Raw genomic sequence first — 54,666 nt, 5'->3', positions numbered from 1 at the left:
AAATGGACCTTTACTGCACTGAATTTACTTCTGCTCCTTCTGTCTTGGACTTCTGTGCTTTTTCATTCTCCTCTGCTTTCTAAAGGGGAACTTTACAATTCTCTGGCATCATAAGTCTACAAATCCAAAAACATCATAGAAACAATGATCATCAGAGCCAACCTAAACCAGATTGCTGCAGAACCTGAAGCCCACCAGAGGTGTGAAGCAGCATGAGTGAAGCCAGCACTTGGTGCTACTGATTTTATGCAGTGTCACAGCTGGTGACAGTCCCATTGCCATCAGAGGTGTCTGCAACAGCACTAACACACTGCTTGCTGTGCCTGTGTGTGCCCAGCCTGCTCAGGTCTCTGCTCTCAAGAGTCTTCCCAGGTTGTACAGAAATCACTCTCTTTGCACTATCTCAATTCACGTGCCTCCTTATCCTGATACACACTCATCCACTGTTTGTCTTAAAATCTATTGCACAGCTACTGAATAGGTTATTTGACCTTTAAAGGCATTCTTTAGTCAGGCAGCCTTCTCTCTTCTCCTTGCATTTCCTGACAGGAGAAGGTTCTCTCAGAAAGGGAAAAGGTGTTCCTATGGTGACCCCTATGTTCAGCAAGTGCTGGTGGGAGAAGCCAGCACCTGCCTTAGAAGAGAGACTATGGAAATTCTTCTCACTTCTGCAAGTGGCCTAAAGTAGAACAGAACTGGCAAAATACCTGGGGTTTTTTCCTGTCCCCAGGGAATCCAGGTCTCACTGATACCTTTTACGAATGAAAGTGCCATACAAACAAACAGACCATGGAACTGACAAAACAAGCATCCACACATGTGCAAGCCACACTCAGTTTAGTGTCTTGGATGGATGGACATGGTTGGTGAAGGTCAGCTCTTAGTAAACTGGCAAGTTAGTACCTAGTGCTGACAGAGGGAGCTGGCCAGAGCAGTCAGCGCTTTTGTTTCACACCTGCAAAGATCATTGCATGCAACTGGATCTTGGGGTAAGCAGCAGCTGGTGCCTCCTCCCTCACAGAGCAGGGAGACCTGAGGAAAGAGTCCTGGAAGGCCCCAGTTCAGCTTGTGCACTGTATTTGACCACGGGTGTAAAATCAGAGTAATGGCTCATCACCTTTCAGTGATCAGAAGCTCTTTGGGGCAGTGCACTTCATTATCTTCTGTCTGTGGTACCAACCACACCAGGACAGATCCCAGCTAAAGGACCAAAGTGTTATAAGATCATGAAAAATAAAGACCAATAATAATGGAAGGCATTATCAAGGACTATCATAGGCTACAAAAATTTCCTCATGTATCTGCAATTACTTTGTTCCACCATAGTGCATAAAGAGTAGTTGCTTTTCTTAGTGGAATATGCTGTGACAGACAACTGCAGATTTATGTTCCATTCTTCATATTTGAGGAGTTTTTACCATGGTTATTTCATTAATTAATTACAATGGTGATATTTTTTATCCCATATGTGTTTTTAAACAGCCTTTTTATAATTCCTAAATGAGGTTTCTACATAATTCTTAAGGATTTTTTTTTACATCTTAAATAAACTATCTAATTATTTTCTTAGTCTCTACAGCTTCTCTACAAGGCAAGTAACTATCCCCCTTTTGCTGAGGAAAGACTTGATGAGAAAAATTTAATTGACTTGCTCAAGACTTCAAATTAAATTTGCAGCCAAGACAGAATTAGACTCTGCATGGCTCATGACAGCACCCATATCTTCAGACTTTACTTTTTCACAACTTGGTATTTGGTTGTTTAGGGGGGAGAGGGTGCAAATTGCCAAAAAGAGGAGGTAAACTTAGCATATGCTTTCCAGCTATGGTATTAAAACCAAATCTAAACCAACACAGGCAACTTGACTCATAAAGAGACTTGACATCTTTCTCAGAACAAACGTGGTAAGGGCTTGGCAAGAAATTATAGAAAAAAGAGAGAGAATAGGAAAGAAGGAGCAGGTTACTCCTATATTACTAGAAACTTCACTCAGAAGAAAATCAGAATGGGCAGAAATGGGCAGAACTCATAAAGCCCATTATTTCAGCTGTGTATCCACAGAATCGTAGTGATGCTCTTTTCTGTTGCACCATGCTGGTTTCTTTTTTATGCTTGTGGACAGTCCAGTCTGATTTTGGTCAGAAGAGGAAAAGAAGGGAGACTATTGCCAATGCAGATACAAAATTTTTACTACCCCAAAACACCTCCAGCATGAGTGGCTCAGGAGATAGTCTGCATGAAAAGGAACTAGAAAAGTTTCAGCTTGAGCTTTTGTTCTTTTTTTTTCTGAGTATTTAGCTAGTACTCCTAAGCATGTTCGTATTTTCTGGTCTTAAACCTTGGCCCTACAGTGTAGAAGAAAGAAGTCCTATCACCACACGACTCCACTGCCTCCTCTTTCATTCACTTTATGATGTTTAGCACTGGCAGTGAAGTGTTTTAAACCACACTCCTGTGCCTGCCCCACCTCCTGCCATAGCCGAGTGATGAGCTGATGGTAACACCGCTCACAGCATGTCATGTACTGCTCACCCTCATGGATTTCACAGCTCTTCACACACAAATGATGCCTCGCCCCAGCCCTTTGAGGCAGTGGTGAGCCACACGTCACAGAACTGGAAGCTGAGGGACAGCTGTGGGAAGTGACTCGCCCACAGTCCCCTGGGGCAGGGCAGGGAAATCTGATTACAGAAAGGGTTCTCAAAAGCTCTCCAAGTGTGAGCTGCTGCCAAAATTCACAAAGGCAAAGCAGTTTAAAAGCAAAGCGCTTTATTGAAGAAGTGCCCAGATTTTTTCAAGACTAAAAGAATTTGTCTCAAGGCAGGTGTGTCCATGGGGACTGGTTTTAGTAGCACTGAGGAATTTGTGTGGAAGAGATTGGCAGCTTGCCATGGGGCAGAAGAAAGAGAAATGCATGCCCATTATTGCGCTCCCTTTTACTGTCTTCTCTTTTGTTGTGGTGTTATTTTCTTTTTTCCTGTTGCTCTGTGGTATCTATCCTTCCTTGCTCCTCCTCCCTGGGCTCTGGCTTTCCTGACTGCACCCACCCTCACCTTGTGCCTGAACTCTCCTAGCCCCACGCTTGGTCCGCTCCCCTTGGTGCCTTGATGGCCGAGCACACGGTCCCGCAGCGACATCCGAGTCAGCAGCTCCCGCCTGTGCCGGGGGGACTGCGGGGACCCCGGAGGCTCCCGGGGCTCGGATCCTCTGCCAGAGCAAACGTCGGCTCTGCTCATTCTGCTCGCCTGCTTTGCAAACAACATTTGCAAAGCGACTTCCAGAAAAACTCATCAGGGGCACAGGAATTGTCACAGAAATCAAGGAAAAGATAGTAAAAAGCCATAAGGAATTCTTGCACAGCCTGCTTCATTCGGGAAACAAAGGCTGTGCTGCCCTGTTGTACTACTGATGCATGAGATGTAGAAATGTGGAGCATAGCCAGGTCATCTTTGCTCAGGTGTCATTTGTGGAAGATCAAAAGATGGATACAGACATCTTGTGGGAAAAGGAACGGGAAAGAACAGCAACCATTGCCCAATTTCTAAGAGGCAACAAGAATTCATGTTTTCCTTTTTAGAGGAGTCAACGCTGAAGGATGATGACACAGCTGGTGGATGTCAGCTGAAGAACTGTCTGTGAGCTCTGAGAAATGGGAGAGCTGAGATCAATCCTCCCTGGTGTGCATGTCTCTAGGGGATAGCTCTGGCAGAGGCATGGGATGCCTATGCATGTCCTGGGATCACTGAAGGAGAAAGCCCTGTGCAGGACTGGGGTATGAGCAGTGCTAGAAGCAGGTGTTCATGCTTGGGAAGTTCAGGAGATTGACCTCACTGTTAATCAGAATGCCAGGTGCAAAATGAACCCGCATACATTCACTGCCCCAGGAATGACCCTATCCCAATCCAGAAAACGTTCCCTCCCTATTTCAGGCTTTACATTTTACCTCTTAGTCCTGGGCCTCTCCTGAATGCACTTGGGTATTCACGCTTGGATCCATTATGAACAAAGATTGTTAAACCTTGTCATGTACAATATGTCTAGCTGGAGTTTCCTTAGGCCCCCAGAGAAGGAAAAAAGGGGCCTCCATGACACTTCTCCTTGGCAATAGCTAAAATAGCCTCTGCCTCTGGGCTTAGTCTGTAAGAAGGGCATTTTCCAAAACTGGATCACATGTAACTTTCTATGACCTTGTAGCCTTCACTTAAGTTTTATGAATGAATCTCTATTAAAAGCAGGGGGTAAATGTTTTTCCTTTGTCCCTCTTACAGTTTACAAATTTGTCTTCTCCTACAGCCAGCTGTTAAAAGATTGGTTCTGCCCCTGCTTTCACCTTTCCTGTTTTATCAGCTGAGACGTCAAACTGAGGGCCTGACCACTTGGTGTTAAAGATCCATGGCTTTTTTTGTAAGGCAGTGGCCTGGCCAACTCTCTAAATGCTGCCTTGTCTTACAGTTTGAGCTAGCCTCTCATACCCTAAATCACAAGGCATTGTTGCCTGGAGCAATGAACAGCTTCTCTCTCCTAATTCAGGGGTGACAGCAGTTAAGCAATAGGTGAAAGAAATTGTGTATTTCTGGCCTATGAGCACTGCTGAGAAGCTTGATTCTTTTAGCTCTTGAAAATTGTTTGATGTGCACAGATGAAAAGGGCTGTGGAAATACTTATGATGGCTTATTATTTTGATTCTGTTGTTCTTTTTATTTTTATTACCTCTGTGCAGTCATTTATCTTTTCTGCAAAACTTCACCTTCTTGCTCTACACCTGCCTCAAGAATAGCCAGAAATTGCCAATTGATAAACATTACCTAAATGGAGGAAGCAGATGGACTTCTCCAAAGAGGCATCTGCTCCACCCATAGCACAGTATTTACCCAAGTCCCTTAAGCACCTCTCCCCAGATAACTACAGCTGATCAGAGGTGTACAGCTGTGCTTGTGACAACTTCCCAGCCTGTGCCAAACACTGCAAGGACCTATCCCTATCAGAACCACTCTTTTGGGTGGAAAAAGGCAACTAAAGCTATTTGATGGAACCATGGCAAGGTGAGGGGAGCAGCCTGTGTGTGCTGTGGAGATGTGACCAGATAGATGATGAGATTGGGCTACTCCACAGCAGGAAGACCTACGGGGTGAGGTGTGGTAGAGGGAGTAGGTGGGAATGTGAGGTGGAGGGTATGGCATGAAGGAGGTGACATTCTTCCTGAAAAAGGCAACAGGGTAGAGTTTTGGGATCCTGCTCTATGGAGGATTTGTCATATGGTTGGGTGGTTTTGCAGAGAGATGGACAATGACTACTGAGTCACCTCAGCTAAATCTAATATTCCAGAGTGTTCTGACAATTTTCCCTTGAAGCACATTGCGACTCGAATGACTGCTCAGCAGTGACCTCTAGGGTACGTTTGCTTTCAGACCTCCTGCAACATTCAATCACCTCGAATAAGCAGCTTCCCACAAACATATTATGTGGACCTACTTTCTCTTCTAAGAGTGGCTTGTGCCTTTGCCAGGCTCAAAGTCCTTCTTCACATAATGCCCTACACAGGGCATGTAGAGAAGAGAGGCTTGTTATCTCCAGTTTGCTGGTGCATCAAAGGAAGTTGCAGATGGTCTGCATGAATCTGATCCAATACTCTTTGAAGTCAATGAAACCTCTTCCCTCGACCCCTCATTCAGTTCTCTCACAGCTCCTTATGCAAATTATAGTCTATTTTGTGTGTCTCTCCAACAAAACCAACGTGTTCCTCCCAAGCATATGCCTTTGTGGAACCTGATAGCAAACCTTTCAAAATTCTTGGTGTTCTCTTTTTCAGATGAAGCGTGACTTGAAAGTAGATTGGTGTTATCCAAAGCAGGGGGGAAGAAGCAAGCCCCAACCCTACAAATCTGTTTAAGTACTAATTACTGACAGCTATTCTCACTGACTGCAGCAGGACTGCTCACCTGGGTAACAGCCAGGAGGAATAGGCCTCAGAGAGGAACCTGATGAAAATCAGACACAATGCCAGTGAATGCAGGCCACTTGATGCAGAGGCTTGTCAGGAAGCCAAACTGGAAAGTGCTGTCCAAGCCTAAAATGAAATTGTCTGTATTTGCTACAAACAAACAAACAAATTGATCAATGGAAGGATAGAGTGGATAAGTCCTAGAAAACTCAGAAGGAAAATGTTGAAAAATTAGGCCAAAATTCACAGTGGGGGCTAAAACCAAAAAATGGGCAGCCGTAATTGTGATGCCTGGGATACAATCCCAATGCTTTGTGCCTTACAGGATAGTCCTCATGTATTCATGTGCCAACTGCCCCCCCTCCCCTTAACAATTAAAAATCCGGGATACGGATTAAAGCGATAGCAGGTGGCAATCTAATTACTATCAATCTTACATCTGAATCTCTCATTTGTCATATAAGCCCAGCAACAGCTGGCTCTCAACCCTAGTTATCCTCGTGGCTGTGACAACAGGTTCAAAGAAGGTACGGAGGGATGGTCCCTCATCTGCACGCTGCCGAGAGCAAGGGGAGCAGGGGGTGTCCGGGTGCTGTGGCGGGGCGGAGGCAGCTCCAGTTAAAGGTTTTTCTCTTTCTCTTCCCGGGGTCGTTCTCAGCGGGGCTCGGGTCCCAGCCCCGGGTCAGTGCGGGCGGCCCGGGCTGCGGCCGCGGCTCACGGGCAGCAGCACAGCGAGCGAAAGGCCATTCTCGGTGAGAGCTAGGGAGCAAATGTCTGTTTTCCAGGGCTGTTTCAGCCGCATCCCGGTGTTCCCGTGCAGCCATCCCAGCGCCGCTCCCGGCCGGCTCCCAGCGGCGTCGCGAGGTGGCGGCAGAGCCCCGGGGCTCCCGCTGCTGCCGGCTCTGCCCGAGGGGAATCCGGAGACCTGGCCTGGAAAAGGAGGGGTAAACTATTGCCTTTAGAGTTTTGGGGATGTCTGTGTTCATGCGTAATGGAAGCTTGGTCAATTTTTGCAGCCATAGTTTCCTTGGGAACAAGTCACGCTTCCACCCTGGAGCGCGATCCAGGCACGAATTTATTAACAATTTTGAGAGCTCTGTCAGACATTTGCCTCCAGAACTAAAAAGTGGAGGCTGGATTTGCCATCAGTGTCTTTTCTGCTGGCATTTGGTGAGAGACAATAACATTTGAAATGAAGAGGGGGAAATCCTGGGTAGGGAAGGAGAAGAGGGAGTAAGAGATGGTGACTCCAGGCAGAGGGCAGGGGAGAAAGGGAATGAGGTATCCACTGAATGAGGTGGCATAGGCAGGGCTTTCAGCAGGTAACTGGAATGAGTGAAGGAAGAGGTTGGGGTCACATCATAGAATCATGGAATGGTTTGGGTTGGAATGGACCTAAAGGATCCAACTTTCCTGTCATGGGCAGAAACACCTTTCACTACACCAGGTTGCTCTGAGCCCCATTCAGGGACATCCACAACTTCTCTGGGCAACCTGTTCCAGTGCCTTACTACTTTACAGTAAATAAATTCTTCATAAAGTCTAATCTAAACCTACTCTCAAAGCCATTCTCTCTTGCCCTAGCACTACATGCCATTGTAAATAGTCCTTCTTCATCTTTCTTGTAGGCTCCCTTTAGGTAGTGAAAGGTCACAATGAAGTCAGCCTTCTCTTTCCCAGCCTAAACAATCCAAATTTTCTTATCCTTTCTTTGTAGGAGACATGCTTCATCCCTCTAATAAACATGGTCTCCTCTGGACTTTGCTCCAACAGATCCATGTCCTCCCTGTGCTGGGGTTCCCAGAGCTGGATGTAGCACCCCAGATGGGGATTCACCTGAGTGGGATAGAGGGGTGGAATCCCCTCCCTCGACAAGCTGTCCACACTGCTTTTGGTGCAGCCCAGGACACTTTTGGCTTCCTGGGCTATGAGTGCACATTGCTGGGTCATGTCCAGCCTCTCACACACCAGAACCTCCAAGCCCTTCTGGGCAGGGCTGCTCCTGGTCTGTTCATCCCCAGCCTGTGTTGACACTGTGGATAACAGCATCTCTGAGGACTCCTGAGTGTGTAACTGGATGTATCTTGTGGCTCAAGCTATTGTTATTAACACGACCCTTCAGAGACAAGAGGATATGTTCACCAGGTAAACTCAATTTACATCAGATAACAGTAAAGAACTGGCAATGTTATAACCAAAAGTACACCTTAAAATGTGTTATTGTCTCTTGGCTGTTATTCCCAAACAATTGCAGTCCCTAGGGATCCAAAATAAAGGGAGGCAGCATCTCTGCCCTCTAAAGAGAGGACAATCTGGTGTGTGAAACACCAGGCAGAAGCCCTGGGAATGCAGCTGAGCCGTGAAGACCTGTGGAGGATTTGCAATGAAAGCTGGCATGGCAGAAAGAGGGCACTGAATTCACACGCATTGCCCTAAGCCTTTGTGTGCCAGTGTGCAGAGCCAGCTCTCTGCCCAGTCCCACAGCCATAATTAAGGGATTCCCACTCGCCATGAACAGGTGCAGCCCCACCCAAACAAGAAGGCTGCAGACAAAAGATTACAAATAAGGCCTAAATCCCTCTACTGTACATTGCAGTGGTGAGGGGGGACAGGTGGCCTAGGGTAATTCAGGTCCAGTCCCCATGCTGTGGTGGGAAATTGCTGCAGCTCATTTGGATCTGATAACTCCTTGCTGGCTCTGTTGATTGGGAAGCCGATGGAGGCATGGATTAAATCAAACAGCCTGTAAGATACTGGCACTGGAACTTTTCCTACAGGTTTCTGACAGCTTGCAAATAAAGGCACAGATGATGGAGAAGCTGCTTTCTCAAGCGATCCCTTTCTCACACATATTCTATGTCATTTATTCATTCATTCATCCATTAAGCTATAATTGATCTTAAAGACCTTGCACATCAAATGAGCCTGACTGTATGTATGCAGGGCATTTGCAGTGGTCACACACCTTTGGAACCTGCTATGTTCAGAAGAGGTCTTGAGTGTTTTGGCAACTTTTTTTTTTTTTTTTAAATAAAATTGTCATCTGATCTTTACTGTTTTCCAAATTTATTGCATATGTGTATTGCATATTGTTGTGTTTGGCATGTCTTGCCCCTGGTGTCTTGTCTGTAGATTTGGAGGGAGATGTTACCCCAGCTCATGCAAATTTCCAGTTTCACAGTCTGTACTACTTAATGCTTCTGCCTCGGGTGCATGTGGTTTTGTTACCACAGATCAGAGTCCCCTGCAAGTTTTCCTCTGGTTGCCCTCACCTGAAAGTGAATGAAAGACTTTTCTGCATTTAGTAGGCAGGGCTGAGTTATAAACCCCTGGATTCCTCTGAATCAACAAAAACAGTCCAGCTAAATTTTAAACAGTGCAGGTTCTCTTTGTAGTTGTTAGAGACCTATAAGCATGTAAAGATGGTCTAGAAGTAATTTAAAGTAATTAGCTTCCTGCATGGCAGATCTTCAGTAGTGCTGAAAAATCAGCTAGACTGAGCGTGGGCCAGACTGAGTGCAAGGTGCTTGAGTACTCCAAAACTGTTGTTAGGCTTTGGAATCATTTAAATGGCAGAATGCCTTGAGAAACATGTAGCTACTTAAATATTAGTCCTTTGAATTGCAGGTTAATTGTTTCAATTCCTTCTGTTGCTGGTGGACCAAGAGTGGCATCTTCAGTGGCCACCAGACTCCACCTTAAAAAAGTTCCCTCCAGAGGGTGGATTGTTGTATCCATCTTTTCCCCTTGACTATTGATGAACACCTAATTCTTAGGAGGGCAGCTACTTTAAGATAGATGTAGATGCCCTATCCTGTTCTAAATGTTCTCAGTATCCCACATGGGTAGCCTGCATGAAAGTTCCAGCTGAGTCCCCAGAAAGGTGCAGGTCTCCTGTTTATCCTGTTGATCCTCCTGCATCTGCAAGCCTCAGGTTTTGGATACTATGTAATATTTAACATAGTACTACACCATATATGTGATTGCTCTGTGTGAAGGACTGAATCCCTCTCCCAATTAGTGTCCAGCTCTTGAGTGGGTGAAGTTAATGAGGACTCACACCCTAATCCACTTGCTCGAGGACGTTGATGCCAGAGGCATGTGTTTACAAGCCTAAACAAGAGCAAAGAAGAGGGTCCTGGGAAGTATAAATCCATCAGCGTAACCATGATAATGAGAGTCAATTATTAATCAATTTGTAAGCACATAAGTGATAAGAAGGCAGTAAAACATATTGGCATGGATTAATCAAGAACATATCACTTCAAATTAATTCAGTGTCCTTATTTGAAGGACTAACTAGCCAAGTGTGCAAAGACACAGATAGATGTCAACTTTGTTAGCGTTTACTCTTCTTATAAACAAAACCATTTAATGAGATCTAAGTACAATAAGGATTGGAATGAGGATATAATGTTTGAATCATATAAGAGTGCTTATCCACAGTTCACTGCCAAAGCTGGATGTGCCAAGTGGAGTCCTGCAGGTGTCTGTTGCAGCTCCAATGTTTTCAACAATAAATAGGCTATGGGGAAAGAGAGTGCTTAATTCCTGAGAGCACTGACTGGGAGAGGTTGATTGGGAGAGCAGGATTGGGACTCACATTGATCTTCACAGATTGGAGAGCTTGCCTGAAATCAATAAGCTGCACTGTAATAAGACAAGTACAAAATGCAGTCTTGGGAGAAAAGGCAGATCAAATGCATGATTTGTGAAATGAAGAACAACTGATAAGGCAGCAGTGGTGCACGAATGGATCAGCAGGCTGTTGTGAACTATGCACCAGGCAAAATGGGAGATGCAGAAAAACAAATGTCATTTGAGGGTCCACTAACAGCAGTGTTTTGGGTAAAACACTGAGGTAATTATTCTGCTCTACTTGGCACTGGTGAGGCTTAGCCTAAGTACAGTGTCCAGTTTTGGACACTACACTTGAAGAAACGCTACAGGGAAATTAGCAGCAAACACCATCAAAATGCTAACATGTTTTAAAAGTGCACTCTTGGAGGGATATAGATTTGCTTGGTCTCAGGAAAAGGTCATTCAGGGGAGACATGAAAACAATCCTTGTTGTGAGAAAACTTTTTGTGGAGTGGAAAGGAGCAGTGTTCTCCCATGCCTTCTGGAAGGTGAGCACTGGAGAAGAGCTACCAGGCAAAGTAAAACAGTACTTTCAATGTGTGGACAACTTCCAAAGGAAATGCAGCATCTCCTTGTGTAGATGTTTTTCGTGTCCCTGACTTGGTTAATAATTTGCCACAAAGATAAAAGTGTCAGGGCTAAATGGATGCAGAGATGTGGTTTTGCAATGCCTAAATTGTAGGTGCTGGGCACACAGCCCCAAGGCTCCTGGAATAGTGGGAGGCAGGTGATCAACAAAGAATGTAGGAGAGGGCTCTGTAGAGAGCCAAAAAATGTCCAACTCTGGGCTGGACAAAAACATAGCTGCGTTTAGAAATGGGGGTTGAGGGATCTGCAGCAGAATTTTTTTCCTGGAATTGAACAACCATGGCAGGTCAACCATTCTTGTCAAAAGCCATCAAGATAGTTTTAACATCATATTACAGCCTCGACTACTCAACAAAACATCAACAATATAGAGTATTTTCTTGCAAGAGGCACTAGTGAGGCTAGATGGTAGCTGATGGCGGATTCCTGAGGAGTGTGGATTCTTAAGGTGCTTTTAAGCCTTTGGTTTTTCCTGCATCTCTAAGCTTTATCTCTTTCCAAGACAGGAATCATCCATTTAAAACTCAGCTCTAATAAAAAGTACCTAGTACTTCCAATAAAATTATTTTAGTTTTAAAAGCCATCAGACAAGTTCGTGGAAAGAGGGAGAGGGAAATGTATCAAGAACTCTAAGGCACATGGATCTATGCCATGGCCCAGGATAGTAATCTCATTGCTCTTACGGACAAAACATAAAAATTTTCAGGAAGAACTGTAGGACAAAAGAAGGATTGAAAACGATATTTGTCAGTCATGGAGAAGGAAAGGCATCCCAGCATAGAAGGGGCTTGAAAAATCCTCAGAAGCAGGCTAGGACTGTGAGTATCAAAGTGGCAAAGAAGGGAAGAAATCCAGTGTTAAGAGGTCACATTTCAGGGTCGTGTGTTAAGAACATGTGCTATGGCTGTGTCTTGATAATCCTTGCCAGGAAGAGGAGGAAAAAGACCTTGGGTCACCAGGTAATGACGAAGTGGTCATGAGCCCTGAAGGAACATGGCCATGAAAAAGGTAAATACAACCTTTGCAGTACAAAGTGAGGGATTTTGGCAGAAAGGCAAAAAGCTGGCGTCACTCTCCAAGGAGCTGTGAGAACTCTCCTGTACAGCCGTGTACCATTACATGGGTTCTGCTTACCCCAGAAGATGAACTTATAGGAGAAAAGGGCAGTGAAAGGTGATAAAGAAAGGGGCAGTCCAATCCTGAGCTTGCTTTGCTTGCCCTGGCAATGCGAGAGCTGAGAAGGAACATAGACCTAAGAGAAAATCCCATGGAGATTGAGATATTTCGCGGGAACCAACACCCACACTGCAACAGATGGCCATAAGCCACAGAGGACGAATTCAAGGAAGGAGGGTAGAAAATTAATGGAGTCTCTAACTTACAGAAAGGATCAATGACTGGAAAGCTTAGTTTCCATTTAATCTAGAGCTGGTTTTATTTATGGAAGAGATGGTGTAACACAGGTGCTTTACAGAAGGAAGAAATGCACTGTAACCCATTGGGATAGGACTCAGTTGTTGGAAATTGTCAGGAATAAAAAATTGAAGCCAAATCACAGCGCCTCCTGCCAGCTGGTGTTGGGGAGCCTTACTGCCCTCGTTACACCGTGAAGCAAGACCTTAGCGTTCCACCAGCTGCGCCCTGCTCTGCTGTGCTCCAGCGAACCCGTTTGCACTTGCGGGGACAGTCTTGTGTAGGTTTCAAATGAGTGATCCTGCGTCAGAGCAGTGTTGTCAGGACCCGGTCTGAAGGAACCATTTCCCCTTCTCTTGAGTGGTTTTGTGTCTTGGAGGATAAGAGAATCCTTATCAAACGTGCTTTTCACATACTGCTTTCCTCCAGTGGCCGTGTTTATACATTCCCCGCGGGGGAATAGGAGAGACACCGCTCAGCCCGGACACAGGCGTGGGACACCGGGGAGAGTTCTGCCGGGGCTCGGGGCAGCCCGGGGAGCCAGCCCCTGCTCCCCGCCTGCCCACGCCTGCTGGGGCGGCCACGGCCCCTCAGCGGAGCCCGTTCCCTGCAGGGACCCGTCGGGTTTGTGCGGTCCCATTCCGCTGCGCTGCGCTAAAGGAGTCACTGCGTCCTCTCCGTCCTGTAAATCCCTGTAAGCACCAGCCCGACATCCCCTTTTCCTCCAGCTTCCCCGTGCCCCGGGGCTGGCAGAGGGCCCGGCTGGCCCCGCAGGCTGGGCACTGCTCGCACCTGAGCAGCTCCCGCAGGAAGAGCCAGCAGCAGCCCCGGCCCTGCCGCCTGCGCAGCCGGCGGAGCCTCGAGCCCGGCCCTCTCCGCTGGTGTAATAATATTAACATTAAGCCCTTCTATTGACGGGTCAATTTAGAAGCTGATGAAACAGTAAACTGTTGGTGGAAACGTGGGCAGCTTTGTGCTTTGCCAAGCAGGTGCCTGGCGGTTTTAATCAAGGATTGGTAAATTTACAAGAGCGCAGTGAACGTGCCCTTCCCGGGCCATTGTGAAATTCAGGAGTGAACAAAGGAGAACGTGAATATTCACACAGTCGCTTTTCAGCGTGTGGCATTGCTTCGCGATTTTAAAGCGCTGCGCTTTTTTGTTGTTGTTGTTTTGTGTAGGAAAAAAACTACCAACACTCCTCCCCCCCGAATCAGAAAGTACCTGTTTGCGTTTTAAAGAACATGGAAATCATCCGTGAGCAACCATATAATTTGATTTGCTAAGCAATCTGCGAGGCGATTGCACATCATTTATAATGTTCATTGAGCATTTTGCTTAATTGTGTCTCTTTTTGTAAAGGAAGCACAGCCCCCTCCCGGCTGCGGCCGGCACAAGTGGCCAGATTCCCATGGATCCGCAGACAACCGCCGGCCCCGAGCGGGGCTTTTCCCAAGAGGAGCCGTCCCCCTGCGCACGTCTGGGGGGCGAGAAAAGGGCTCAGGTACGAGCTCGCTGTCTGAACCCCCTCTGCTCACAGCCCGCGGCTTCGGCAGGTGCTGCCCGTCCGGGCTGGCGGGTGCCTGGCTCGCTTCTCGCCGGGGCGGCGCGTCCCGCGGGCGGGGAGCCCCGCGATCTTTAGATGCGGGACGGGCAGCGATGACGGGAGGGGCTGATTCCCTTTGCCAGGTCCGGGAGAGGAGTTCGGAGAGACCCGAAACCGGCACCAGGAGGGAAGGAAAGACCTCTCATGCACCACTCCGCTGCGGTCCGCCCCATCCCGTTCCCCCGCACGGCTTTGCCGTAGTCGGTGGTTGCTCCGCGCACAGGGGAGCTGCTCGCAGACAGGGAGGTACCGACCGGGGAACGGCGTTTAACGGGACTGGGGCGAACCCCAGCCTTTTGGGCCCTGCACGGAGCGGCAGAAGCCAGCCGGGCTCGGCGGGAGCGCGGCTGGGGCTGGCAGCCTCTCCGCTCTCCGGCGGAGGGAAGCCGGCAGCCCGCCCGCACCTTTTGCCTGCCGCGGCCGCCCAGCCGCACCATATAATTTGATTTTCCCCTGTGCCCGCAGATCGATTGCAGCTCATTTGATACATTCAGCGGTTCCTCGGGACGGGGAGGGGGGAGAAGGGCGGGCCGGGGGAGGCGGCGGCACAAGTGTTGGGATTCCCATGGGCTGTGCCTGCTCTCCAGCTTGCCGCACTGGCACCCCGGCCCGAGCGGCCGGAGGAGGGGGGTTTGCAGACACGGTGACCTCCGCGATCTCGGTTTGAAAGAGCCTGAAAGGCGGCCCGCTATGGTGCATTACCAGCCCAGCGCCCAGGTACCGGCTCGGAGGGGAGGGCGCGCAGCCAGACCGACCCCGGCCGCAGGTGCCGCCTCCTCCGCCGGGCGGGCAGCGCCCGCGGCCGCCCCGCCGCCTTTGTGGGGCCGCGCCGCGCTCGCCCCGGGAGCGAGCCGAGGGGGGAGAGCTTTTCCCCGCCTTATTTATGGGCCTCACGTGGTGGAAGGCGAAGGGGGGGCTCGCCGCGAACTGCTCTGCTCCCTCCGCACCTCCCGGGCCAGTCTCTGCTCCAGGAAAGCCGCCCGGGTCCCGGGCACCTGCCTCCGGGGATGCATGGGCTACAAAGCCCAGGTGTGCTGCGGGCTGGTGAGGGTCTGCTGGCCCGCGGGAGGCAAACGAGCTCTCGCAGACGTCTCTGCAAAGTGGTTTTGGGTCTCCAGTACCTGGCAGCTCAGACCTGCCTGGTGCCTGGCGTGCGGAACTCTGAGCCTCGTTTTCAGACCAGAAAAGTTGTGTAAACGTTTATTGCCATGAAAAACACAATACCCCAGGGTTGCATTGAACAAAGTTTGATTCCAGTTATGCTTTCAATAAAGTGCCACTTTGTATCGTGAACTGCAGTCTTTGTGGTTTTTTTCCTCCCAAAACCTTTCCTGGTAAATAACATTCGCACAGACACTGGGCAAACTTAGTCTGCTAAAATACTCCTGTTTCCTTTCTACATCAAACATTGCAACACTGAATAAGTGCATCACGCCAAGTAGTCCCAATAGGTGAGCTGTTGAGTTTTATAATCTTGAGGGCAAAATGATCATATTTAAAATTTGCTCCACTGAAACTTTATGGACTCCAGACTTCTTGTTTAGCCAAACACTGAGTGTGGGGATGAAGACTTGAGAAGAATATTGGGTAGAGCCCGCATGGATGAAGGTGAAACTCTCCTGACTTGTCTTCCCATGCCTGTGGTATGACCCCCTTGAAGGACATTGGATCAACAATAGAAGTCAGGAGAATTATGCAGGAATATTATAGGAATAAGAGTTGGATGGGAAACCAAACAAAACTGGGCACTTCTGAGGGCCTGGGATTTTGCCTCAACTTTAGCTAACAGGGTTCGTTTTTTTGGAATATCACGTGAGTTTGGAGCTACTTCAAAAGACTCTGGACTAAATGGCACAGTGCGAGGTGAGGATCTCACCTCTAACCTGCGTCTCCCCTTCACCTCGAACTGCTGCCCCTTTAAAGCCACCTTTATCCATTTTCCGTATCCCAACTGTTGGATGAAATGTGGCAGAACGTAGAACGGGCACCTGTGGGGTTGGGGCGGCTCGGAGGCAGCTGGGGCGCGGCGGCTTCTCCCCTCGTACAGCACCCGCGGGGGCTCCGGGTGCGCGGAAAGGCAGCAAGGACGAGCGCTGCCGCCTCTCAGCTCGCTGCTCATCCCCCGGCGGAGCGGCTGAGGAGCAATGCCCGGTGCCGCGCTCCTGCGCGGGTGCCCCAGGGGAGACGCTCACCCGCCGCTGAGGCGGCCAGGCCGTGCGTGCGCGAAGGTGCTCGTGGGGATCGGGACAGACCCTTGGAGGTGCAAATCCCGCCAGGACCAGGGCTCAGCGAGGCAGTGAGCCGGGACTGGCATTCAGTCGCGCTAGTGCAGAGCATCGCAGGGGGCCGTGCGCTTTACAGACCCTCCGGGGCGGGGGACTGCCCCCGCTTCCAGTCCCAGTTCCGGCCCCAAGAGACCTTGAGGGGAAACCTATCTATCAGCGGGAAATGATTGGTGGCGGCGGGCCAGGCGCGCTTCTTGCCCTAGAGAAGAGTCTCTGTGGGCTCTCGGTGGTGCTGGGGAGCCCCGCTGACGGAGGAGATCTTTACCTTCCTCTCGAGCCAGGGCCGGACCCCATTCTTGATAAGCGCTCCGTTTACTGGCCGGGCTGAGCATCTTCCCTTCAATGCAAGGGTCGCGCCCTCTCCTTATTGCCCTGGCGAGGGACTCTGCGTGGTCCCGCGGAGTGTCGGGAGGGGTGGTGATGGGCCAGACTCCTCAGGCAGCCCTGCACGACCCCATGTCCTGCCTATCTCTGGACCTTTGGCGAGTCCTGTTTCCCGTGAAGGTGGCTGCCAGGTGGGCTTGGCGTGTGGTTATTGAGGGAAAGGCGATGCGCCTTTCGGCGTGTTGTTCGTTGTCGTCCCCGCCACCTGTCCCCTCCCCCTTAACACTCGTTAGTGCCCTCGGTAAATGGAAATAACGAAGTGTCAAGCGCTGTTCACACATTTTCATGGAGAAAGTTGTCCTTTCCGAGAGCAAAACGGGGCCAGGTGAGATATCCTTGCTGGACAAATATTGAAAGAAGGGAGTTTGCGACACAGGCCCAGGTGCAGGGTGGCGACCCAGGCTCTCCTTGTACGTATTCCTGCTTTTTCTAGATTTCCTTTTAATGTTTTAAGCAACCCGAGAGAAAACTTCCGCACTTCAGGCGGTTCCTTCGGGGACTGTACTCATTTCCCAGAGGCAAATACACAAAACTGGAATCGTTCACCTTTAAAGCCATCACCGCCGCAGAGGTGAAGGCTGAGTTCGGCACAGCGAGGGTATCGCTTCTACCGGGCGGCGCAATGGAGCGCTGAGAAGCCGGGAGCGATGTTTCATTGTCCGCGCACCCCAGCGCGCAGCAGAGCGCTAGCCGTGCCTGCCGTGGGGTTGTCCCTGCATCACTTCCCTCCCTGGGGCACTGCTCTCAAATTTTCCAACGATCTGCTGGGTCTGACAGGTTTCAAGACAAGCTCCGAGCTCCCAACAGTTTGGAAACTGTAGATTCTCAAAATATCCCTCCGCTTCCTTTTGCAACACGCTCCCTTCGACGTCGGTCCCGGCGGAGCAGCCCCTCAGGGACAGACAGACCGCACAGACTGACTTCCCAGACTACCTGCCTGAGTTTTGTGGCCCGGTGGTGTCGTGCCACCTCCACAGTGTGACATTCTCATCCTAGTGCTGCAGGGCTCACTCCGGCTGCGCGGTGCGATCGTGTGCCAGAGCGGGGAAGACTGGGATGGTAAATGAACTGGGATCCCCAGTCTCTCTCTGGGCAGATGTGCTTGGATCAACAGGAGAGATCTTCTTCTCCTCTTTCTTACCCCTTAAGACCTTCAATTAAGGCTGTCGGGAAGATGTTTCACCGCTGCCTTAACGAGAGATACTCTGGCACCTTGCCACGCTCTCGGGAGCAGGCACACACCGTGGTAAAAACGCTGGGGCAAGGCTGGTGGTAGAGTTATGGGGGAAGAGCCTGTTTGGGAGTGTCCCCTTCAGGATCTGGTGACACTTAGCCTGTCTGACCTGGGGAAACGTTACAAAGTGGGCTATGAGTGTGTAAGTGAGTCTGCGTGTCTCAAGTGGCAGCAATGGTGTCAGGGGACACTCGACATGGTTTGCTCATCGGCTTTCAAGTGTCCGGTCCAGACAGAATGTGACACGAGCAAGGACTCCCCCCCCGCATGGATGCTGACTCCTTGGACATGCAAGGGAGGGCACAGAGCCAGCTCTGTAGCCAGGAAATTCCCCCGAAATCACCTCAGTGCTGCTAGGGGTTTGCTTTCTTCATTTTCCGTGTGTTTTGCGGTAGATGTGACATGGATTTGAGAGCACGGTATATATTAGATTTATACTTGCACTTCTGGCTATGGTGCTCCCCCTGTAGCGATCATTCCCAGCGACCCTGTCCCCCGGGTGTGCACAGGCCTGGAGCCCGGCTGCTGGTGGTGACACGGAGCAGGGGCGAGGGAACCGCACCTCGGCAGAGCAGCACAGCTGTGGGACCTGCTGTGGATGAGCTGCCGGCTCCTGGGGGCCGTGGGGCTTCAGGGGTGGCCGTGGGCTCTCCCGGACTGCCCGGCCTCTGCGCCCCCTACTGCAGCCTGGGCCCGACAGGTCCCTGCCCTCCCACCATCGCCTCACACCCGCTGCTAGGGGCTCGCTAAGCATTTAGCCCACCCAGCGCTGAGAAGGGCAAAGGAGGGACAGGGATGCTCGCAGTGTAGGGGGGGCAGCGCGACCCCCCGGGGTTCCCCGAGGCGGGGAAGGGAGAACACTTCTGTTCGTGCGGTGCCGAAGCTGTGTTTGCTCTCACGAGTGGGTCTTTCGGCTCAACAGGACAGGAGCCAAGCAAGGGCGAGCGATGCCTGTACGGCTGGGAACGCCAGGGGCGACTTGGGCACCGTGCTCAGCGTCACTCGGAGCGGTCCCACCAGGTACCGGTGGGCAGCGAGCTGGGCAGCAGCCAGCCGTGTGCCCCGGCCGCACGGAATGCCAGCAGCAGCTCTGAGCGGTATGGACACGGTCACAGCCCAGGGGACCAAGGGAAGGGATTATTGCCTGCACTCGATTCTCTTGAGACCGCATCAAAGACTTGAGGGAGGATTTGGAACAGCCGGAGCAGAAAACAGTTGTGAGGGGCCAAAGCAGAGGAAGCTGGAGCAGCTGCCTGAGGAGCGAAGGCTCCGCAGGAGCGGGGCTGGCTCAGCCTGGGCCAGAGGCGGTGTCGGGGGCAGCCCGCAGCGCTGCGGGGATGGGCATCCAGCCTGGCTCTTGACAGAGGTGCGTGGTGGGAGATTGAGGGATGGCGAGTGTGAACGGGAACAGGAGTCCGGACACGCTTATCCCATTCTCCTCGAGGTCCCCTCACCTGCCCCGCGGGGGGACGTGAACCGGGAACCGCGCCGCCAGTGCATCGCCCCTCTGACGGGATACTTGGTTTCCCCTTTCCAGGACGGTGGGAGCAGTCCCACGGCCACGCGTGGGAGCGTCCCTGACTTCGCGCAGGGGTCTCCGTTTTCCCTCTCGTTTTTTTTCCCCGTGGTTCGTCTGCAGGCGGAACTTTCCAATAAGTGGTTCTTGCAAAGCTCTTTGTTCCCTCCCGTGACTCACGCGTTTCCCTGCCGTTATCACGGCGATGTCAGCGGCTTTGAAGTCGAGTCATTTATTACCTTCCCGGAGCTGGCCCTGTCTTGCTCTGCTGATAGACCCGGGTACGTTTCCACGAGGAGTTTGATCTCTGCCCGCGCTGGTGGCACGCTGGAAAGTGACTTTCGATAAACCTCGACAGACTCTGCCGGACAAACTATTGCAGCACTAATGACAGAGATAATCCTCTTCTAATCTGGCGGGTAATCCATTTCACCGCAGTGAGAATTTTTAAGGCTTTAATCAGTGAGAGTCTGTTAGAGAATTATTAACAGAGCTTCCACCGAGCGAGCTCGTCCGAAAATGGGCAGTGGGAGTGGGAAAGGGAGAACGTAACGGAGCCCGATGAGGTCAAAATCGATGCATGGCCGGGTGCAAGAGCTGACGTGATGCATTTTGATGTTGCGGTAGAACTGCCTTCAGTCCGAACGCCACGAAAAAGCCCGCGCCATCGATTCCCTCTGTGCCCGCTCTGACAGCGGCTCCGCTGGCGGCGGGGACTAGCGGTCCCGGGGGTAAGATGCGCAGGGGTCAGGAAAAGGAGGCCGTGTGAGTGCCGAGAGGCGTGCTTCGGTAGCGGCTTGCCAGGGGAGGTGCCGGGGCGGTCCGGGGCCTCTTGCCCGACGTGCGTGGCCCGCCGGTGCCGGGCGGGGGCTCTGTCGGGGTCTCTGTCGGGGGCTCTGTCGGGGCTCCGTCGGGTCCCGCCGCTCCCCCCGTTGGTGTGAGCGGTGCCGGGCGGGGTCTCTGTCGGGGGCTCTGTCGGGGGCTCTGTCGGGGGCTCTGTCGGGGTCTCTGTCGGGGGCTCTGTCGGGGCTCCGTCGGGTTCCGCCGCTCCCCCTGTTGGTGTGAGCGGTGCCGGGCGGGGTCTCTGTCGGGGGCTCTGTCGGGGGCTCTGTCGGGGCTCCGTCGGGTTCCGCCGCTCCCCCCGTTGGTGTGAGCGGTGCCGGGCGGGGTCTCTGTCGGGGGCTCTGTCGGTGGCTCTGTCGGGGGCTCTGTCGGGGGCTCTGTCGGGGGCTCTGTCGGGGGCTCTGTCGAGGTCTCTGTCGGGGTCTCTGTCGGGGTCTCTGTCGGGGGCTCTGTCGGGGGCTCTGTCGGGGCTCCGTCGGGTCCCGCGCTCCCCCCGTTGGTGTGAGCGGTGTCGGGCGGGGTCTCTGTCGGGGGCTCTGTCGGTGGCTCTGTCGGGGGCTCTGTCGGTGGCTCTGTCGGTGGCTCTGTCGGGGGCTCTGTCGGGGGCTCTGTCGGGGGCTCTGTCGGGGCTCCGTCGGGTCCCGCCGCTCCCCCCGTTGGTGTGAGCGGTGCCGGGCGGGGTCTCTGTCGGGGGCTCTGTCGGTGGCTCTGTCGGGGGCTCTGTCGGTGGCTCTGTCGGTGGCTCTGTCGGTGGCTCTGTCGGGGGCTCTGTCGGGGGCTCTGTCGGGGCTCCGTCGGGTCCCGCGCTCCCCCCGCCCGTGCGGCGGCGCCGCCCCCGGCCGCGCGCGCTGTCCCCGGCGGGCGGCCCGGCCCCCCCGGCGCGCGCTGATTGGCTGGCGGCGGCGGCCGGCGGCACGCGCCCGGGGATGTCGTTATAAGACCCCTCGCGTGCCGGCCCGCGGCGCCAGCGGCTCCGGGCGCTCCCCGGAGAGCGGCGGCGGCGGCGGCGGCCCGGCCTCGCCTCCCGCACCGCGCGGCGGGCAGGGCAGGGCAGGGGCGGCCGCCCCGCCACCGCCACCGCCACCGCCACCGCCACCGCCACCGCCACCGCCACCGCCACCGCCACCGCCACCGCCGGGGCGGCTCGGCCGGCGGGCCGGCGACAGCGGCTGCGGGCGCGTCCCGGCGGGGCTGCACCCCTGCCCAGTCCCGTCCGCTCCGGGGGCAGGAGCAGTATGGAGACTGTGCTGCTGGAGCACTTCCCCGGGGGGCTGGACTCCTTCTCCTCGCCCCCCTACTTTGACGAGGAGGACTTTTTCTCCGAGCCGCCTACACGGGACGTGCTGGGCGCGGACGTGCTGCTGGAGCCGGACGTGGATTTCCTCAGCCGGCAGCTGCAGGAGTACTACCGCGACGGCGGCGACCCCGAGGGCGGCTACCGCTGCCCGGCGCCGGCCACCGCCTTCCCGCCGTCTCCCGCCTCGCCCGGCTTCGCCTACGAGTGCTGCGGGGCGGCGGGCGCGGCGCTGCTGTCCCCCGGGGCTCGGCTCCAGGCGCTGGGCTCGGCCAAGCGGCGGCGGCGGGTGCGCTCCGAGGCGGAGCTGCAGCAGCTCCGTCAGGCCGCCAACGTGCGGGAGCGGCGGCGGATGCAGTCCATCAACGACGCCTTCGAAGGGCTGCGCTCGCACATCCCCACTCTGCCCTACGAGAAGCGCCTCTCCAAGGTGGACACGCTGCGCCTGGCCATCGGCTACATCAACTTCCTCAGCGAACTGGTGCAGTCCGACCTGCCGCTGCGCAGCGCCAGCAGCGAGAGCCCCAGCCAGCCTAAGAAAATCATCATCTGCCATCGTGGCACAAGTAAGTGGCGTCCCGGCGCGGTCCGGCACCGCGCTCCGCAGGAATGCCGGCCCCAGCAATAACCCCCTGCCTTCCTTTTCCCTCCTGCCCTCCAGGATCTCCCTCCCCGAGCGACCCCGACTACGGACTCCCCCCTCTGGCCGGTCACTCGCTGTCGTGGACTGATGAAAAGCAGCTCAAGGAACAAAACATCATCCGGACAGCCAAAGTGTGGACCCCCGAGGACCCGCGGAAGGTGAACAACAAACCCTCCGTCAACGACATAGAGAACGAGCCCCCCTTCGACTACGTGGCGTGAGGCGCCGTGCGGGTGGTCCCCGTCCCCGCCCGCTCTGTACATGCTGTATGTAGAGACCTATATTGTAAATGTAATTTAAGATTCAGACTCTAAGGGCAATCAACTTTATTTATCTATTTATTATGGAGTAGTGATAATGAGGTAGAATCATTTGTTTTGAATATATAATTTATATAATTTATCTTGATTTTTTAAAAAATATGCAATAGGTTTAATTCCACCAGCACTTTTTTTTTTTTTTTTAATAATGGAAATATGCCAGAACCTGTGAAAATAATTTATTGCCGCACGTGGACTCTCCTTGTGTTTGTTAATAATAAACCCGAATTGTACATTGCGGAGCAGTGTATTTGTAGGAAGCGGCTTCCGAGAGCCCCGCCACATCCCGAGGAATCCTTGCAGTGAAAGCCGGCACCGGTCTCCAGGCGGGGTGAGCCCCGACACCCGGTGGCACCCTCGGCCCAGATGCTGGCCCTACTCTGCCCCATCTCTGGCTCGGTGCCACTCTTATAGCGCCGGGGGGGACAGGGACGGGCGGGAACACACTTTCGCCCTCTCTCCACCCCTTTTGACGTCCTCTCCTGAAGTGCTTCCAAGTGATGTCTTTGTCTATCTCTAGAAGGTCCCCTCCTCTCAGTGTCTCAGCACTGCCTGTGGTTTCCAGCTGGGAGATCCGAGCCGCCAAACACAAACCTTGCGGGGTTGTGTGTCCCCTGCCCTGTACCCCCGACCATGCGAATGGGCGCTATCCGGACCCGCACAAAGCTGTTCCTGAAAGTTGCTGGGGAGGGAAGGACGAGGGTGGGGGCCGGGCAGGCTTGCGGCTCTGCCTGCTGCCCCCAGCCTTCCGCGGTTCTCCCTCCGGCCGCGCCTGGGAAACAGCCCCCCGCTCCTCGCCCTGGAGATGCCGCTGGCGGCGGGAGGGATACGGGGATGGCAAAACCATCGTGCAACTGGTGGTAGAATGGCTCTGGTAACCCCAGCTCAGCGTGCCCGGCTGCGGAAGGGACGGCTGGGCTGCACCTGCCCGGGGGCGAGGGGTGGGGGCGGCAGGGGCCGGTCGGGCCGGGGGCTGCGAGTGCTCCCGGCGGGAGCGGGGGGGCGGCCCCGGGCTGGGGCGGGGGGCTCGGCCCGACGCCGCAGGTGCTGATTTTCCCGTGGCACCCGCGGCTCAGCCCCGACGGCTCAGCCCCCGGCAGAGTCCCAGATGCCCAGGCCGGCCTGCGGCCGGGGCAGAGCTGTCCCCGCGCGGTGCCCAGGCGGATGGGAACGGCCCGGGTGAGCCAGGGTATAATTATAACTCATAATATACCGTACATCTCTCCCTCTCCTTCCTTTTTTTTTTTTTTTTTTTTTTTTTTTTTCCCTCAAAACTGCCGCAAAGTGGGAGCAATATGTTGCATGCATGCTAATTGCATTAACCTAGTTAAACACATTTAGTTCCCTAGCGCGGACGGCATGGATCTATTCCAATAGCAATTAGAGGAGCTACTTACATACACAAACACGCCAGGGCGGGGGCTGGATGGGGGGTCATTGCTTATTTATTTGCTCACTTTTCGAGCCATTCCGAGCTGCGGCGGCCTGACCGTCCCGCGACAGGCGGGCAGCACCGGTGTCATTGAACTTAAACGGGGCTCTTTGAGAGAAAAAGAGCCGACCTATAATTCGATCTTGTCCTGTATTAGGACCTCATTAAACACAGAAAGTCGCTTTTTCACAAATGCTTCCATCAGGCATGTAATCTCATTACACTCATTAGAAAGTCAAATGTTAGTCGGACTTCAGTTTAATTATAAGTTATGGAAGTGTTGTACCGTTTCCTTCTGTGTATAGCCTCGTTCGTCTCAATTGGCTTTGGTGATGCGATCCCCCACAATTAAAACACTACAATCATTGTTATGTGGCACCTTTTCTTTGGCGTGCCACTTTTTTGTGATTCAATGCTTCAACACATCCTTTAGTATGGTGCAGATGAAGCGGAAGAGCCGGCCTTCGCATGTAAAGCACCAGGGTCTCTATCTTGTCACTCTCCCGTCTTGACTTGGCAAGTCCCTTTAAACGCAATCTTCAAAGAGACTGACAGCTCCTTTTGACTGACTCATCATCCATTCACCCCAGCGCCGCGCTCCTGCGACAAAATCCGCCTCACAGGGCAGGAGGGAACCGCCTGTGCAGGTCTGCCGGCCCAGAGAGACCCGGCGGGACCCTGCGGCTCCCCCAAAGCCACAGCTTTTGCGGCAGCTTTGGGGGGGTTTGCTGGTGGGGAACACGGCTCGGCGCGGTACGGACCAGCGTGGGGAAGGCGTGACTGACAGCCACGCAACCCCGGCTCCAGCCATCTGCCCCCTCCTCCCCGCTGCCGTGGGCTGCACCCTCCAGCGCTGTCCCCCGTGGGCAGCGTCTTCCCGCCTCCCTGCCCCGCTCCCAGAGCCCCCGCTGTCCTCCTGAAACCCCCGCCGGCTCCCGTGGGGCCACCCCTCCGCGCCCGCACTGCCCCGACGGCGCCCCGGGGAGCAGAGAAAGCCCGTCCGCCCCCCGGGGCTGTCCCGCCTCCCTCCGCCGCTCCCCGCATCCCCGTGGGAGCTGGAAAGGAGGGTAGAAGAGAACAAAAGGGGGAAGAGGAAATCCCCAGCCCCACTTGGGGTAGGAGGGAGTGTTAGAGGCACTTGCAAGCAGTTTGCTTCCCGCAGTCTCACAGGAGGGAGGTGTGGTTTCTAGGTGTGCGGGCTGATGCGGTGCTTCCGGAACCAGCATCAGTCATGACTCCAAAGGTGTAAAGACAACTTAATTACCGAAACCGACAATCTGTCCTTTAAAAATAAACCTCAAAAAACTTTAAACCACAACAACAACAAAAAAAAAAAAACCAAAAAACAAAACCCAACCCGAAAAACCAAGGCAACAAACAAAACCCGAAAAACAACAAGCCCCCCACTCAAAGGAAGGGAAGCATCAGACCGCTCGCCTGCACAGCCAGCCAAAAGATGGGAAGGCGTGCGTGACTTCTGGGCAGAGCTGTGCGCAGGCAGGGGCTGCCGTGGGCACTGTGAACCCGTCCCGCCGCGGTTCCCAGGGCCTCTCATCTGCCGGCAGTCGGGTGGGCGCCCTGCGAGGCGCGGGACGTGAAGCCTCCCGAGCCCGGGATCTCATCCCTCTTTCATTCACGCATCTCTCGCTGGCACCGAGTACCAGCTGCGAGGTCGAACAAACACCAGTTGAGTGTCCCCTGGTAAACCTCCCGCTTTCCAAAGCATCCCGCAGCCGGTGGGAATGGTCCTAAATAACTCCACAACAAACCGCTCTGCCGAGACCTGGAAGCGTGGGCGGGAGGCGATTCCCACGACGGGGCCGGGGTCTGGCCAACAGGTGCTCGGGTTTGGTGGAGGGCGCCGGGGGAGCCCGGGGAGGCAGAGCCTCCGCTGCCAGAAAGCAGCCTGCTCCGGCGCCTCCGGCTTTACATGGCGTGGAAGCCGCAAACAATCGCAATGATATCTTTATTGCTAGGTTCATGTCCTGGGCTATAACATATCAATCCCTGTCGTGGTTCTCTCGGATGCACCTGGTATTTCAAACTTGTTCTTTTTGTGCTTCTGGGTCCTGGACTGCAGCTGCCTAAAGCGAGCAAAGAGAGAGGCCCTTACAATGTGTCCAAGACGTGTTGGCATGGTTTGCTTGTCTTTAATGTACCATTAACTATTGTCTTTACACAATATGGGAACTGTAAAGCATGACATGTGTTATAATAAAACACATTTTCAACGATACACTTGGACTCGGCGCTGGGATGCAAGCAAACAAACAGGCCCAAATCTTGTTTTGTCTCCCTCGCTAAGCCTACTGGCAATTAAACTTAAGACCACTGCTTTCCCCTGATCAGCCAATTAAATTTTATGTCTCCTAATTTTTCACATAGAAAAAAAGTCTCGGTGCCGGCCCCTAAAGACATTGATTTTCTTGCTATCACCTGGCGCTCAGACCTTAGTTCCATTTATCAAGAAGGGAAACGTCAGGCGTTGCATAAAGTGACTCTGTTACCATAAGGCTCTCACCATCCTGCCCTATTGTTTTCCCTTGTTAATAACTCATTACCAGGATTTAACAAATCAACCATTACATATGTTTTGTGTCTCCATATTTTGATCCGTACGATTAAGCAGATGTTACGATTGAAAATTGAAAAGTCCAAGGCTACTCTCGTCTGAAAGAAAGAGGGCAGCCTCAAACAACGAGCTAACAATGAGATTCAGAAGATCTTCAGAAAAACATTTACGACCAATAAACAGACTCCAACCTGCTCCATTTCAACCATTGTGCGCCTTAGGGGAATAATTAGGTTGAATAGGAAGAGGTCCGCGGGGTTTTCAATGCCAAGCCCACAGGTGCGGGGTGGCACGATGAATGATCCGCCTGATTTTTGCCAGGCTCAAGGGCCCTTCTCCTGGCCGGGCGAGCAGATACGAAATATTGTCATTTCTTTTAATTCACAGCGTTACTCTCAGGGCGAACAAAGGGGCGGGGGATGAATGGCTCCGGCTGCAGGCAAGGCGCGCCCGGCCGCCGCTGGCCTCTCCGGCGACCGCCCGGCGGGGACGAGCGCGCCGCCGCCGCCGCCGCGCGCGGGGCCGCTCCCGGGGGCTCGGGGGGGTGTCCGTGGCCCCCGCGCCCCGCGCGCCCCCCGCGCCGCTCCCCGCGCGCCGCCGCCCCGGGTCCGCGCCGCCCCCGCGCCCCGCGCCGCCGCGCGCCTCGCCCCGCGCCGGACCCCGCGCGGGCGCACGTGCGCCCCGCCGCTCCCCGCGCCGCCGCCGCCAACGGGAGGGGCCCGGAGGGGCGGCCCCGGGCCGGGGGCGGCTCCGGGCCGCGGCCCCCGGTGCGGACCCGCCGCCGTCGGGGCTCCGGTGGGCGACAGCGGGCGGCGGCAGCGGGGCTCTTCCGCCCGCCGGCCCGCGTTGCGCATGGAGGTCTCCAAGAGGGGGCCCGTCTGTCGGGAGCCCCCGCGGGCGAGGGCGGCGCCGCCCCTGTGCGGTGGCCGCGCCGTGAGCGGCCCCGGGGGGGGCTCCGCGAGGAGCCGTCGTGTCGCGCCGCGGGGCCGCGTCTGGCGGCGTCCACGCCGGGAGGAGCGGGGCTCCCCCCGGGCGGCCCCTGGGGCGGCGGCGCCGGCTCCGGTGGCAGCGCTCCACTCTGCGTCTGCGGGCGCAATATCCGAGCGGGCGGCCGGGAGCCGGTACCCGGCGGACCTACGGCAGCTTGCACCCCCTGCCCGCCCCAGTCCCCGCGTCCCCAGCCTCCGCCTGCCGCCCCGGATCGGCGCGGAGCCCCGCTTTCCCCGTGCACCTGCTCTGCGCAACCTGGAACGCCGAGCGGCTTGGAGAAGGCAGGGGAGGGCCGGTCCCGCCGCGTCAGCCCCGCTCTGGGGCCCCGCAGGACAGCACCGGGGTGTCAAGAGACTCTTCCCGGCCCTGCCCGGCCCCGCCCGGACGGACTGCAGTCGCTCCCCTGTGCCCCTGATCCTCGCCGCCCCGGGATTTCCAGTTGTAACAGCGCGGCCCGAGCGTCCGGCCCGCCGGGCGGAGGGTGTGTGCTCCCCGGGGACTGGCAACGCGGCGGGGCCGCACGGGCGGGAGGGAGCATCCTCCACCAGCGCCCTGACGGGGCCGTGAGCCCCCTGCCACCTCGGGGCGCACTGACAGGACCGGGCGGAGGGGACTCCTCGGTGGAGGAGTACCGCACCCCCGGGCGGACGAAGGCGGCTTCCCGTTCTGGGAAATATCTCCGCCGAGCGCCCCGACGGCTGCACGGGTCCCCAAGTTCACCGGGGACCGGGACAGATTCAGAGCGGCCGCTCTCCGCCCCAGCCTCCCGCGGCCCGGCCCTGGGCAGAGAGACGTCTCGGGCAGTAGCCACGGCTCGGAGCCGGGCGGACGGGCGGACAGTTGCCTGGTGGATGGCGGGCCGGGACGTCCCCTGGCGAGGTGGGCACCCCCGACGGCGCCGACCCCCACTCGGGGGATACTCGGGGGAACTACGCCTTGCCGCTGAAGCGAGAAGCGGCTCGAGGCGCGTTGGGGCGAGTGCGGAGAGCCCGTGTAGTCCCAACGCGGCTCAGAAAAGCTCTCTCGTTCCTGACCGCCGCCTGTGGGATCGGAATGGCAGTTTTGGGAAATGGGGGAAAACACGGTGCCTTCGGAAGGTGTCTGGAGCGATGGTGCCCGCCGGCGTGGGGAGCACGGGGTCGAGGATGCGCGGAGCACTATGGCCCCCCCTCGGCGGAGCGCAGCCCGCGACACTGACCTTCCCGCGGGGGGGACCGGGCCGCGCCTTTCACGGAATTAGCCGCACAGACGTCTCGCTAGAACTTTTGTTCCCTGCCACCGCCCGGACACACCGCACCCGCTCCGCAGCCAGCCCGTCCCGTCCTGTCCCGTCCCCGACGGCTCTCCCCGTGCCCTGCCCCGACAATGCGTGAAATGCATCACTGTCACCGGGCGCGGGTGACAGATGAGGCGAAGGCGCGGACCCCTCGCCAAGGTCAAGTTGAAGATGCCGGTGGCAGTGCGGTCGCCGCCGACTGAATCTGAACAAGGGGGCCTTTTCCGTTTTATTTCTACCTCCCCCGTTTCCCCTTTGCCAGCCCTTTCTGCGGGGCCGAGGCGCGGTCCGAGGGGCCGGGGTGCTGCTCGGTGCAGCTCAGGGGGGTGGTGGTGGCGCGGAATGCCGGAGCTCTGGGCCCTGGGGTCCGGGTGGAGCCCAGCCGGGCCGTGCTGCGCTGGGCCGGGGCGCGGAGCCCCGCTTGCGGTCACAAGCGCGGTCAGAGCCTTGAAATAAACGGCAAAACTCTTCAGGGTGAGTTTTACCTCGCCTTTAGCAAAAGTTTTCCAAACGGAGTCTGGTTAAACAAACACTTCGCGCTGCTCCCGGCTCCCTCTCTCCCTCGCTCTGTGATGATTGATATTTTTTATTCAGCCAACTTTTATTTACCTTGCAAAAATGTTGGGGACAAATGTGATAAATTACAGATATGCAAATTTCTTTGAATGGCGTTGTAAGTGTGTCTCACTGGAGCTGAATAAGTCCTTGCAAGTCGGTCTGCGCGCACTCAGGACCCCAGGGAGCTGATCAAAGCACCCTTTCTCTTTCATCCCCAGTATTCTCCTCCAAACTATTTCGATACAATATGTTTCCATGATGCACTTAATGTGCTAGGGACACAGAACTCATTACAACCTAGCTAGTTCTGCCGACCCCTTTGTTCAGAGGCATAAAGTTAAAAAAAAAGGAGGGGTGGAGCGGGGGGAGAGCTGCTAGTTGCCAGCTTTCTGAAATGTTAAAGCATGCGTCATTTTTCACCAGGTCTCGTCTTGATATCCTCAAAAGACAAACTATGAAACCGGCCTCAGCCCTTTCTGGCATTAATTACGCTGCTGTCCAGCCGATCTGTTTTTCCTATTATATGCATTTCTCAGCAGGGATTTTTTTTTTTTTTTTTTTTTTTTTTTTTTGCAAGACTAATGCAGCTGCAAGTCGAAGTATGAATACGTTGTATCGGTATAGAAAAAATAAGTGGAAAGGCTGAAAAAGATGTCAAAGTCAATGTTGATGTTTTTATCGTTTGCCCCACGTTTGAGACAGTGGCTTTGGAAAAGAGTTTTGAATCGCCCTGTTATGTTAACTGGTTTTTCCTCGAATTCTAAGCTTCTTAAAAGGGAAAAAAAATCTCAGCCGGAGGCTGCTGAAACCTGGTTACTTGTTTATTGAATGCCTATGAGCCCAGCAAATCTTTTTTTCCCCGGAGAAACGCTTAAAAGTTTTTGGGGAAATCACTGAAAATTACAAGCCCCGTAATCAGGGCGATCCGTTTCTAACCCATGGCGAGGTGGCGGCTGTTTGGGGAAATGGCTCCAGCGGGATGACAGTAAGAAATAAACTCTATTTCAGCGGATGGCGCGTTTGTTTACGGGGTTGATTGGTTGACGGAAATGGCTGGCAGCCAGTTCTGGGAAAGATTCCAGACCTGACTCCGATTAACCCTCTCTGGTGAAACTCTGCTGGAAACCAACTCACCAGCAATTGCCATTAATCTACTTACTAATTAAGCCAATTCATTTCTAAAGGAGAAAAATTCCTTTCTTTGGCCAAACTGATGGGAGGAAATTTGAAAGAAGCGCCAAACTGTGTAACTGTAATTCAGCCAAGGACTGCTAAAACAAGGTGTTGATATATAGCTGGAGATTTAAAACAAGTTTCTAGGGCAACAATCCTTTGGAGACGGTGGTACATAGTGCATAGTAGATGAAGCTCGAATAATGGTGGACTGCAGTGTGCAATTGTACGGACATTGGTTGGAACCAGGACTGCTTTTCCCAATTAAGCCGCTCAAGGCTTTTACTCCTAACAATTTATCTGTCGCGTTTTAACATTTCAGCCTTGGGTGACAGCTACAAAGAACATCTGTGCCGGACGCAGCGAACATGATCATGGAATCATAGAAAATACTGTATTGGAAGGGACCTACAGAGATCACAGAAGTCCAACTCCTGCCTCTGAACAGGGCAACACCAAAAATCACATCATGTGCCTGAGACCATTGTCCAAACGCGTCTTGACCTCTGGCAGTCTTGGTGCCGTGACCACTTCCTTGGTTGCCGAACTCGACATCCAACTTTTGCGTGGCGCCAAGAGGACACTCCGTCTCCCCTGTCCCAGAGTCCGGACCAGCCCATGAAGACACAAGGACAAACTCTGCCCTCGCAGTACTCTGTGCCTGCGGGCACGTCCCAGGGGTTCTCCCGGCAGCGTGGCGCTCCGGCCATGCCGCTCCAAGGCTCCCAGCGGCGCTGAGCTGTCACGTTTAGGCAAGCAATGTTTAGCTCGGTCTGGGCTAAGGAGGGAAGAGGAGTCCCAGGGTGACCCGAGGCTGCGGTGAGCTGGCCCGGAGGGCGGGGTGATCTTTCCAGAGCAAGCCACCCTCTGCGCTGTTGGCAGCAGAGCACCTGCAAGGTGAGGAGCAGAAACCATGAGGGAGAGCTTCAGCCTTCGACTCTGCACCTGCAGGAGAAGGAACAGCCCGGCTCCCTGCCCTGTTTGTCGGCCCTGCCGTCAGCATCCCTGCCGTCAGCATCCCTGCCCGCCCCGCCCTCGGGGCCCGGCTCAAGCACAGCCAAGGGCACCCACCGTCCTGGCAGACCCTTCACCCTTCGCCTTTGCTCTGAAACAGCCGAGCCCCCCGCTGTTCTCTCCCCCCGCACCTTTCTCTGTCCCCCACTGCTCGCAGATGGATCCCCCGTCTGGTCCCTTCTGTGCCTCCGGTGCCCAGGGGCGTTGACATCCCAAAGCAATGCTGGGGGTGCGGGGCCTGTGGCAGGCACGGAGAGGGGAAGGGAAGGTCCAGGGGGAGGGAAGCTCCTGGGGAAGGGGGGCTCCTGGGGAAGGCTGGCCCAGCCCCAGGCCACGATTCTCCTCCAGACCCGCGCCCCCAAACACCGGGCTGGGCACGTTAGGGGCGCAGCCCCCGGGGGGTATGGGGTAAGAGACGGCACATTGAAGGAAGGATAGTTTTAAATCATGCAACCGACTCTTTGTTTTTCGTTGCTGTTGTGTTTCGTTTGCTTTGGTTTTGTTTCTTTTCAGGTGCGGGCAATCACAAGAGGAACAAATTAAGCGTTCGGCGGAGCCGTCTCTGGACAAGGCGGCGGTGGTCAAAGCGCTCGGCGGGAGGTGGGAGGATGCTGAGCTCTAGACATGAACAAACCACCCTCCCAGAAAGCAGCAGCCTGGTGTCATCGCACTAAAATGACAAGAACTCGTGAAATACGCCGTATCAGCAAGTGATGACAGCAGAAATATGGACTCAAGCTGGAGGAAACCTTTCCTCCAGCATCTGATGGCAAAACTTAGCAGGTGCTGTAGGTAGTGCGCTGTGTCTTCGTATCTCAAGCAAGCACCCAACTTCTTCATTTAAATCTCTCTCTGAGATCATAAAAAATAGGATGCAATATCCTAAAAAGACTAATGACATTTCACAGGTAATGCAATTTAGAAAGAAACACTTCCATGTTTTCTTTTCCAACAATGTGCATTTTTGTAAACTGCTATAAATTGCAATTCAAAAGCCCTGATCTCGCCATCCCCAATCATTTTTTATACTGATCAAATGAATGCAGATACTCCCATTTGGGAGGGGCGACATGACATTTCACTTGGCAGTTCTAAACAGGTCACAGACCTTTCACAGACCCTAAGGCAGTGGGAGGGAGCTCTTTACGAAACCGTGTAACCAAATCAAACCAATGGTTACCCCTTTTCAATACCATTGGAATGGTTTGCACAATGCTATTCACATAGCAGCAGAGAAACTGAAAGGATGGTCATCCAATGGAAATTTCTTTTCTTTTGTTTAAACTTGTGGAGCTCAAAAAAAAAAAAAAATACTGGAAAACAATTACTTTTTGTATGACAAAAAGCTAAACACTTCTACGTACAGCCGTACGTGTACACCAAGGCCTTCAGTGCGCCTGGATGTTTATACAGATATAGTCACACATCTGTGTGTGGGGATGTACATTTATTGGAGATGTTGCTTTGTTCCAAGCCATAGGCACAAAGACACAACATGGCTGCCCTGGAGATGACCTATTGCTTTCAAGTTGCTTGAACACATCAGAATTTCTATTGTTGAGGTTGATTAATTGAAACTGATAAGTTACCATGAATAAAGATTGTTTTTCTGTTTAATGTGGTGGGCCTGATTTGGTAAATGCTTCATTCATGTAGCCTTGCAGTGCAGCATATGGGCAAGATTCATTCAGTATCGCAAACATATACAATTTATTATGCCTGTATGGTCACAACCAAAAGGCCTTTCTATTTTAATGACAAAGTTTGAATGAAAAATTCCATTTAAAGAGTCACTAACATTAAGTGCGGCTTTGTAATTTATTCCTGTTGCCGGCTGCCGGGGAATCGAGCCCTTGGAAAAGCGAAGGCGCAGCGGGCAGGGCCAGCTCCGGGGCCGAGCAGCAGCTCCTCGCAGGACTCTGTGCCCCACGCGTGTATCAGCCCCCCGTGTCACACGCTGCTCACAAACCCATCGCCCTCGTGTCGCGGCACCGCCGCCTCCCCGCGCTGCTGGACGGGGCGGACGAGGGACCCGCCGCGGCTCCTGCGCCTCCTCTCCGGGCAAAACCACCCGAGAGCCCACGAACGCCTCTGCCCGGAGCAGGAGCAGCCGGTGTCCACTCGGGCCTGCCCACGCCGAGGGCTCGGTGCCCTCCCTGCGCCCCAAACCGCGGCACGGCACGGGCGGGGCTCGGCGGGGCTCCCCGCATCCCACGGAGCGCACCCCAACCACGGCACGGCACTGGCGGGGCTCCCCGCATCCCCATAGAGCGCATCCCAAACCACGGCACGGGCGGGGCTCGGCGGGACTCCCCGCATCCCACGGAGCGCACCCCAACCACGACACGGCACTGGCGGGGCTCCCCGCATCCCCATAGAGCGCATCCCAAACCACGGCACGGGCGGGGCTCCCCGCATCCCCATAGATCGCATCCCAAACCACGGCACGGGCGGGGCTCATCGCATCCCCACAGAGCGCACCCCAGCCCCGCTGAGGCATGGAGGGTGGCGGGATGTGTCCCGCAGGGTGTCCTCCCCTGCCGTGGGTCACACCGCGGGGGCGATGACACGAAAAGGGCATGGCAGAAACAAAAGGCTCGGTCTCCAGTAGATAGGCTCGCCCAGGGCATTGAGTTGATGCTTAAGAATGAAGTTAATCCCCGCTGTAAAGTTTGCTTCAACACTTTACACCCTAACCTCTCTGCTTCCCCATCTCTTGCTGGCTAACCACTGGTCTAAAAGTTTTCAACACAGACGATTCTCAGGCTTGATCTCACTTCTGCTCAAAAAGCCTGTGTCGTTTTCGGCGTGATTCATTCCCAAGTGAAACAGGTCAAAACAGCAACAAAGCTTCACCCAACAAGGGAAAGAAGATCGAACTTGAAATGAAGATGTGACGAAGACATGCAAGAACTAGTGCGTGGTGCAAATCACTACATTTCAGTCCAAGAGTAGGGTTTTTGGTCCTGTTACTGTTTGTTTGAGGGGATTTGTAAAGCAACATTTCACAAAATCAACATGCTTGTCAGACAAAGTAGAGGTTATGCATTATCACAAATAAGCAATTAATTATAGGGGTGAAAATTTGAAAAATCCCTTGAAAGAGCCCTTTCAAACATTTTTTTAAAAATATGACCTCTTAACCTCTTCCTTCTCGATTGACAGAGTAATTTGAAACAGAAACAATGTAATCTATCAAAATAAGTTGTTTTACTTCTGTAAATCAGATATTTATGTTTGAGCTTTCTCCTACTGACAAGCTGTAAAGGTCCACTGTTATTCCAAGGCTTTATCTCTGAGATTCTTGTCTTTTCTGCTCATTAAGAGTCTGTCTATAGATTACAAAGTCAATAGATGCAAACACCAGACTGTGAGAAAACTCTCCCTGGGTACATAAAAATCAACAGCGCTGGATGCTATACAATGGAAAGCATAGATGTTTGTAGGTGTTCGGTTTTATCATCTTTAAACAAGGAAGAGAGTAAATATTGTGGCAAAACTTCACCTTCCAGTGTTGCACGCTTCCTTCTTCCATTCCTAAAGGTGGATCTCTCTGCAGCATCATTTCGAAATGGCAGATATGATATGAAAGATAGTTTACAACAGTTTTGAGTTTTCTACCCACAGCTACAGTGCTGATTATGAATCCAACTAGCAGGCACTGGGCCTGGACAGGATGACTTTACAAATACTGTATGGATTATCCTCTAAAGGCATGGCAGAATATAATGGAGCTCTCTGACATCACTAGAAGACTCAGGGATCCTGGGGTCCTTCAGTTCTTGAGGGGTGCTTCGAGGGGTAGAGTTTCAGTATTTCCTGCACTATTGAGTCCAAGTGACTATACGACATTTTTAAAATGCTATAATGTGTGCATTCTCGATATTCCTTTGTGCTTGCATGTTAACCTGAGACTAAAGTAAAAAATGTCCACAGACAAAGCTCTCAGCTTTAACCCAAACCACATGAAGGGGAAATTATTTATGAGGAAGCTGAAGCACAGAATCCGATGGATGTTGCCAAGCTATTAATAATCGAATATTACTGTCAGTAACACTCTTTCAGCTATCTACAAGCAGCGTTTGGGGTCACCTAACAGGCTGGCGGAAAGCCAAGGTGATTTGGCAGGGTTCCGTGGGCAGCAGCCGCTCTGCAGAGGGCACAGCCCGGGAGGAGCCGCTGCCCGCCCGGCGCTGCGGCTGAAGCGGCGCTGGAGGCGAGTCCCAGCCCACCAGCGTCTCCTTCCCCTGCTGCCCATCGTGCCTGTACGACAGCTCACGTTTGGTGTTGAAAGAGCAATTAACTTTCAGAGCAAGGCGCAATCAAGACTTGCCGTTTTGCCCAGCAGCAGGGCAGACCTGGCGTCCGCCCTGACGCGAAGTTGCCTTTGGGACGGGAGGGAGGTAGGAGACTTAAAGCCGGTTTGATGCTTCACAGTTGGCACCTCATTTATTTCTGCTGAATTAACTTTTCCTGCCTGTACTACTGTCATGCACCACCCACTCAGGTGTATGGTACTTTTCCAACTCAGGTGCTACAGCGTGCAGTAACTCCTGGGAGCCCGAAAGAGCCTCCTCCACAGCAGAGCTGTACACCTGGGTACGTGTGCCCACAGGCTGTGCTCACAGCTTGTATTTGTAACTACTTTTCAAAAGCAGCAAATAATTGAAAAAGCCTATAGATAGAGGGGGGGGGGGGGCAGGTGTACAAGCTGGAATCTAAGATAAAGGAGTTAAATATGTTTCCTAAGCATTTATACTTTGTTTTGCAGGATGTTAACCCAGCATGTGATTTGCTCCTTTACCTTTAAAAGTTTTAAGGTTCTACATACTACATTTTAAATAAAAATATATCTATATGGAAATAAAGAATCTATATTGAAGGTGATAAAGTCACAATTATCTTTGCTATAAATCCTATTGTATTATTAAACTTGTATGTGGAGGTAGACAACTGGGGGAAGTGATGCACCGCTTGAATCCTAAATTCAGGAACTTCAAGAATAGATAAAAGAAACAGTTAACTTCCTAAAACGTACTTGATTTATATTATCATACATTCTTAAGCCTCTGTTTTTTCATGTCTTTTCTTAAGTAAACATCAGCAAACTTATTCACAGAAAAAAACCCCTATGCATTAAAACAGTGTTATTTTCTTCCCTTAAGAATAATTTCCGAAGCTGAAAACAATTCTAAGCAATTAACATACCTGAGATTTACCATAATTAATTCTACCTTGGTATACAGAATTCTTTGAATTTATCCATGGGATTTATCAGGGTACAACCAAGATGTGATTTGGTGCTTTGACATGGAGCACTGAAGGTGTTCTCACTTCCCCACTCTCTGCTTGTGTCACCAAGGGGACATATTCCAGAAAGAAATGATTTTAGAAAGGAAGTTCACATTAATTTCACTAAGTGAAAGTTTATGAATTGATTTCAATAATGTTTCCATAAGCTGATAGCTTGCAATAAAATCAATCAAGGATATTTTAAATAGGAATCATATACTTAAAGCATTCCATCAGATATGAGGGTTTTGGTATCTTGCAAAGAAATTCTAGCTTGTCATTTATGACATAAAACTGATAATTTTAAAACCAAGTACATTTGTACCATTCCTTTCTGAAACTGGGCTAGCAGTGCTCTAGTATATTTTTTTGGAAAGCAGGACCATGCCATTTTCAACTTGGAGCTTTTCAGAGTTTTCCTCCCTGAGGAGGATCTGATCTGATTTGATCAGATGATATGATGCAAATTCCTTCTATTATTGCACGAGTAAATCCTTGCCTGTTTTTGGACCACCAACCGTGCTTAGAAGTTTAAAAATCTTATTTCAATAACCTCTCTTTTCTGTCTGGTGCTTATTTACTGCTGCTTGTTTTTTTTAGGGTAGGTTGTCTCTCTCTACCATGGGTACACAAACCCATGCATTTGAGACTGGAAATGCTGAGAAGCCTTTTCCTCATCCTCAGCTCACACTTATCACAGACAGCTCCTGATAACTTGCTCCTTCTGGTGTGTGCTTATGTCTCCATTCATCTGGTGTGTGACTCCTAAAACTCTCCAGGGAAAGCTCCTGCAGTCAATACTGAATAAGGACTCTGGGACTGCACTCATATATAAATATGTAAGCATTGGCAGCGGTGGAAATGAGATATTTTGCAAAGAAACCCCTTTGAACACTTGAATTCTACCTGCAGTCTATATACTATGATAGCTGAATGCTCAAAATCTTCACAGAAAGCCTGTGGCAATAATCCCATGAGAGAGAAAAGGCAAAGTATTTTGCAAGTGTATCTTCTGATTAATGCTAGGTAGGTCAATACTTAAACTTGGGAAGAGGTGAGAAAGAAGGCTGTTTCTTCCTTAGAAATTGTTCATTTTCTTAGTATTTTTTGTTCATGTCACCATTCATGATGAGAGGGTGTAGGGATACTTAGCAGAAAATGCCCAAATAGATTGGATGCCTTCCAATAATTTACTTGGATATGGAAGCAGGGATGAGTTTGGCTACTACAGAATGTTGAACACGGTTTATCACCAGTCAAGAAGAGACTTTGTAGGGCAAAAGAGTAATTGGAAATATTAAGCATTCCTTCAGAATACCCCATATGATCTTTGAGGGGAAACTGTAGGGCAGACATCAGCCAGTGGGGCAGAATGACGTTACACAGCACTGGTAATTAGATCAATTATTTCTGTACAGCTTCAATTATGCATGCAGACCTTGCACTCCACAGCCCAATCAACTATTCATGAGAATGTTATCAAGCCTTGTGCAGAAGCCAAAACATGACTGTGTGTTGGAGGAGCCTTGTTGACTCACAGTTTTCCACATATTCCTTCAAATAGTTGAAATGATGAATTTATTGTAACTGCTTTTCAATAATATTCTAGTAGCAAGATTAGGCTTGCTCTAAAGGAAATTAATGATTAATTTATTTCTAAGAATTTTATCTAGTTAAGGGAAATTTTTTCTTTCAGTTAAACTGATAATGTGGTGAATATTCTTGTTTGGCTAACTAATACTTTTTTCCTTCTTTACAAAGTTCTGAAAAAACCCATATTACAATTATGTACCAGATAAACTGATTTTGCTATGGAAACAACTGCTGAAGTATTTCAGAAATATGAATATTCCCACATTATTTTCCTTTATGCTTCCCATTGCCCCAGGGAAAGTAACAACAATTCTTTCAAATCATCAGAAAAACATGACAACCTTGTTGCTGGAGGTGTAGTTTCTTTTTAATGCAATCAAGCTGATAGCCTTTCAGTATCCAAAAAAACATCAAAACAAACAAAACAACAAAAACCCCAAACACAAATATTTTTCTTAATTCAGACAATATTCAGTACTCAGTAAGAGTGATAGGTCTAAAGAAATAAACCAAGTCCACACTACAATTTTATCTGAAATACAAATACACACTACAAATTAATCTGATACATGCCTCTATCTTGCTAAGAGAGTGAAGAACATTTCCCATGCATTTTTGACCACAGTGAATGCAGTTGCATTAAAGTTTCTCTATGCTTTTTTTGGAGCCCTATAGCTTCCCTCTTCTCTTGAGACTTTAGCAAGCAAGACTCTGAAGAATGCTGAACGACATTTGGCACCTAGATATGGGATGGAATCACAGATTGCACTTGCAAAACCAAAGAGTCACAGGCTGTGTTATGCCTGGCTTTTTTCAGTTCATCATCTGGGAAAAACTCAGGTGGAAATTACTGTAGACATGGTGGTAGAAAGAAGGCAATGGCCAGTCAATAAACAATCCATATCAGTCTCAAAACCTGAGCAGCTTGCTAAATTTATTAGAATTTATTAGAAGAAAGAAGACAGTTCAGAAGTCCTTTCATATGGATGAGAGAACAGATGATACATTTGGCTCAAATTCCTAGAACCATTAGCAACTACCAAGATTTGTTAATAAAAGTCTCTAACTGGACTAGTTTGTGCTTAGTAGGTTTTGCAAAACTTATGCAGATGTTAGACAGTCTTTGTAGAGTGAAAGAAACCTGTGTGAAACCATTGAGGCAACCAGACTTTTATGTGTGCATCATAAACCTCATTGACAATGAGTCATAAACTCATCCCAAGCATCCCTTCTTAACTACCAAAATAAAATATTCTTTGAGAGGCTACCTCCAACCCTTCTGATCCCATGTCTTAAAGAACAGAATTTTGCCTCTGAGACAACTGTTCTCTAACTCAAAATGTGGAATCAAAGAACTTTTTTTCTTGCTTCCCAAAATCTCTCTTTCCCTTGGATTTTGGGTCAGATAAAATAGTCACTGGCAGAACAGATGCCACCAAATGTGATAGATTCATGTCCTCTTAAATGTAACCATCTCTGTTCTTTTTAAAAAATCTGTACCCTTGCTATTTTTTGCATTTCAAAATTGCATGATTGTACAACTGCTAAGCAGTTAGAGCTACTTAAACTTCAGAGTATGTCACTGTGCATCAAAAAATTCAGACTCACTGACTTCAAACTCTCTCCATTTTTGTTGCATTTGGAGGACCAAGAAATTAATCTTTGTCTTCTTTTTTTTCTGCTTTTCTGTAGTCTGCATTGTCTGTGGTTCTATGGCTAGAGGAGAAATATTTTTTATCAAGTTGATTAGAAACTATTGTTTACTAAATAACAAAAAAGGTCAAGTTATAGTTAGGTTTATGTATAAGTCAGGAAAAAGATAAAAAATTAAAACTGTTCCTAAAGAAAGAATAAAACACTTTAAAATAAAGAAATGAGGCGTATATAAACAATTTTCCTACTTAGCTTAGTAATGTAACTTAGTAACTTAGCAGAGTGCTTGAAGAAAACCCCCTGAGAAATATTTGCATTACAAGCCTTTATCCAAACTTAATTATTGAGGGACTATTCTAGGCCCTGACTCATTAAAATAAGCACAAATACTTCCACTAAATTATGAGAATTGGAATTATTTCATATATGCCCTTTTTCCAGGCTAGAACATGAAAATTTTAATATTTGCCTGCATATTTGCATGTATATGTATGTCATTTTAGAAAAATATAAACAAAAAAGTGTATTTTGGTATAAATATCTGAATCTATATCTGTAGCTAAGGAATCTATATTGTGTCTATATCATCAATATTTATGCTTACATTTATTTCTGACTGACAATTTGCCATAAGGCACATTTCTATCACCTTGCTCAAGAGCCCAGCTTTATCCAGTTCAACAATTTAAAGCAGGTCACAGTGAATCTGGCTGCTGTTAGACACACCAGCATGCCATGTAGTCTATCAATAGCTACAATTTAAAGCACTTAAGCAACTAATATTCCTTTCAATTAATTTCACTTTTCTTAAAGAATTGCTAAGGTATTTTCATGTTCTCTTTTGAGAGAAGCATCTGAAAGTCAATTCATCCATTGCTATTTTCAGAAACTTGTTTAAAGAATTGAAAAGAGATACTTCAGGGTGCTTTTCACTGAACACTGTCCTTTTTTCACTTTATCTGAATTGATGGTTAAAATGGAAAGCTTTTGTAACCTTGGTAGCTTTTCTGTAATTACCTACAGCATCCTGAACAATATCTTATTCTTCACTTGCCCCTACTTCAGTGTAATTTTCTTTCCACCTGAAAATTTTCTGGCTTTATGTTGGCACCTGTATCCCTGTCATCTTCTGTCATAATGATGACTTTAGTTTTAGCTTTCATATTTTCCAGATTCTGTACTGAATTAGTATATAACTCTGAGGTTCATATAAAGGGTTAGCAAGATCCCTTCACAGTTAGTGAGCTAAAACAATCCTTTTCCAGCCTGAGAACCAAGCACACCATTGCAGCTTCAGGCTCAAAATGTGCAAACAACAGAGAATTGAGAGCAGACTGGGAGGATGGAACTTCATAACCTGAAGCTGTACTTGGACAATTAACCCCAATATGTAAATGAATCAAAACTTTTCAATTTGACAAGCTCCATCCTTGTAAGTTTTCCCTGAGATTCTTGCTATGTTGTCAGAGCAGCCCAAGGGGACAAAAGACATACAATTCAGCATGAAGGACATGAAAGTAATTACTTTAAAACTGAATGCCATGCAATAAATGGATTTTAATCCATTTACACCACTCATTCTGTTTTGCTAAAACAATTTTCTTAACTCCCTCTAGGCCCAGCATAGTGTGTTTCTAACTGAACAGAGACAGGGACAATATGGGCTTGTGCTTACACACGGCCATCCAAAGGATTGAGTGCAGAACTTCCTGAACTCTAGAGCATTTAAATCAAATCCCTAAGGACTCAGGCATTATGGACTCCTCTGCCCTGCTCCTGGGAGTAAGCAGACTGTGCTAATCCTGCATCTAGATGAGAACATATCATCCCATATTTAACACCCCTGGAAATATCCAGGCCCCTAATTCCAACCCAGCCTGCTGTGTTTCACCCACCTGTGAAATAGAAAACCAGATGGCTTTTCAGGGGTGGCTCTCCCTGCTGTGCCAGGACTTGTGGGCAGCAGAGAGAGCCACAGGCCAAACCCACAGTCCTGATCTCCCTGTCTTCTGAAGTCTGAGTCTGAGTTTGGAGAGTGGCTGGAAGAGTTTTCCTATGGTTCACTGTGCAACCCCAGCTGGGAGGGGGCTGTTCCTCTGCACAGGAGAAGCACAGTGCTGATGGAGTGGGTCCAGAGCAGGACTGGGACTGTCAGAGGGCAGCAGCTCCTCTCCTGCAGTGACTGGGGGAGAGAGGTGGGATTGTCCAGCTTGGAGAGGAGGAGGCTGCAGCCTTTCAAATACATAGAGGGGCTTTTAAAAAAGTCTGAGATTGACACAGACCCATATAGCAATGATTTCAAACTAAAAAAGATTAAGGTTAAATATTAGGAAGAAGCTCATTACTCAGAAAGTCATGAAGCACTGGAACAGGTGGCCCAGAGAATCCTTGGCTGCCCAGTTCTGGAAGTGTTCAAGGCCAGGTTGGATGGGGCTTTGTGCAGCCGTGTCCCTGTCCATGACAGAGTGGCTGGAACTAGATGATCTTCCAAGCCAAACCATTTTATGACCCTATGATTCATTCATATATTGCAGAAGGATATCTTGTTTACCCAGCCAAGGCCCAATTTCTGAGCTATTTTTACACACAAATTATGTACACAATATTTTACTGCATGCAGCTGAGCATATCCAGCTTTAACAATCTGCCTTTATTGTTTTGTAATTTCCATTGTCATACAGCATGAGCAAGCTTATGTATCTTGAAATATGAAAAAGGTTTCTTTTGATAGAAAGGAAACATTAAATAAAATAATCCTGTCGCCTTGTCTTTACTTCTTGTCTCACTGAGAGATGCACATTTAAGTGCTTAGTAACCGGTGCTGTAGGTTTTTTCAAGAAACATGTCACTTTACCACATGTACATGGAACAGATTTATTAAAGTAACCTATATTAGCTTGTTGTCATTCTTAAGAATTACAATATATAATTAAAAACATGCAGAATTCCCAAAATATCAAAGTAACTGTAGTGAAATTGACATTTGTTTGATATTCTCTTCAGAGCTGTAAATATAGGAGACAAATATAGATGGAGCATCTCAGTTCTGGATAGCCTCAACCTATCTCATACAAGTGACTCTGGTCAAAAAGTTCTGCAGATGAATTTCTCTTTGTGAAAGAAATCAACCCGTCTATGAATTATGACCCATTGCTCTGCCCAATTAATATTTACATTCCTTCAAATTTTGAAAATGAGAAATTTACCTAATTTCACCATTAACAAGTGTGAGGTTTGGCTTTTCCCCCTCCTCACTTAGTTCACTAATCTTTGCCTCTTCCCTGACACATTTTTTGCAGACTCCTGTATATTTCCTGTGCACATAATTTTTCTAGGGTATCAGAAGTCTTAATATCTGCTCATTCTACAATGACTCTCAGCAAAGAGTTTCTTAAGAATTTATGCTAAGGATGCACTAATAATCATAACAATGAACACTTGTTATGTTTGTGAATATAGAATTTCATTTGCTATATAAATGTATGCTACATTTCTTAGGCAAAAAATAAATACAGAGTAACAGAGCAAGAATTAAAAAGTACACTCCAGTTTTAATCTGATTCCAGGCTACTAAAATGACTGTAACAAATAAAAATATAGGAAACAAAAAATAAAATACCAGAATAAATCAGAAAAATACAAGCAGACATATTGACTGTTTGCATTTCTTGAGCATACATATAAATATATCAAGTTCATAAATAAATAATTGTAAACAAGTGCCATAAACACTAGGATACAGAAGATTAAGGCATTGCAACCAATATTGTCCAGTGGAACTTTAAAATTAAAACAAATAATTAGATTTATTAATTAAATTAAAACAAATAATCAGTAATTGTTCAGCAATCCATGGGACATATATATATATATTAAAATGCCATTATTGTACTGCATTAAATATCTGAGCACAGTGACAGACCATATGCAGTGGAAAAATCAAACACAGAGTTTGAATTTAAAATACCACCCTTTTCTGACTGCAAATTTACTATAACTTTAACCACAGAGTGCTGATATTTTATCTAATCAATAAAAATTACTACCTAATTTCTCAAGGCCCAGTTCATGAGCTAATTTGAACAGCTGTAAAATTTTTTCCTCTTTCTTTTCAAGGAAATGCAGAAATAGATCTTTATAATGAAAGGAAGCACAAAACCCTCAAAAATCTGAAAAAAAATTGTATCAGGTGATAAGAATTTTGATTACATAAGAATATATAGTTTGGACAATTTGTAATGTTTTTTTTCTTGAATTCATGAGGGAAGAGTGATAAGTGACAATGAAACAATATATCTCCCAACTCAAAACCACTTCAGAGTTCAGCTCCAGATCAGTAATAAATGAAGACAGCTTTGGTCCTATATGACTGAAATAATTGATATATATGAAGACTTTAAAGTAAAAACCCCTGTTACAAAACCAGAAGTTCCTGGGCTACAAATAGTAAATGAAGAACGATATAAAAGAAAAATTAAATTGATTTAATTGTTTAAAAAATGAAAGAGAACTGACATTAGAAGTACTAACTAAAAAATTTACACTTATTGTACTCTAGATATTTTCAGATATTTACTTTACCAAGCCACATAGTTTTTGATGATTTCATAAGACACATAGAAGATATTCTGGCCACAAGAGGGCTCACATATTTTATAGTTTTTTTATTTTTTTCTTCCTTTTTTAATGAGTGTAAGGAAACTATAACAATATACAGGCTAAACTCAGGGGAATATCTGCTGCCCAGGTAGTCATGCTGTCATCAAAAAAACATTTTGCCTCGTTCTTTAACAAACTATAGGAAAAAAGTGAAGAAAAATAAGGATGTTCCTATAGTCTATTTATTAGTCTATTTATTGGCTTTTCATCAAAATTATAATCTTTCAATTACATTAGAAATTACCTATGTATAAAATGACACATTAATCTCTTAAATAAAAAAATATAAGGGTTTGTTTAAAAAGTATCCTCCAGCACCTACCTATTCAGGTAAGAGAGTACACTCATTAAAGTAGAGCTGACAAGAATAACAGAAATTTATTTTTCTAAAGAGATTTGCACTGTTACTAAAACACTGATAACATTGTCATTATATAATCAACAACATAGTGTATTGTCACCATTTTTAGATGAGAAATTAACTTGGGGCCAATTTCAATGAATTCTGAAACTATTGACCTTAGAGAGATTGGATCAAGCTAAACAAACACGAGGTACAGTACTGAGAGTTTGCTGTGCCATGGATCTCTCTTCATTTCAGTTTACCATTTGTAGGACAGGAATTGCTACATTTCCACATTTTTGATTTGTGTTGTGGAGATAAAAAATAAGGGAAAAGAATTGTCTGAAAGACAGCATAATATGCAGCTGGTGAGAAATATTCTTCAGTGAAGATCAGTATCAGTCCAGATGAATTTGAAGTTAACCTGAATTTATGAAAAAAAAAAAAAATCCTGGAAAGAATGAAATGTGCTGTTTACATGATTAAATAGACTTTACAGGACTCCATAAATCTGAAGTTAACATTTGCCTGAATCATCCCTACAACAGTGGCAAACATACCACCAAGACCATATTGAAGTGACTAATCTGGTATTTACTCAGGGTCTCCTATTCTGCAGTTTCACACACCACCCACATGTAAACTACCTCTGGGTGTAAACCCAACAACTTCCACATCTTGTCCTGCAGATTTCAGACTCTGGTTCCTGGACTCACAGCAGGGACTCTGGAAGCTCTGACCACCCTTGTAGGAGCAGAGGCTCCTGAGCCTTTCCACTCCATTTGTGTGCTGTGTGGTTCTCTCTTAGCAAATCACAGACAATAAAGATGCTGCATGCACTACACAAGACATACACCACTAAAATGCTTTGCTGCAGGGAGGAAATCACAGCCCTAAGATGTGGCACATGACTTTTCCACATCAGTGAGTACCAGTGACCTCCAGAGTCAACTGGTGGAGTGGAACATAGGGAGTGGAGACGAAAATTTTAGAGAGCAGATGCTCCATCTCTGGATGGAGCAGAGAATAGAAGTGGTTAAGTAAAAAGGATACAAATAGGAGAACAGTCATCACACGAAAAACAGAAGAAAGCACTGAGATTTTGGGATACAGGAAGCATAATGACAGAAAATGTTGAAGTATAAAACAAGGGATATGAAAAGGAATTCTATGAAAGAGACATTAGAAAAGAAGACAAACAAATAGGGTAAAAAAGTATAATCAGATGAAAAGATCATTCAAGACTTATATGCGAAATACATAAAAAAGATGCAGTTTAACAGCACAAAAATAAGTCCTGTTCTTAAGAACTCTGAGTAGTATTAGCACACTCTACAAAATCACCAATCTGAAGTGCTTATCATTGTTACAAGCAGTTCAACAGTATATTGTTAATTTAATTAATATTTAATTCCAATCTTTTAAACCCAGCTATTACATCCTCAAAAGCTAATGACTAGGTAGCTGAATAATGTATATAACTACCTTAATTTTCATAAATATAATTTGCACAATCTATAGGCTTGAAGTATTTTATCAATGCAATTATGAAATACTACTAAACCTGTTCTATAAAATCTCTATAAAATTTCTTTTTAATATTGTATTATTTTACTCAGATTGTTTTCTAAGATAGAAAAGTGCAAAGAGAAGTTAAATTATTAGAGAGGCTTCTTAAATTTCTTTGAAGCACAACTTAGAAGTTTTGGCCACTATCTTTCTGTGGTTTGCCTTTCCTGACCTTTATGTTTCTTGAGTTTCTTCATTTCAGCAGTCAGGCTTGCCTTACCAGCTTGCTGCTCAGGTACCATACATGTTAACTAAAGCACTGGTTATTATCTTTGGCAACTATGCAAAAACAAATAGAAAGCTTTGTTCATACACAGTGCTATTCTTGGAAAAAGGATTCCTTTTTTGAGGTTGTTGGATTTTTCTGATATCCTGTTAAAGATTGAAAGGTTTTGTAACCTAAGTCAGTGGTGGGAAGTTTAAATATTTTTTGTTTGTTTGTTTCTCTATTTTTGTTTTGTTTTGTTTTGTTTTGTTTTGTTTGTAATGATTTCAACATTTTGACAACTATAAGAAAAATAGCATTGTTGATAATTAAATGCTTAATTAAACAATTAAATAATTGTTGCTGCTATCATTGGTAAAATTGCCATTGCTTTAAATAGATGAGAGCTGAAGACCTCTTGTTACAAATTCCTCCTGGTAAAACCAGTGCTCTTCAGAAGGTGTGTGGCCATGTGAACAGAACAAAGAAATGAACTCCTGACCCAGACCTAACTCTGATTTTTCACAACTATATCTATACTTGGAGACCACGAATCCTTTCTAATCTTGGTTTTGTGTGGATGCTCTGACTCAGATCAGTCCCAAGTCAGCACTAGGAAAATCCAGGTACACAGACTGGAAGGGAGCTGTGCACATTTCCAGTGCAAGGGACAGGTGCCCACAGAGCATCCTGACATAGGACTCACACACATCCTGTGTGGCTTCAGAGCTTCACTCTCCTTTCCTGGAAGCTGATTCCTATTTCACAGAAATGGCATGAGGATTTCTGAAGGGTCCTGGGATAAAGCTGTTTCGTAAATGATTGCTACTACTTTAGCAACTAAAATGTCAAAGACACAGTAGTTCTGTGAGATTCCATGACTTTAGAAAGGTCCATATGCAAATATAAATATAAATATAAATATATAAATAAATATATCTATACATATCTATCTATCTATCTATCTATCTATCTATCTATCTATCTATCTATCTATCTATCTATCTATCTCTAAACAGAATCCCATAAAGGTTGGGTTTGGAAGAGACCTCTGGAGCTATAGCAGGTTCACCTAGAACAGATTGCACAGGATTGCATCCTGGTGGGTTGGGAATATCTTCAAAGGGAGACTCCACAACCTCTCTGGGCAACCTGTTCCTGTGTTCTGGCACCCACACAGGACAGAAGCTTTTCCTCACATTCAAATGGAACTTTATGTGCTTCAATTTTTTTCCCATTGTCCATTATCCTGTCCCTTATCCTTATCCCAGAGAAAGGCTTGGCTCCATCCTCTTGGCACTTAAATTTAGTTTGTAATAGGTAGAAAATCATCTTGGCAGTGAGTTTTTCCATCAATTTTTAGGAAATTTCTGTCTAATAAGGTGTTTATTTTCCAATTTTCTTTTCTCCTTGGTCATTATACTTTCAGTTTCACTTTGCATTGCCAGACTGATCATTGTAACTTCCTTGCAGTGGTGAAAACTGACAAATAAGGCCTAATGAGCACACAATCCTATTTTAATTTTGTATATTATTTTTATTATTTGGGAAAAGAGAGCACCATTGATGAGGCACACTATATAAAAAATCTCTAAGTAACCAAGCAACCTCAAACCTTCCACTGTCTCTCTGCAGAGTGTCATATATATAATTTTTCCAACTGAAAATTATATTCTATACAGAACAGTCAAAATTTGAAAAAAACAAAGCTGAAATGCTTGTTGAGTCCTCTCCCCAGCTATCTCCTTCACACCCTGCACAAACACACATCCCCTCCCCTGTTACATTTGCACAGATCTCACAAACATGGACATGAACCTAGTAAATCAAACACACCATCCACCCACCTGTTTGAACAGAACTTTCAAGTTTTCAGGCATGCTTTGTATGAAGTCCTAGCCCTATCCAGATCAGGTCCTCATTCTGTTTTTTCAGCTGCAGATGAATTCCAGTTTCTCTCACATACACATGCTGATGGCTATGTGGCCAATTCAGAGGTGTAAACACTAGAGTTGAAGAACAGATAATATTGCAGATACATTGAAGTATCAGGGCTTTTAAAATGAAGAAATCTCCAAATGAAATTCACTGTAAATATTCATTCTTACAAAATGGAGGCAAAACCAATCACAGGGTCAAATTCTCCTTACAACAGAGGGATTTCATTCTGATATAGCACCTGGGATTTCAGTGTTGACATAGAAGAGTAAGAGGAAAATTTGCAAAACAGGATCAGGCCTGTTGCAGCTGTACACAAAATGATCTGGAATTCAAGCCATGGGATAATGGTCCAAAGCAGCTCAAAAGTCATAAGATTTGATTCCCAGCTGTTTGAAATAGAAGCATAATAGTGCTTCTGTAGCCCTTGCTGGTATCCTCACTGACTGCCAGGGCACAACAGAGTAGAAAAGACCATGTCTAAAGACTTTCCACAGTTTGAAATCCTCAGCTCTTGGGATGGTTCTGTGAGGAAGCAGTGGCACTTCAGAGCTCCAGCTTGGTATGACAGTCAATAGGAGTAGACAGGTGCACTTAGGCTTCCTAAAATATTTCTTGAGAGAAAAAATGGTAAAACCCCTCCCAAATTTAAGACTAAGGGCAATTGCATCAAATTTAAACATATAAATGTTTTAAACAAATAAATCCTCTTCATTATGTTTTTCCATCTCACTTCCTCATTGCAAATCATTATTATGTTTCTCATTATATCACTTCAGCCACTTCTCTGTTTTGATGTTCTTTCTACTCTACTTCTATTTACTCCTCTGAAGTCTTTGTTGTCACATCTATCTCTCAAAACTGTGCTTTTTTTTTGCTTGAAAAGAAGAGCAAATATCTTTGCAGAAGTGGAAAACAAGCATAAACTGGATTAAAATTCAATTTTTGAAGACAAGTGATACTCTTGCCCCTTTTAAAGGGTGTCTCCAGTGTATTCTTAATACAGAAGGAGCCTTGACCAATTTCTCAGTCTGAAAAATCCTTGCTATTTAAACTGTATCCTTCAGCTTTAAAACTTTAACCAGGCTCAAATAATATTTTATTCAGATTTTATATAAAAGTGAAAAGAAACACTGAACATCAAGGTGAAAAACATTAGGATATTCAAATTTTTATTTTTGAAAGGTGTGGAGGGTCTCATTCTAAATGTATTTATTACTGTCACTCATTCTGCTTACTGCAGAATGATGACCTGTTGACTGAAGCTAACAAAACAGGTTTCTGCCTATTCTTGGTATATCAACAAACATGGATGAAGGGCTATGAAACTATTGCCTTCTTCCTACATTTGATTTAAGCTCTTACATTTCTGCTTTTCTTACAAAATGTTCAGGGCAGGACACCCCACAAGCTCGAGCCTACCGAGTATTTTCCCCTGTGAGCTCCAGCTCTCAGCACCTCCCCTGGTGCATGTGCATGGTCTTTGGGCTGCCCCACACATGGCCATCTGTCAGGATTGCCTGGTGCCTCCCCACAACTGGGTCGGATCCTTGCCCGAGGGCATTTGGTTCCAGACAATGCTGGTTTAGATGAGCTCGTTGGTTGACACTACAAGTGCCATCTGTTCTACAGGAAATCCTTTCTCTGTGCCATTAATGAAGTGTTCCCAGCACATAACTATGTATTCCTCTCCCTAGATAAGGTTCCATGTAGTAGGATTATGAGAGCACTATTTGAAAATGAATAGTTTTCAAAGATATCACATTTCATCACATAAATGTGCTTTGACACATTCAGTACAGATGAGCCCTACCCACCTCTTTGGCAAAGGAAGCAGTAACTTAGATGGTGTTTCAGCATGGTGACAGCACCTCAGTACCTCAGGCAATGTAAAAGAACTGAACCTTGATCTCAACCTTGCTTCCTGGAAACCAAAACATGAATCACTTGAACAGATTCCAAAGCTTAAGTAAGGAAACTGAGCTCTTCTAGCATAAATTAGGATATTCTGTATTAGCATGGTGATTATAAGAGTTGTATCACAGGGAAGACCTTTCATACATTTCAGATATATAATCAAACATGAAATTAATTTTAACAAAACATGCATGGTCAGAGTCTAATAACTAAAGCTTTTCACGTTTGCCAAGCTTTTCATCCATTCACACACTGGAGCTGTAACTTTCTGGGTAGGAAAGAGCCACCAGCCTTTGGGAAACATCTCCCCCTCTTTCCCAACTCATTTTCATCTTGAAAGGTGAAAATCTGAAAAACAACATATGCTGCCTGACTCAGCACCAAAAACAACTCATGGTTATGTTACAGAAATAATATTACTGCATTAAAAAATACTAGGTTTCCTCCTCAACAAGACTTCTAATTGCCTGAAGAGTGAAACCCTTTTGGCTGAACAGCCACAAGGGCTGGAGAGGGATGAAGATATCATGGCTTTATAGACAAGCTCAGAGGTAGGTTTTCACTTTATGCCTAAAGCAGAAGAGTGTCATGAATATCAGATGCAGTAACCTACTGAACATCATCTGTTTTGGAAAATTTCAGGAATATTCTTTCCTCTTTCTAGAATACTGAAAATACAACTACTAAAAAACCACAAAGCAAAGCAAAGCAAAGCAAAATAAACCAACATTTATGCGTTAATATTTTCTTTTTTGGAAGGAGTTACACTTTCCACTACTTGCAATTCAAATTCACTCCTTTCAATCTACTAAAGTTCAGAAAGATTTGGCAAACTTGTATCTAACTATGAGCCTCAACAGTATTATGACAAGATTTCATTCATAATAAATATTATTTTCCAGTGCTTATTGCATTATTCCAGGTTTTATGATAACAAGGAGACAACCTTGAAGAATATAAATACTGAGGAAGGAAACCATTTAGTATGTACTAAATATTAGGAGCTGAGAGCTGAATTTAAGGAAGTTAGAAAATAGAATGAAACCAAGAAATTGAACTACAAATATGACACATGAGGTTATGAAACATTTTGGGAGAAATGTGGCAGTTTCATTACTTGTGACACTAATTCTGTTCTGTTCTTACCCTTACTATCATGATATTGTTTGGATATGAATATTGCTCTAATGAAAACCACTCAGTAAGAAAAGTCTCCCCTTTGATGGGACAAGCTGGAATGATCCAACTGATGTTTGCATCTCTAGTCTCCTGGTGCTCTAATAAACACTATTTCTTACTGCTTATATCTCCCTTTTTATCAACAGTGCTTTATGCAGTTAACAGTTACCACTGAAACAGAGGATTAACAGATATCCTATTATTTTCAAAATCTTAATCTGTACCAAAATGGATTTTCCAGTGTAAATAGAATCCCTGTCTAGATACACAAAAATGTATAGAGGTGAATGCAGGTGTCTCCTGCTCTATCTATAAAAAATTACACAACCAAACCACAGGAGTACAAACACAGTATAAAAGATCAGCTAACACTGTATGTGTACTTAATAGTAATTGAATGGCAATTGAAAAGTAGTTGAGTGTTATTGAATGTGCTGTTGTGTGCTCCTTCAAACCCACACTCAAAAATTAAAACCCCCAAAGCATACAGCAAACCCTCCCCATATCATTCAGTGATTTACCCATTAACAGCACATTGTGTGCTGAAAGCCCTTCAGGCCATGCCAGGGGCTCCCTGGGGGCTGGGGCTCCATCCCCCAGGACTGCAGTGGGCAGGGAGTGGGGTGTGGACACCCCCACATCCCCCTGCATGGCCAGCCAGGAGTGCTCAGCTCTGGGCCTTTATCCCCTTGTTAAGAGCCTGCAGGAACAATTATGCTTTGTACTTTTTAGAAGGGTGAGTGGAGGACAAGGGGTCATCTTCTCTCTTGCAGGATCAACAGCAGGAGCTGTTCAGTATCAATACAAAACCACACAGCTCTAAAAAGAGCATCTGCAATCACAAACATTATACCTAACAGAAAACTGGAACACCTGTAATTCTTATTTTATTTTGTCAAAGAAATACTTAATTAATACTGAATCCTTTAAATGAGAATATGATTAATTTTTTACAGTAACAGTTATTCCTCTGTGCCTATAACGTTCGAATCACAAGCCTAAGTAACAAATAGATAATTAATAACAGTTACAAACTTTTGGTTTTAAAACAATCAAGCACCACTTTCCAAGATCACACATACTTCACATAACCTAGTGTGCTGTAGTTCAGTTTATCTCAGCATATGGCTTGCTCTCACCACATGCCATGGATTTCTAAATCTAAGTATAATTAATAGGATTTGTCAAATAACTATTGAAGGAAATCCAGCTTCAAAAAGTGAGGCTGATTAGCACAACGATTTAGATATCAACTTCTAAGCATTGCCTTAGTTGTTTTTTTCCCTAGTATTTGAAGTTTCAGGAAGATCAGGGATATTAATAAACCTTTACTCAAATAAAGGTATTGCGAAATACCAATTCAATGTAACTTTAGGGAAAATACAAACAATTTAAAATTTTTTTCTTTTTATAACGGTTCACAACTTTTATTCTAATATAATAAGAATATTCTGAAACAGTTAAAAAAAGTCCACAAATATCTATACACACACACACACACACACACACACACACACACACACACACACACACACATATATATGTATGCATATATACATTTCCAGGCAAACACTTTCAAAATTATTAAAATATAATTAGCAGCAGAAGAGAAATCCAAACAGTTTCACTGTCCCCACACTTTTGGTAAATGACAGGATATAGAAGTATGGGTGGATGACAAATTATTATTTTTATTTGATCATGATAACATTTAGAAACCTCATAGTAGAGTGAGTTTTTAAATAGCTCAAGTAATTAATGGAAATTGTTATAGATCCATCATTCTTATGAAGGAAGAAAGAGTATTTTTAAAAAGCAAACATTCTAATGCTATTTAAATGGTAATAGATTTTTCCTTATTTCTCTCACATGTTCATGAAGTATTCTAAACTTGGGAAGTGTACAGAAGGGCTTACATGAGTAAGCATTTGGAAAGGGAATATGACTTATGTCAAGTAGAACACACTTTCAGTAAATCAAAGAAGTGTTTTGATTATTCAGTACGAAAGAAAAGGAAAACCTAGAGATTTAATCCCTAAATGTCAAGAATAACTCAAAGACATATAATTTGATTATAAAAACATGTAGATTACTGCTGCTGGGATCGCCTCCCATGCCATTTTAAATGAAGCTATAATGTCAGAGGACAAATTAATTTCCTGAATGAACTGCTTTGTGAGCATATTTTGAAGTGCAGTGATAGATTATTATTGGCTTTAGAAAATTGCACAAAACATTAAAATCAGCTTAAAAATTATTTATGTAGTCATGTATACTTCATTTGCAGACTCTTCTATATTCCAATAACATTTCTTGGTTTGCAATAATCTTTATTTTCAAGATCAATGAATTCTCGATATCCTGAGTATTGACAGTCATAACACAGTAAGATAATTTTATATAAATATTTATCTGTTTGTCAGATTTCCTTCAGCTGTACATATTCATTACATATGTATTATGGTGCCTTGAAGGCTGGAACACGTGAAGTGCAACAGAAAGGAACCATACCTCACATCAGGTATCACAGAGGAACTAGAGGACCTCTGTGACAGGTATCAATAATTCCACAGGACCCTCCTGGCACCCCTTGGGGCC

The 54,666-nt window shown here is 47.8% G+C and overlaps 1 protein-coding gene and 1 long non-coding RNA gene across 2 annotated transcripts; both read left to right on the top strand.

The window, feature by feature from the left end:
* The first annotated feature begins 4,652 nt into the window (after positions 1-4,652).
* On the top strand, positions 4,653-8,861 carry LOC306800634. The gene is made up of 2 exons (XR_013773886.1): positions 4,653-5,042; positions 7,715-8,861. It is a non-coding gene; the product is annotated as an uncharacterized lncRNA (long non-coding RNA).
* Positions 8,862-21,573: 12,712 nt separating this feature from the next.
* On the top strand, positions 21,574-22,944 carry PTF1A (pancreas associated transcription factor 1a). Its single transcript, XM_079302216.1, has 2 exons — positions 21,574-22,308; positions 22,404-22,944. The coding sequence occupies exons 1-2, from the start codon at positions 21,684-21,686 to the stop codon at positions 22,604-22,606; spliced, it is 828 nt and encodes a 275-aa protein (XP_079158342.1). The 5' UTR covers positions 21,574-21,683; the 3' UTR covers positions 22,607-22,944.
* The last annotated feature ends 31,722 nt before the right edge of the window (positions 22,945-54,666 follow it).

Source organism: Erithacus rubecula, assembly GCF_903797595.1.
Source record: "Erithacus rubecula genome assembly, chromosome: 3".
In the NCBI taxonomy this organism is placed as follows: domain Eukaryota; kingdom Metazoa; phylum Chordata; class Aves; order Passeriformes; family Muscicapidae; genus Erithacus; species Erithacus rubecula.
Note: the sequence above shows the minus strand (reverse complement) of the source record. Positions and strands in the feature narration are given on the sequence as shown.

What these genes read in the sequence shown, in the direction of transcription:
- PTF1A (XM_079302216.1), top strand. Translation starts at nt 21,684, where the DNA reads ATGGAGACTGTGCTGCTGGAGCACTTCCCCGGGGGGCTGGACTCCTTC. An exon ending in CATCTGCCATCGTGGCACAA is followed by an intron (nt 22,309 to 22,403) that starts GTAAGTGGCGTC and finishes CCTGCCCTCCAG; the next exon opens with GATCTCCCTCCCCGAGCGAC.